The sequence below is a fragment of the Neomonachus schauinslandi genome, chromosome 7, assembly GCF_002201575.2.
Source record: "Neomonachus schauinslandi chromosome 7, ASM220157v2, whole genome shotgun sequence".
NCBI lineage: Eukaryota > Metazoa > Chordata > Mammalia > Carnivora > Phocidae > Neomonachus > Neomonachus schauinslandi.
Genome location: NC_058409.1, coordinates 38,741,163 through 38,802,428, shown reverse-complemented (window position 1 = coordinate 38,802,428; position 61,266 = coordinate 38,741,163). Strand labels below are relative to the sequence as shown.

Below are 61,266 nucleotides of genomic sequence, written 5' to 3'. Positions count from 1 at the left end.
ACACACACACACACACCCGCCATTCTTCCAGACACACACACACACACACCGCCCCCCACCTCCGGCCCCCCGCCATTCTTCCAAAGCCCTGGCTTCTTAGAAGTGTCTCATCGTGCTTTTGGGGGGAATAAAGAAATCAAAGCCTGAAGGTCCATTTCCAGGCGGGGGAGGAATATAATGGAATTAGTTTTTGCTAGGTATTTAAATCACAGACTGGGAGTACAAACCGCAAAGAACTAGCTTCTTGGCGTGTCACACCAGCTCTGGGTTCACTGATCAATCACAGCCAAACTCATTTAGCAACTTAAAAATATATATCGTGGCAAGGTTCATTTATGTAAGACTTGGACCGAGGCCGCCGCCACCACGATCTGCGGTAATCTCGTGTGGAGTTACGACCATCTAGTCCTTCACTTTCCCTGAGAAACTCCCACGCCTCCCCTGTCCCCAAGGGAGCCCGGCGGTCCCTCGCGGCTCTGAGTCCCTCGGGGAAGGACGCGAAGGAAGGCCGCGGGACCGCAACGAGAAAGGAGAGCGGCAGGCGTACAAAGCACCCGGGCTGCAATTCACGACCCTGTTACTCCACGAAAAAATGGAACATTCCGCTCCTTCCGCCCGCAGAGGGGAGGTGGGGGGAACCCTTCGATCTGGTCTAGGAAAAGCGACGCTGGCGCAGCCGCCGGAATCCCGGACGCCAGGATCCGCGTTACGGGAATCGTAGCTGCCTGGAGTCCCGCCCCCTCGCCGTCGGGCTACCGCCCGGCCAGTACCCTAGCGCGCCGGGTCTCTCTGGAGCCAATAGCATAGAGTCCCTAAGTCCGGAGGCGGGGCGCGGCGAGGGCGCTGCGGGGCGGGGTCGGGGGGCGCAACGCCCCGCCGTGGGAGGAGGGCCGCGTGCCGCGTCTGCGGGAAGGAACGCGGAGCGAGCCGGAGCAGAAGCGGGGAGCCGATAGGCCCGCGGAGCGGCGCGGGGAACGCTCGGGCGCAGCTGAGCCGGAGGCCGCGACTGCGCGGCCGACGGGCCCGGCCCGGCCTGGCGCGGAGGGAGTCGTGCGCTATACACACGCGGATGAGAGAGGCGCCGCGGCTTGAGGTGAGGAGGTGCCGTGGCCGAGTGAAGGGCCGTGTAGCGGGAGGGTGAGGGCTAGGTCGGGGAGTTCGGGCCTGGAGACCTGGCACTCGAGGGGGCCACCCTTCCCCGGGAGAGAGGCGCCCTAATACCGTGTCCGTCCCAAACTTGTTAGTTCCAGCCTGGAAATCCCCACATTCCTCCTTCCTTTCCGTGTTCACACACCTCTGAATTTGATTTCTACAACTTTGTCGCCTATATTTCTCAAACGTAAGCGCAGACCTTATCTCCAGCACACACACACACACACACACACACACACACACACACACATCCACCCACACACCCTTCTTAGGCCCACGCCCCCAAATCCCCACTTTTTGCCCTTTTCCATCTCCCCTTAATTTCTACTAGCCCCGCACTTGACTCTTCATTTTCTACCCGGCGATTAGTATCTCTTCACCAAAGCCATCTTTTCATCCTGAAGTTGTAATGTTTCACAGGGTTGGAAGTTCACCTTAATTAAAACATTTTAAACTAACGTCTTTTTTCTTCTTTTTACCTCTTACGTGTACCCGTCCTAACGAATCCCACATAACACTATCTGAGAAGCACCGAATCCATCTTTAAAAGTTCACCCCTCCCCCAAGCTTAAAGGTTATTCCAAGCGGCAAGGTTCTGTTTTTCAGTAGATGAACAGCAATTTATTCATAACTCCAACTGAAAAAATATCACAGGTTAGAACTAAGACTTGCCACTTTTGTTTTTTGGGTTTTTCCTCCCTTAAGAAGAACACTCATTTCGGTTTAATTTGTGTAGTATTGGCATTTTCAACAGTTACACTGCTTTAAAAATAATTAGTGATTAGAATGCCGGGATGACTCTTATAAAAGATTGGAGCCTTTGGTTAAGTCAGTGCTGTAAACAAACCCTTTAGACTGTGTGACTGCCAGCTTCAAGTTGGAACAACTCTTAATTTGAAATTCCTGACTCAGATCATCATATGAGCTAGCTGTTCGCCATTATCTTAATTTCTTAAATTCATAATAATTCCCACTTGGAAGTATTTTTGAACTGTAAATGGAATTCTACGTTTATAGGACCAACTTGATATTAAGTTAAATCATGTTTTCAGCTGTTTGTTTTGGGAGATTATTTTGAACACTTGTTTTTAATCACGTGGAAGAAAAAAATTACAGGATGGAGAAAGGGTGAGAAAAGGAGAATAAATTTTGTAGTGGAATTTTTCCCTCAAGTCTGTATAATTGACAATGCTATACATGTTTAATTTTGTCATAGGTAATTTAGAATATTATAAATACTGCTGCCAGCTAAGTTAATATATTTTCTTAGTAATGAAAACCGTGCACAGTGTTCTCATTTTTATTTATGAGTTGCAGTATTTTCAGTTTAGTTAAAAATTTTCCCAAGGGAATTTGCACTGCAGTTAAATGTTAGGGTGAATGTCGATTATTATATACCTATGAAGTAAAATGTTGTGATATCCTTTATAGAGAAGGAAACTGAGGGTTAGGGTTGCTGTGAAACCTAGATCTGTGTAATTCCAAATCCTGTACTCTCAGTTGGTCATTTTATCATGCTGACACATTTCTCCTAAAGGATCCACTACTACAGTTTGGTTTGGGAACTTGCCTACTCCCCATAACTGATCTGCAAGGAAGGTTTTTCCCCCCACAAAAGTGAGAGCTTCTCATTTTAACAGGAGTCAAGACCCCCTGGCCCTGATACATTAGCAGCCTGGCTCCCAGAGAAGCGTGGAATGTTCTCAACAGTCTTCTCTATTTCTTTGATTGTGCAAAGGTCGCATGATCAGAGTTGAAGTTTCTACTCTTATTATTTTACACAACAAATACTAAACACTTACTGCTGGCTATAGGAATTCACAAAGATGCATGAGGTATTCTTAGGACCTTTATAGAGTTTACAGAAATTGGGCTGACAGATGTATGAAAAATTGCGAGGATGCAAGGTAGTTTCAATTACATGTAGAATGATAGGGAAACTGCTATATTTAAATTAGGGAGTGATTATTTAACGGTTGGAATGATCAAAGGATTGAGCAGAGGTCAGACTTGAAACCTTTATGAGATTTGGATAAAGAGAAAAATGAAGGAAACCCATTCCAAATAAAGATCTATGTAGATGGGCGCCTGGGTGGCTCAGTTGGTTAAGCGACTGCCTTCGGCTCAGGTCATGATCCTGGAGTCCTGGGATTGAGTCCCGCATCGGGCTCCCGGCTCGGCGGGGAGCCTGTTTCTCCCTCTGACCCTATCCCCTCTCATGCTGTTTCTCTCTCTCTCTCAAATAAATAAATAAATAAAATCTTTAAAAAAAAAAAAAAAGATCTATGTAGAAAGAGTCAGAAATAACCAGGGTATATTAATTATAATAGGCGATACATATGTAATACTTATTTTGTGCCAGTCACTGTTCTGAGCACTTTGTCCGTATTCTTTTAATCCTCATAACTTTAGGAGGTAAATGTTACTATCTTCCTTTTACAAAGAAGGAAACCAAAGCAAAGAGAGGTTTAATTTGTCCAGTGCCACACAGTTAATAAGGGGTAGATCTAGAATTCATACATAGATAGCCTGGCTTCAGAATCTGAGCTCTTAACTGTGACGCATATATTCCCTCTTCATATAGTATACTTGACTGACAGTGACTAGAATAATATGTCCATTCGAGGAGGTCTTTTAAAACCCACTCTTGATTGTCCTCTATGTGCCTCAAAGTATCTTCGATTCTGAGGATATCAAGACATAGAAACAAATAATTACAGTACAGTGTTACCAGTCCTATTACAGAACTGTACACAAGTGCATTGGGAGCAAAGATGTTTGTGGGAACAGGGAAATTTCACAGGAGAGATGATGTTTCATCGAAGTTATACATGGTGCAAAGCAGAGTCTGGGAAAAGACATTGTAGAGTTAGGGGATAGCATATGTAGAAGCACAAACTCTGAAATAACAAAGTGTGTTAGAGAAAGTCTTGTAGTTTACTGTGGCTTGAGCTTAGTCTGTAGGAGTGAGCTTAGTCAGTAGAAGTGAGCTTAGTCTATAGGAGTAGGGAATGATAAAAAGTAGACCAAGATGTGAATGGCATGATGAGGTCAAGGAAAATGAAGAACTTAAATATTTGCTTTGCATATGGGAAACTACATAAATAATTTCAGCAGATTGTTTGCTATTCTCTTTAGATGTGCAGTGGTGGGGTAGCATGAGGGAACAGTCTGAGTAGAGGGGGTTTTTAGAATAGGCTTTATTATTTATTTGTTTATTTTAAGTAATCTCTACACCCAACGTGGGGCTTGAACTCAACAACCCCAAAATCAAGAACCACTTGCTCTAACAGCTGAGCCAGTCGGGCCCCTCTGGAATAGATTTTAAATACTGGAGAAGATAGGTTACACAGACACATGAAGCCAAATTTTTACGTTCTTAAATAGCTAAAATATTTGGCATTATTATTGACCCTTTAAAAAGCTTCTGAAGATAAGAGTGACGAGTTTAAAGTAGTGTTTTAGATAGATTCATCTACCTATAATGTCAGAATGATTTGGAGGATGGAAAGAGACTGGAAGCAGGAAGGCAGATAAATAGTAAGGTGATCGGTGCCTAAATTATGTTAGTCATGGTAGAGGGTAGAAAAGAAGAGACAAATGGGAGAGACATCATGAAAGAAGATTAGATAAGCTATAATTTAATGGATAGGTAAGAGGCAACAATTGACCCCATTGACTTAGGCAGTTCAAGAAGGGTGATCTTAGATGGGGGAAAAAGATACGACTTTTCTTAGAAGTCAGTGCATTTATATCTATGTGTGCACCAGCATGTGTGTATTTGTGTATTGTTTTTAGACCTTTCTATTTGAGTCAGAGGCAGAATATCCACGACAATGATACATAACTGGAATCAAAGATCCCCGCCAGAATTCTTGAAATTATTTTGTTTGAGATAGTGATAACTTCAAGTCCTATGTCTTCATATGTTGATATTTTTAAAAAATAGTAGATTCCAAATACTTGGGTACTTTCATAGCCAGGAGGTAAACCCTAGCAGAGAATTCAGTGAAGGAGACATAAAGAAGCTAAATGAAAGAATTCAACCACATGATACCATTACGTAGAAATCAGGAGATAAGAGAAATTCAAGAAACAACCGGTCAACAATGTTCAGAAGCCCTCCTTGTTACAATGTCTACAGTCTCTCTTTCATTCTGTGTCTGTCTAGTATATCTTAATGAGACTTAACGAGGAATTAGTTAGCTAATGGATCATGACTAAGAGAACTATATGTGTTGAAATGTGGCTGTAGCATAGGTTATTATTTTAAAGCTTTATGTTTACATATTCAGAGCAGGAGCTTTATTCCTTTCAGCGCAGTAAATCTGTTGCACTGTTAAAATTTGGATGTTCTGCCTCCAAATTTTCATTTTCTCTTTTTTTTTTTTTTTTTAAAGATTTTATTTATTTATTTGAGAGAGAGAATGAGATAGAGCATGAGAGGGGGGAGGGTCAGAGGGAGAAGCAGGCTCGCCGCTGAGCTGGGAGCCCGATGTGGGACTGGATCCTAGGACTCCAGGATCATGACCTGAGCCGAAAGGCAGTCGCTTAACCAACTGAGCCACCCAGGCGCCCTCATTTTCTCTTTACTCAGACTCATCAGTTTCATCCTGTGCTCTGAGGTAGATTGGTTTCATCATTACTTCTGTAGAGTGCATTTCATATTGGTTGTCTACACAATCTGTTTTTGTTTGGATGTTCTGTTGTATATATACCCTCACCTCCATTCCCTAACACAAAGTAAACTCATCAGAGCTGGGTTTCAGATAGCACAGCTCTGGTTTGTACCCTGGCATGTGCTGGCATTTTGCCATTGATTATCTTCATTTGACATTTAGAGTTAAAGATGGCTTACAGCTCATGTGTATGCATGCTATTTTCTCTGTTTAGGAAAATCTTTACTTGTATTTCATTTCTGGGCCTTCCTGGATCCTTTGTGAATTGGGTTATTCTCTATGCTCCCGTAGCATTCTGTGCATATTCTATCTCTCTAAATTTTAAACTTCTTAAGAGCAAGACCTGTTTATTTGGCTTCAACTATATGTGTTATGTTTTATTTCTTAAGCTGTAGTGAGAACGTAAATCGTCATCAAAATACTCTTTAAACCTTTTCGTATGTCTAAAACAGTCAGTGATAATGTGTAGGGGGACTTGCCTGACTCTAAGGTCATAAACATAACTGTATTTTCTTCCCATACTTGAAATCTAAAGATCCTTAATCTGGAGTGTATGTATGTGTAATGAAGTAGAACTCTTCATCTTTTTGCTTGTGGAGCCAGTTGTCCCAGTACTATTTATTAAATGGTCCTTTATTTCCCCAGTGATATGAGGTGCTTTTTTTTTTATCAGATTAAATTCTTAAATATATATGGGTCTGTTTCTGGATTTTTTGTTTTATACCATTGATCAAATTACTCACATGCAGTGCCCTGTCTTAATTACTATAATGTTGCGGTGTGCCTTAATAGATGATAGGGCAAGTATTTTTTTATTCTTTTGAAAATGGGCTTTTGGTTATTATCTAATGTCTTATATGACATTTTAAATTGGTTTGTAAAGTTCTATAATAAACTACTTTGTAATTTAGATTAAATTGTGTTACATGAAGATAGTAATTTGTGAAGAACCAATGTCTGTACTATGTATATTTTGTTTTCCATTCCATGGTATTTAAGTCTTAACTGATGAGCTGTTTAGTAAGGGTTTATAGTTTTCTGTATAAAGTTATTACATAGTTCTGATTAGATTTTTTCTTAGTTATTATAGTTTTTGATGCTGTTGTGAATAGGATTTTTTCTTTTACATTTTAATTGGTTATTCCTGGTATATAGGAGAGCTACGTTTTTTGATGATCTTTTGTTTAACTATTGTTAAACGCTCAGTAGTTGTGGTAGTTTGTCATTTGATTCTCATTCTTTTTCTTAATAGATAATATCTACCAGCTTTTCTTTTTCCATTTTTATATCATCATTTGTTCTATTTTTGGTTAAGCCATCTAGAACAGTGTTGAATAAGTGATGACTCCAAGCATCTTGTTTGAATTTTGACTTTGATAGAAATGCTTCTAATTTTTATTTTTGAATATGATGTTTGCTCTAGGTTTCTGATAACGGATTGTGGCAGCAACAGCAAGAGCTGCACTGATAACAACAGATTACCGTTTATTGAGTACATACTATGAGCCAGGTAAATTGTAAGTGCTTTATGTTTATTGACTATTTAATCTTCACAAAAGTCCTAGGTGGTATGTGGGTAGGTGGTGGTGTTATCCTCATTTTACAGATAAGGAAAATGAAAGTGAGGGATATCAAATAACTTGGCTAAGATGTTTTACAAAAAATAAAGAGTTGGGATTTGAACAAAGGCAGTCTTATTCCAGAATCTATCCTCCTCTTTGTTACACTGCATCAAGATAAGGATGGTCTCTTTCAGTCTTTGTTTTTTTTGACACTTTGTTGTTATTTTAAAATTTTAAGTGAACAGCTGTTGAATATTATCAGATGATTTTCAAGCATCTGTTGGAATGATTGTATAGTTTTCTTAATACAGTGGGTAATATTTTATCTTTTTGCTTAATGGACCATACTTATACTTTTAGGTTTGTTTTTTTTTTTAAGATTTTTTAAATTAATTTATTCGAGAGAGAGAGCACGAGCAGGATGGGGGGAGGGGTAGAGGGTGAGGGAGAAGCAGACTCCCCGCTGAGCAAGGAGCCTGACTCGGGGCGCCATCCCAGGACTCTGGGATTATGACCTGAGCCCAAGGCAGATGCATAACCGACTGAGCCACCCACGCGTCCCTATTTTTAGGCTTAATACTTGTTAGTATTTATGGGGTTTTTTGTTTTCATGTATGTTGCTAAAATTAATTTGCAAATGCTTTAATTAGGATTTGTCACACCAATATGTGTAATAGTTTGACAATAGTTTTATCATGTAATCCTTGCTTGATTTGGTATCCAAATGACTAGGCAACTTGCACTTAGGGCCAAAATGGGATGAGGAGAATAAGATTTACCCTTCTGCCTGAAACAACCATAAAACAAAAAAACACATGAAACAGTGATAATCAAGACACTTGACACTGGATAATGAAAGGCAGTGGTCTTGATAGATGGGAAACAAATAAGATGGACCCTATGATTGCACTAGCCTACTACCTTGAGAAAGTTTCCAGCCCATGGCACAGGTCGGGGGAATCCAAGGTAAGCTCTGTGGATTCTCTTTGACCTGTGGAAATGGCTGGGAATACCGAAGGAGCTAGAGTTCACAAAGCAGAATACTAGAGGACTCTTGAAAGCTTCAGAGGTCCTATTCAGCTATTTACCTGAGTGCTGACCAGTGCATGCATGTAAAGAAATTACTACAGACCAGGGAAAGAACCTCCTGGAGGTGGTAAAGATAACAGCACTTGGTGCTTCCATTGGTCAGGAAAGGTTCCTGTCCTCACCAGCCAGGTTGGAAACCATTTGACTCATGGGATATTGGATAGAGACAAAGAAGGATCCTGCCTCAGTAGTAGGAAATAAATCACCCTAGAATAAGCATTGCTCCAATCCCACCCAGTATATTTTAAGTTTTTGTTTTTGTTTAAATTCCTGGGATTTGAACATGATATTAATTTCGGGTTTACAATATAGTGATTCAGCACTTCCATACTACACCCAGTGCTCCTCACAAGTGCACTCCTTCATCCCCATCACCTATTTCACCCATCCCCCCACACATCTCTCCTCTGGTAACCATTAGTTTGTTTTCTATAGTTAACAGTCTGGGGGGCGCCAGGGTGGCTCAGTCAATTAAGCATCTGCCTTCGGCTCAGGTCATGATCTCAGGGTCCCAGGATCAAGCCCTCCATCAGGCTCCCTGCTCAGCAAGGGGTCTGCTCCCTCTCCCTCTGCCTCCCTCTCAAATAAATAGATCTTTTTTTTTTAAGTTTGTTCCTTTGCCTTTCTTTTCTTCCCCTTTGTTTTGTTTCTTAAATTCCATATATGAGTGAAATCATGTGGTATTTGTCTTCTCCAACTTATTTCACTTAGCATAATATTCTCCAGTTCCATCCACGTCATTGAAAATGGCAAGATTTCATTCTTTTTGATGGCTGAGTAATATTCCAGTGTGTGTGTGTGTGTGTGTGTGTGTATACATACATACATATGTGTATGTATACACACACACATCTCCTTCATCCATTCATCAGTCAGTGGACACTTGGGCTATTTCCATGATTTGGCTGTTAAAGATAATGCTACTGTAAACATAGGGGTGCATGTATCCCTTTATATTAATATTTTTGTATTCTTCAGGTAAATACCTAGTTACCAGTGTATCTTAAAAGCAAGACATGAAAGGACCATACTTTGCCAAGTAACTTAACTGTGTCCTGGAACAAAGTTCAAGAATATAGAAATACAGGGGCATTTGGGTGGCCCAATTGATCTTTAAAAAGAAAAGATTATAGAAATATAAAAAAATCCAATACAGATCCAATAGCAAATAAGGTGAAATTCAGTGTGCAACATCCAATCAGAAATTACCAGGCATGTAAGAGGCTTGAAAGTACAATGTATAATGAGAAAAATTAAAACTAACCCAGAGCTGACATAGATGTTAGAATTACCAGAGAAATTAAAAGTTATTATAACTGCGTCCTATATGTTCAAAAAGTTAGGTAGAATTATAGAATATGTGAAAAAGACCCACTTAAACCTCTAGAGATGATAAATATGATGTGTGAAATGAAAAATACACAAGTTAGGATTCATGGTAGATTAGACATTGCAGACAAAAAGATCAGTAAACCTAAAGACACAGCAGTAGAAATTATCATAAAACATAGAAAAAAAGGAAAAAGTGGATTGAGCAGTGAGCTGGGGGACTACTTCAAGCATCCTAATAATACATGTTATTAGAATCCTCAAGGGTAGGAGCACGAGGGTCACAGATAAATATATTCAAAGAAATAATGGCCACAGTTTTTCTAGATTTGATGAAAACTATTTAAACCAGCAGATCCTAGAAGTTCAACAAACTCTTAAGCACCAGAAACATGATGAAAACTTTACCAAGGTGCATTACAGTCAGATTGCTCAAAATTAGTGGTAAACTAGTTGTAAAAAACTTATATGCATCCAGAGGAGAAAAGAGACTTTTCATACAAAAGAAGAAAGATAAGGATGATAGTAGATTTCTCATTAGAAACAGTGCATGCAAGAACTTAATAGCTACATTTTTAAAGTACTGAAAGAAAAATTGAGAATCTATACCTAGTGAAAATATCTATGAAAAATAATAATGAAATATTTTTAGGTATATAGAAACTTAAAGAATCCATCACCAGCAGACCCACATTACAAATAATAATAAAATAATATCCTTCAGACAGAAGGAAAATATTAGATGAAAATGTAGACCTTAGACAAAGGGTGAGAAGCTCTAGAAATGGTAGTAGACATGGATGTATACACAAGATATTTGTATTATTGAAATCTCTTTTAAAATAATTATTTAAACAAAAACAATGACAGTATGGTTTACAACATATATAAAGTACATCTGAAGTTTATAAAATATGTAAAAGTAAGTTGTATGCCAAAAATAGCGTAAAGATCCAGAGGGGAGAAATGGATGTATACTCTAGTATACTTTACTGTGCGTGAGGTGCTGTAGACTGATAAGTTTAAGATGTATACTATAAATCTTAAAGTAATCACTAAGATAACAAAACAAAGAATTAATAGCTTACAAGCCAAAAAGAAAGACAAAATGGAAATCATAAAAAATAGTCACTTAACACAAATGACAGAAATAGAAGAGGGAGAACAGAGATCAAATAGGTAGAAAACAAATATAAAGATGATAGCGGGCGCCTGGGTGGCTCAGTTGGTTGAGCGACTGCCTTCGGCTCAGGTCATGATCCTGGAGTCCCGGGATCGAGTCCGCATCGGGCTCCCTGCTCAGCGGGGGGTCTGCTTCTCCCTCTGATCCTCTTCCCTCTCGTGCTCTCTGTCTCTCATTCTCTCTCTCAAATAAAAAAAAAAAAAAAGAGATGATAGCTTTAGGGCGCCTGGGTGGCTCAGTTGGTTAAGCGACTGCCTTCGGCTCAGGTCGTGATCCTGGAGTCTCGGGATCGAGTCCCACATCGGGCTCCCTGCTCAGCACGGAATCTGCTTCTCCCTCTGACCCTCCTCCCTCTCATGCTCTCTGTCTCTCATTCTCTCTCTCGCAAATAAATAAAATCTTAAAAAAAAAAAAATTTAAAGATGATAGCTTTAAACCTAACTATATCAATAATGATATTAAATATAAGTGGCTTGAAAGCAGAGGTTGTCAGATTAGATACAACTGTACGCTACCTACCAAAACAAAACATAAAAAACAAGGCTCTTTAAATATGAAGAAAGAAATAGGTAAAATATAAAAGAATGGGGAAAGATATACCATGTTAACTCTAATGGAAGAGAAGATTAGATGTCTATAATGATGTCAAAGTAGATTTCAGAGCCAAGAATATGACCATTGGTAAAGAAAGTCATTGCACAATGATAACAAGAATGGCTTCCTCAAGACCTTACATTTATGTGCCTAATAATGTAGCTTCAAAATAGGGCAAAATCTGAAAGAACTGAAAGAAGAAATAAATAAAGCTACAGTTATATTTGGGGATATCAAACCCCCTTTTCAATAATTGATAGAGGAAATAGACAGAAAATGACTAAAGATATAGAAGATTTGAATAACACTATCAACCAGATTGGTCTGATTGACATTTATATAACACTCCATCCAGCAGTAGCCATGGTTTTTAACTACACACAGAACATTGATTTCAATACTTAAAAGTAAATAGATCAATGGAACAGAACAGAGCAGAAATTGGGTAATTAGAACTCACAGGTAAACTCCAGGGTGCCTCCTATTTTTGGAAAGTATTGTTAGAACACAGCGACACCCATTTGTTTATATATTATTTGTGTCTGCTTTTGTGCTACAACAGCAGATGGTGTAGTTCCAACAGAAGCATTGTGGTCTACAAAGCCTAAAACATTTATTCTCTGGCCCTTTACATAAAAAGTTTGCCCGACCATGGAATAGAGAGTATATAAATAGACCCACACATGTATGGATAACTGATTTTTGATGAAAGTGTAAAGGCAATTCACTTGAGAAAGGGTAGCTTTTCTACAAATAGTTCAGAAACAATTTGCTACCCATATGTAACAAAATGAACTTGAATACCTGATTTACACCATATATAAAAATGACCTCAAAATAGTTGATAGACCTAATAAAACCTAAAACTATAAAACTTTTAGCTAGAAAATATAGAAGACCTTTGAGACTTTGGGTTAGGCAAGGATTTCTTAGATACAATACCAGAAATACTAGTTAATAAATTGGACTCGATTAAAATGAAAATTTCTGCTCTTTAAAAAGCACAGTAAAAGGGCGCCTGGGTGGCTCAGTTGGTTAAGCGACTGCCTTCGGCTCAGGTCATGATCCTGGAGTCCCAGGATCGAGTCCCGCATCGGGCTCCCTGCTCAGCATGTGCACCCTCCCCCCTCTCATGTGCTCTCTCTCTCTCTCTCATTCTCTCAAATAAATAAAATCTAAAAATAAATAAATAATAAAGTCATAAATTTCGTTTAAAAAAGCACAGTAAAAGGGAAGGTAAGCCACAGATTGGGAGAAAATACTTAAAAAAGGATTTTCTAATAAAGACTTTGTATCTAGAATTTTATTTTTTAAAACTTTCTAAACATAATATCGAGAAAACAACACACCCAGTCTAAAAACGAGCAAAATATTTGAACAGGCACATCACCAAAGAAGAATATGAATATATACCTACCATAGATATGACCTAGCTAGTCGTCTAGGTATTTTCCCAAGAGAAATGAAAGCTTATGCCCATACAAGGACTTGGGACTAGTTATATTACAGTATATTTATTCCACTAATATATCATGCACCTCCTTACAGCAAGAAAGTCAGTTTATCTATCCAACAAAGATACTGAGGTGCTTACTATGCTGGGTGTGATTCTTGATGGTTGGAAGATAGGAGGGAACAAAACAGACAAAATTTCTTGCCTAATTTGCTAACATTCTATTTTAGGTGCACAGACAATGTGTTAGTTTCCCAGGGCTGCTGTAACAAAGTGCCACAAACTGGGTGATTTAGAATAACAGGAGTTTATTCTCTTAAGGTTCTGGAGGCCAGAAGTCCTTCTGAAACTCTGGATAGAATCATTCCTTGCCTTTTCATAGCTCCTGGTGGTAGCCCTTAGTTAGTCCTTGGCATTTCTTAGCTTATAGCTACATCACTCCAGTACCTGCTTGTGTTGTCACACAGCATTGTGCCTGTTTGTTTCATAACAACAACCAGTCATACTGTATTAAGGCCCCACTCTGCTCCTTTATGACATCCTAACTAATTACATCAGCCACAGCCCTATTTCCAAACAGGGTCACATTATGAGATGCTGAGGGTTAGGACATCAGCATATCTTTAGGGAGGAAAACCCAATTCAACCCATGACAGCCAATAAAATAAGTAAACTATTTTAGAGCAGGGGTTGGCAAACTATGGTCTGCAGACCATCCTATTTTTTTTTTTTTTTAAAGATTTTATTTATTTATTTGAGAGAGAGAATGAGAGAGAGAGAGCACATGAGAAGGGGGAGGGTCAGAGGGAGAAGCAGACTTCCTGCTGGGCAGGGAGCCCGATGCGGGACTCGATCCCGGGACTCCAGGATCATGACCTGAGCCGAAGGCAGTCGCTTAACCAACTGAGCCACCCAGGCGCCCTGCAGACCATCCTATTTTAATAAATACTTTAATAAATAGTTTTATTAGAATTCAGCCATGCCCATTTGTTTACATACTGTCTGTAACAAAGTCGACTAGTTGCAACAGAGACCTTAATAGCCACAAAACTTAAAATATGTATTATCTGGCCCTTTACAGGAAATGTTTGCCACGTCATTTTAGAAAGTGCTAAGTGCCATTGAGAAAAAATAGGAAAGGGGGATAAGCCATACTGGGTGGTCAGGGAAGACCTATATGAGAAGGTGAATTTGAACAAATGCTATAAGTAGAATTAATTTTTATGTATTGACTTAGAAATATATCCAAATGTAGTAAGTGAAAACAAGTTATAGCACATTTTTGTGATCCCATTTTTGTAAAAGTGTATATTTATACAATATAATGTTATAATATATAAATAGAAAATTTTGCAAAAGTATCCACCAAATTGTTCACGTTAGTTACCTTGGTGGGATTATAGGGGACTTCTACATGATATATTTTCAACTTCTCTTCATTTGAAAACTTAATTATTTCTTTTGCATTTTAATATATCATTGTAAATTTAATTTTTCTTATATATTATTAAATTATATCAAAGGCTTAATATGTGTGAAACAGTAATGGAGGATTCACTCCTTGCCTGAGTTTGAAGTTATCATTTACATTTCAAAGAGGAACCACCATTATTTACACTAGAATTTAACCTAGTACTGAAATTTAAACTGAATTTTTATGTCTGTGTGCATAAAATAGTACGGCAGTTGAAGAGTCAGTAGCCTTAACTGCTAGTGAAAGGTAAAAGGTATGATTCTCTTAAAGATTTGCTTTAACTGCTTTTGTCAGAGTCAACAAAATGTCTCTTTCATGTTTCTGTGATACTACATGAACATCAGGGAAGTTTGAAGTAGGCATGGAGGGGCTGATAATGTTTCCAAGTATTTTTTCAAAACAACAGTGGGATGTTTAAATATTGTTATATAAGTGTTTATGGGATTGTTTTATACTGAGGGTCAGAAGGTATCTAAAACGGGACACTTTCAGGAAGGCTTACAGCAGGCAAGGATTTAAGAAGAATGCATATTATTATCCAAGCCAGCTTTCTGAACAAGGCTCTCCTCTCATTATAGTGAGACCTAATAAAAAGAGCATGACTTTTGGAGGCAGAAGACTTAGTTTCAAGTCCCTGTTTCTTCACTTCCTAATTTTGTGATTTGGGTAAGTAACTTAACCTGTCAGAATTTTTCTTTTGTGAAGTTCCAGTAATTAATCCTTGCCGTTCGAAACCCATTGGATGTACAACACCATGAGTGGACACTAAGGTAAACTACAGACTTAGAGTGGTTAAAGTGTGTCAATGTAGGTTCATCCTTGGTAAAATGTACCATTGCGGTGAGTGATACTGATAATAGGAGAGGCTGTGCATGTGTGGGGGCAGAGGGTATGTGGGAATTCTCTGTATCTTCCTCTCAATTTCATTTTAAGCTTGAAGCTGTTCTAAAAATATAAACTCTTAAAATAATAAAATAATGATTCCTGCCCTACCAGCCTCCATCTCTAGGATATTAGGAGAATCAGGTGAAGTAATTTACATAAAAGCACTTGTGTAATGTAAAATAGTATACAAAGTGTTACTATGAATTAATAATTAGTAATAATAGAAGAGAGCAGAGTTGGATAATTTTTAAAATAATAGTTAATATAATGTAGGTATGACTGACTCTTTGCAAATTTATTCAAACTAGCACTATAATGTGTATACATGATACCATATTGAAATTTTCCTCATCCTCATCCCTACCCAGTTTATTTATTCAACAGACATTACTTTGCCTTCTTTTTGGCAATTGTAGTTCATCTACTAGTAGTTCTACAATTATAGGAGTAATGTTACCATAGTAACTAAGTTTATATTGACATTCTTCCTCCCATGAAGTCTACATCTAAATATATTACTCATGATTTTTCATTTTGTCCTTGCATCAAAGTAAAAAGGAAGACTCAAAAATCATAATCTATAAGTAGCAAAAAGAATTTATAAAGGGCAAAACTATTAAATATTTATCAGTTATAACTCCAGTGCATTTTCTCCCACTAAAGAAAATTCATGGGAATGAAAATGAATAAGAATGATCAACTACAGGGATAATCTTGATTTGTTTTAATTTTTTTTAATCATTTGTAAACTTTATTACTTTAACAATAGTGAATTAGTTGTGATGCATCTGACAGCACCTTTCAGCACATTACCGTGTTGAACCACCATAGTTGAGGAATTGCCATTCTAGAAGGACCACTCAGTGCTTGGAATAAACCTTCCCTGTATCTCTGCTTAGTAGTTACGTTTTGGTTTCATAGAATCTTCCAAGATAAGATGCAAATTTCAAGGAAAATCATTGTATGCAATATGTGGTTATAATATATGCATGGAAAATTCTGCCAGAGATGCGGGAGGATAATGTGTACTGTTGTCAAAATGAAAAGAGAGGTGTTCCTCTCTTTGGCAGTATACTGTCAATTCTGTCCATTTTAAAACAAGATAAGCCCCAAAATGAAGTTGACTATATTGCATTTAGTATTTTAGATAGTGCTACTGTGTTTCCATCTCTTAGGTTGGGACTCTGAAAAGATGTTTCTTCATCACATCTCAATGACAATCCTTTAAAAATTAGGAAACGTTACTTTTTTTTTTTTTTTTAAGATTTTATTTATTTGAGAGAGCGAGCCTGCACATAAGCAGGGGGAGGGACATAGGGAGAGGGAGAAGTAGACTCCCCACTGAGCAGGGAGCTGACTCAGGGCTCAATCCCAGGACCCTGGGATCATGACCTGAGCTGAAGGCAGGTGCTTGATGCTTAACCAATGGAGTCACCTGGGCGTCCCAGGAAACGTTACTTTCTAACTATTAAAATGTGAAACCTTCTTTGCCTGTTTTCCTTTTACATACTGTGTTTCATGGCCCTGCTTAGATAAATCTAATTGCTTTGTGGTAACTATAAATACCTTTATGGGACCTCTTGTGTCAGAGTTTTGTTCTAAGAATATAGTGCATCAATAAAAAGATTGCCAGTTTCCAGGAACTATAGAGAATCCTCTCTACAGTGTGAACAAGGTACTTGGTGTGGGTGGTCAGGGTGGCATGACCACATACTGCTCTCCCAGCATGCTCAGGTATTTTCTTCATTTTGTTTTTGATGAACAGTTGAATGATGTGGATTTTTCTAATATGGGACTATTTAAAGTTAGGAAGTAAATAAAACAGGTGGAGGAAAATGGTTCCTACAACTTCATTCTTTTATCCTGAGCAAATTATAGAGTGACTGTTACATGAGTAGGGAGTACATAAAGTCAAGTTAGTATTGATATTTAATAAAAAAAACACTGTATTCCAAATGCAGTACTGTGAAGCCCTCATCAAGAAGTTCATAGTTTTATTTGGGGGAGAGAGTTTACACAAATATTTTTAAATTTAAATTTAGTTTTTGACTAAGTACTGAAGTCACATGGTACAACATTGGAAAGGTGCAAAGAATATATGGTAGAGCATCTCCATCCTACCCTGGTATCTCATCCAGTGGCAGCCAGTCTTTGAGTTTTTATCCTTCTAGAGGTATTTTATGTGTGTATAAGGAAATGAGTATGTGTTTTGTCTTTTTTTGGTTTCTCCCCACAAATAACAAATACACTGTTCTCTACCTTAACAATAGTTTATTTTATTTATTTATGTATTTTAGATATCTTTACACATCTCTAGGAAGAGATCTAGAACTTCCTCATCTTTTTTGTAGCTACATGTATGCTATATTTGGATGTACCATAATTTAACTAGTCCCCTATTTGTGCATCAACCTTTTATTATTAAAAACTGCTGTAGTGAATAACCTTATTTGTGTATTGTTTTGCTCATATCTATAGGATAAAATACTAGAAGTAGAATCATTAGATTCAAACATATATATATTTTAATTTTGATCGATAATGCAAAACTGGGCATACACCTTATCTGGATAGTTCTTTTATTTATAATTGAGCTCTAATTTACAAACAATAAAATTCAGTTTTAAATTCCCACAGTTTGTTGGGAAGGTTATGCCATTTTACACTATAAATGCAGAGTTGAGAATGCCTTTATGTCATAGTCTCAAAATACTGTGTTGATAATTTTTTATTTTTTATATATTTGCCAAAACTGGAAATGATATGGGGGTCATTTTGTTTTGTTTACTGTTTTTACTAAGTACAACTTACATACAATAAAGTCCACAGATCACAAGTTTATAGCTCAGTAAATTTTTAATCACCATCTAGTTCAAAGTATAGAGCATGTCCAGCATCCCAGAATGCTCACTTCTGCCCTCTTCCCCACCCCCCAAAAAAGATAACCACTATTCTCTATCACCACAGATTACATTTGCCTGATTTTGAACTTCATATACATTTTTGTGTCTCATTTGTTCTCTGTTATATAGGAAATTCAGTCATGTTGTGAGTACCTGTAATTCTTTTTTCATTGCTATGATTTACTTGAATTTTTCTGTTCTACTGTGTTTGTGTTTTTGGTTGCTTCTACTTTTCAGTACTTAAATAAAACTTGTATGAACGTTCTTGTACATGTCTTTTAGAGGAGTGAAGCACTCATTTCTTTTGACTATATACCTTGCCTGGGTAAATTTTGTTGGGTTTTAATTGAGGTTTATAAAGAATAAAATTCATCAATTTTTAGTGTACAATTTGTTAGGAAACAATTCCCCATACGTCTCTTGAAGGTTTGTTTACAGCCTTGGAAAACAGAGATAGTGTCTCTCTCCAGAGTAAAAGGCAGGCATGCTTACTGCCATTTTAAAAGATCTGGGTCTCTTAAGCTCAGTCTTCCCTCCTATAACATGACCCACTGTGTGTACAGGTGTTACTAGTCCCTCTTCACAATGCTCTATCGGAATTGGGGCCCAGGCAGCTGGCGCAAAAAAATGCTGATAACTCTGAAAATGCTGCTCCTGGTATGAGTAATAAGGTCGTTTGTCTCTGACACAGGAGTCTCATGTCTTCTGCCAGTATCCATGGGACTAGCAGGCTAACTTGTTCGCTTGCAAGTAGGGTAAAATCTCAGTGCTTTCATAATTCTTGACACAATTTAGTGAATTTTTTTTTTTTTAAAGATTTTATTTATTTATTTGACAGAGACAGACACAGCGAGAGAGGGAACACAAGCAGGGGGAGCGGGAGAGGGAGAAGCAGGCTCCCTGCAGAGCAGGGAGCCCAATGTGGGACTCGATCCCAGGACCCTGGGATCATGACCTGAGCCGAAGGCAGTCGCTCAACCGACTGAGCCACCCAGGCGCCCCAATTTAGTGAATTTTGACAGAGTTTTATCACTACCCTAATCAGGTCATGGAACATTCCTATCACCCCTGAAAGTTCTTTTGTGCCTCTTTACATTTATTCCCCTTTTCCACTTCAGCCCAAGCCAGCCCCCTGATCTGCTTTCTGTCACCCTGGTTGTGCCATTTGTCAAATACCCTGTAAATGGAATTCAGCAGTACATAGCCTGTTTTGTGTGTCTTCCTTTATTCAGCTAATGCTTTTGAGATTCATTCTCATTCATGCTATTGCATATATCACTAATTCATTCCCTTTTATTGCTGAGTGGTATTCTATTGTATGGATATACCATTGTTTGGGTATTTGTTTATCCGTTCTCCAGTTGATAGACATTTGGGTTGTTTTTAGTTTGGGACTGTTAGGAATAAAGCTGCTATGACCATTTGAATATAAGTCTTCATGTGGACATGTATTTTTAGTTCTCTTGGATACATTCTTCGGAGTGGAAATACGGATTATTATTATGTACATTTAACTTGGTAAAGAACTGCCTAATTGTTTTCCAAAGTGTCTGTATCATCTTGCATTCCTCTCTGGGGTAGTTTAATTTGCACCTCTCATTATGAGTGAGGTTGAAAGTATCATTTCATATGTTTTAAATAATTTGTATATTCTTTTCTATAAATTGCCTATTCAGCTCACCTTGCTAGTTTTTCTACTAGGTGTTGGAATTTTCTAGTGATTTGTAGACATTCTTCATATAGTAGGGGATATTTTTGGTCATGGTATGAATTACAGACTTTTTTTTCCATTTTGCAAATATCTTTTGAGGTTGCTTTTGGTGGGTTTTGCCATGTAGAAATTTGTCTCTCTGAAGTACTGTCTCACACAGCATTTACTAATAGTATAAGTCTTCACATAATAAAGAAACAGGATTGCTCTTTTAATTAACCTTAAAATATAAGTTGTGTTCCATCACTATTTTACATAGCCATAACTCCAGTGGGAATAAAGAAAAATATTTTGAAGACTTAAATTTGTTTTCTGCATTCTCATAAAATTTTACCACCTTTTAGAAGACAGCTATCCAGTGGAAACAAAAGTGTTAGGAATTGTGTCTTTACTTACTATGTGTAATAAGAGAAAAAATAATAAAAATAATACTATATGTGTCTTTTACAGAAATATCTAATGCAAGATGTTGGCATTGCAGACTTGGATAGTGCACACATTGTTTATTTTCTTCACCACTGAATGTGTAGGTAAGGTTCATGAAAATACCCTACCTCCCAATCTCACAAATCAGGTTTATATATTTTTGTATAATTATATAATTAAGCTTATGCTTCATAATTATGTTAATGTTTTTATTTTTTCTAGGCTCATTATTGAGAGAATAATGCTGTCCTAACCTAAAAGTGATTTTGAAATGTAAAAATACTCCTGATAAATTATAGTTTGAGTAGAAACAGTCACCCAGTAATCCTAAATGCTGTTTAGGTATACTAACAATAATTTTAAGGTGGGAGGGGGGAAAAATATGTTGTTGGTTTTTTGGGCATTTTTTTAATACATAGGAGAAAATCTGTTAACTTTTAGCACTTCACTTTTTAATAGCCAAAGGTGTCACTGAACAGCAGTGTGATTGTGATACCAGAATAAAGAGGTCTGGAGCAGTACTGCTCAAACTGGTCCACAGCCTGATGCCTGTCTGAGAATTGGTTGTTATTAATTCACAATGAGAGAAGTACAGAAATTAAGATTATATGTTTAGAAACTCTTAACAGTTTGACATTGCCGTGACATCCAAGCATGTGATCACTGGACTTACCTCATTAAACATGGTATAGAGCAAAAGTGTAAGTCTGTGAAAGATTGGGGGTAAAAAACCAAACTGATCTTTCACCACAGATTGAGCACTGCTGTAAATCATCCTCTTTCTAAATCTAGGAATGCGACTTCTTTTTGAACACTTCAAGTGACATAAGACTTATTTTGGAAATGGCTGTTGTTGAGAAAATCTTCCCTTATTCTTGAGCCCAGATTTTCCTTCTTGTTACTTTTTCCCATTATCCCTAGTTCTAGAGTAATCCCACTTTCTCTTCCCATTGTTCAACTCTTGGAAAATATTGAAGGACTGCTTTCATGTGTCTCTAAGGCCTCTCTTGCCCAAACTAAACTTACCCAGTTGTCCTAATTATTCTTTATAGGACTTGGCTTCTAACCCTGTACATGCTGATTACCCTCCTGATTCTTCTCTTGGTTGCCCATAGCACATTTGAAATACTAGACCATCACACCTCTCGCACTTACCAACTATAGGACTTAGGCCAGTCGCTTGATCTGTATCAGTTTCTTGATCTATAAGATGGAGATAATAATGATTCCTGTCTCCTAGGGGTACTGTGAGGATTAAATGAGTTACTATACACAAGGCATCTGGACAATGCCTGGCCCATAGTAAACATTATAAAAAGGATAGTAATTATAGAATTATTATTGAGGTTCTAATAAAAATGCACTTAAGAAAAAAAATTAATGTACCAGAACTGGACATGGTCTAAGTATAGTCATTTTATTACTTAACTTTGATCTGAACATCTTTCTTACTCAGCATAGTTTTTTGCCAGCTAAGATAGACCATAGTTTCTTGTTAAGCTACTGGTCAGTGAAAATTCTTAGGTTTTCACATGAATTACTTTTAATCCACTTCTGCCTTACCCTATATTTATTTAATCTCAGCCTAAATGAGTGATATTTTCTTCTCTGGCAAATTTCATTATATTAGTTTTGGCCTTTTGGTCTAATCTTTTAAAATAATTTTAATTCTAATACTAACATCCAAAGTGTTGGCAATCCTTCATAGTCTTGTCCTTTGCTAATTTGGTATGTGTTTGTGTGTGTCTGTTTTCTGCCAAATTATTGAAAAAAATGTTCAAAATAACAGAAGTATGTTATTGCTGCCTCACAATTTACTCTAAAACTTCATGGCTTGAAATGACAGTAAGTATTATTTCTTACGGTTTGTGTGTGTGTCAGGAATAAAGTTGGGCATAGCTGGACTATTTCATCTTTGCACTGTGATGTCTGGGGCGATACCTGGAATATTCAAAGATTGGGGACTAGAATCATCTGAAGGCACATTCACTTATATGTCTGGTGTTGATGCTGGCTGTAGGCTGAGGGCTTTGCTAGGCTTGTTGGCCAGAACACCACATGTGGTCTCCCCATGTCGCCTTGGCTTCCCTGCAACATGTGACTGGGTTCCAAGGACAAATGTCCCAAGAGAAAAAGAACACTAGTTGAAAGTTGTATTGTTATAACAGTCTAGATAGTCACATAGCACACTCAGTTGGCTGGGGCAGACATAAGCACCCACACACATCTGAGGGCAGTAGGGGAATATTGATCCCATTTCTTTGTGGAAGGAGTATCAGTCACATTGTAAGAAAAGCATGTGGGATAGGATAAATATATAGGTGTGACCATGTTTGGAAAATACAATCTGCTGCAAGGATTGAAAGCAAGTACTTCAGCATACTCTTAGACCTCTCTCTCGCTGACTTTTTTTTGTAGTATTTTTTTATATGAGTAATCAACCAATTTTTTTTTTTAAAGATTTTATTTATTCATTTGACAGAGACACAGCGAGAGAGGGAACACAAGCAGGGGGAGGGGGAGAGGGAGAAGCAGGCTTCCCGTAGAGCAGGGAGCCCGATGCGGGGCTCGATCCCAGGACCCTGGGATCTGACCTGAGCCAAAGGCAGACACTTAACGACTGAGCCACCCAGGCGCCCCGAGTAATCAACCAATTAAGAATCTCTTTTTTGAACCTATGAAATTTCTGTTTTTGTAGATCAAGAACAGCCGGATATCAGCAGTTTTGTAATGTTAAGCTGTTATCTGTTATTGTATATTCTAACGCATATTTCTTCATCTTGTCTCCATGGTCCCAACTAAGTTTATCAGATAGCTTTTTAAAATTAAAATGCTCTCTGGGGCGCCTGGGTGGCTCATTTGGTTAAGTGACTGCCTTCGGCTCAGGTCATGATCCTGGAGTCCCTGGATCGAGTCCCGCATCAAGCTCCCTGCTCGGCAGGGAGTCTGCTTCTCCCTTTGACCCTCCCGACCCTCCCCCCTCTCATGCTCTCTCTCTCTCAGTCTTTCTCTCTCAAATAAATAAATAAAATCTTTAAAAAAAAATTAAAATGCTCTCTTTCTATAATTTAATCTCAAGTAGCTTGGTAGTCCTGTAAAAATGGGATTAATTTGGCATAGGATGATTTTAATGAGCCTACGTTTCACTTTGGAACATCTCATTTCTAGTATCTTTCTTACTCTATGTGATTAAAAACTATTAATACTGAGTCTGTAGTTAAGTCTTACGTTCTTTAGTACTCTAAAATATATTTCATATTTAATGTTCCTTATTACTTTAGAGAAAGTAAGTAGAACAGGAGCAATTTTACCAAGGAAATAAAGTGAGGTCTAGGGAGTTGTAAGGACTGGCCCAGTATCACAGGATAACTTACTAGTATCCCACAAGATGAAGTTCCATACATTTGGAAGTGTAGAGTAATATGTGTACTGGGATTTACTGTAGATATGTATAAATAATAGCAGGGTCATATAAAGAGCCCACCTTGTAAGTTTTGAAACAAAGAAATACACATTCCTACTCTGGGCATTAGATTTTATGAGAGGTTCCAGGATTCCATTTGGGAGTATAGTTTTGACTGCAAAAAACTGTTTTTAATTCTTCCTGCTGACTTTGTCTTCCAGACCCTATCAGTGTGACTTGATTGTCTTTGGAGAGTAATAATAATTATGATAGGCTACCATTTGTTATTGGTGGACTACTGAATACCAGGCATTATAATAGGTGCTTTATATAGGTAATTTTTAATCTCAAAAACTCTTCAAGATAGCTTTTATTATGGGTGCCTGGGTGGCTCAGTTGGTTAAGTGTCTGCCTTCCGCTCAGTTCATGATCTCAGGGTCCTGGGATTGAGTCCCACATCAGGTTCCCTGTCCAGCAGGGAGTCTGCTTCTCCCTCTGCCTGCCATTCCCCCTGCTTGTACTTCCTCTCTCTCTGTCAAATAAATAAATAAAATCTTAAAAAAAAAAAAAAAGATAGCTTTTATTAACTTCATTTTCCAAGTGAAAAAAACTGAACTTCAGTTAGGATGGGTTGCCACCCAAGAACCCATTGGCAAAAGGATTCACTAGGGAAAGTTGCCTTATGTTTCTGGGCAATGAGGCTAGCAAATCAAGCCAAGTAATTAGGATTTTATCTTGATGGTGTAGGCAGCCATTAAATAATTTAAAATACGGAAATGGCCTGATGATTTTGAACAGTAACTCTGATAGCAACATAAAGGATAAACTGGAAGGAGGTCAGACTGCAGTATAATGAATGGCCTGAGCTTCAAAAGGCAAAAAGGACTGGTGAGAAAGAGGTTGATAGACATTAAGAATACAGAGCCAACAAGACACAGTGCAATATTGTGAAGTTGGAAGAGGTGTTGAAGATGACTACAAGGTATCTGGCCTAGATAACTGGACATAAATAGTGCTGTTAGCAGAAGTAGAGAAATAAGTAAGTTTGAAAGGGACTGTGATGCATAAAGTTTTAGATGTGTTCTTCTTCTTCTTTTTTTTTTTTTTAAGATTTATTTGAGAGAAAGAGTGGGTGATTGGGGGGAAGGGCAGAGGGAGAGAATCTCAAGCAGATTCACTGAGCACAGAGCCTGACATCGGGCTCGATCCTAGGACCCATAAGATGATGACCTGAGCCAAAACCAAGAGTCAGACGCTCAACCAGTTGGGCCACCCTGGTGCCCTTTAGATGTGTTCATCTTAAAGTACTTAGGAAGTATCTCAGATGGATAGGTCTCGCAAGTTATTGAAAACAGTAGGAAGTTAGAGCTGGAGATAGGGATTTAGTTGTCATCAGCATGGAGTTAGGTGGTAGTTAAAGCATACAGCTGTGGTATAGTTACTGTTTATACAGGCTGTTTTTTTGTTTTTAATATGGGATTTTGTCCCATACATTTATTGTTAAAACTAATAATATTTGACCATCTTGTTCTATTTATGTTTTTTGTTGCTCTCTTGCTATTTCCTTTGTTGTCTGAATTTTGATAAAATGAGCAATGTATACTATCTTCCCTGGCCCCATCCACATCACCAACACCATCAGGACTAGAGAGGGATGGAGCCTACCACTGCCTGTTTGCTGGAGGGTTTAATTTAGACCCTGGGTCTGAATAGAGGAACAGAATAGGTGGTAGAGTAAGTGTGAATCATGCTGCAGGCAGTCTGTGTTTCCTAAAGCAAAGTTAGAATATTATAAAAGGGCTGAAGCTTGCATAGGTTTTTTTCATCAGCCTTGTAATTTGTATATTTTTTTTTACAAATTGAGGCACTGAATTCTCACCATATTATTTTTCACTGCGTAATTCTTTTTCCCTGTCTTAAAGAGATATTTTAGTGAAGATTGAGGAACTGCATTGATATGAAATACCATTTTATATTAGAATAATTCAATCCATTTTTATATTTTCTCTTGTTCCTTTTCAGGTGAACTTCTAGATCCATGTGGTTATATCAAACCTGAATCTCCAGTTGTACAACTTGGTTCTAATTTCACTGCGGTTTGTGTGCTAAAAGAAAAATGTATGGATTATTTTCATGTAAATGCTAGTTATATTTTCTGGAAAACAAACCATCTTACTGTTCCTAAAGAACAGTATACCATCATAAACAGAACAGCATCTAGTGTCACGTTTACAGATACATCTTTATTAAATACTCAGCTCACTTGCAACATTCGTACATTTGGACAGATTGATCAGAATGTTTATGGAATCAGAATAATTTCAGGCTGTAAGTTTTGTTTTTGTCTTATTTTAAACTTTGTTATGACTGTTGAATTACATTCGTAATGTCTGTTGGTCTTTATGAAATGCAGTTATTTTTTGGCTCATTGACTTTTGGACGTACTTGTTTTTAAAAAAAGTTTTGAAGTGGAACTCCATTTGCATTACTACTATACAAAAAACTTGAAGAGTAACATAAGATTTATAGCTTTCTTGAAAGTCAAGTATCTCTCAGTTTTCTAGAAAACTGTTTTTACATGAGACCCGCAAAACAGTGTTGAATTGAAATTTGTCAGTGTATTCATAGTAACTTTCAGTATCCTTTAATTGCTGAAAAGATGCACATACAGAACAAACTATCTGAAGAAAGTGAATAAATACTGGAGAAAGTCCTTCTGTGTCAGAGTAAATAAACTTAGTATGATCCAAGAGTGGATTGTCAAATTGATGGATCCCCAAAACCATAATTTTGGTATATGCTTTTCCTCCAGCGGAGTTTCAGAAAACAATAGGAAGAGAAATACGTGAATCATTTGTTTCCATTTACTTGCCTTTTACTAACATGCAGTAATACTTTTTAAAATACACTTCATGGAGAAATCAGTTAATATTCTTACCCAGTTATAAATGAAAGTTGATTTTGTGTAGAAAATTAATTTGAAATATGCTAGTTAGTGACAGTTATAGAATATATTACTTAATCTAAAAAGTACGAGTTTAAGTAGAAAAGATTATTTTTTTAGTCACTAGTCGAATTTCATTATGTTCATACATTTTGCTCATGTTTGTTTTTGGTTTTTTTCCCCCATCTAATTTAGATTGCACATGTCTTGGGTAGCATATAAACTGCATGTTATTTGTGGATATAAAGCTTTTTGAAAATGGCTCATTTTTCCCTTTTAGTGCCTCCAGAAAAACCTAAAAATTTGAGTTGCATTGTGAATGAAGGAAAGAAAATGATGTGTCAGTGGGATCCTGGAAGGGAAACATACCTGGAAACAAACTTCACTTTAAAATCTGAATGGCAAGTTGTTTTCAAGTTTTTTGTATGTTGAACTTAACGAATTTAGTCATTTGTGCTGGAGTTTTTATTTCTTCAAGTGGAAATATTAAATGCAGATTTTTGTTTAAGCTTTTATTTTAAAGCATCTAAACATATAAAAGGGGAAAGAATAGTATAATAAACTCCCATGTTTGTCATCCAGCTCATGACCAGTCTTCTATATACCCCACCCCAAATTATCTTGAAGAAAATCTCAGACGTCATTACCATCTCATCCATAAATATTTTAGTTCATATCTCTAAAAGATAGGCATACTTTTTTAAGACACATAACTACATACCATTATAATACCATCGAAGAAACTTTAATAGGTCACCCCATTTTCAGTTAGTATTCATGTTTCCTCAGGTGTTTATGAATATATGTATATACATACTTTTTAATTTTTTTGAGTATCGTTGACACACAGTGTTACAATAGTTTCAGCCATACAACATAGTGATTCAGCTTCTCCATATCTTAGGCAATGCTCACCACAAGCATAGCTTCTGTCATCATATAACACTGTTAAAATATCATTGACTGTATTTCCTATGCTGTGCCATGAATATTTGTATGTATTTTTACAAGTCATCAAGTCACGATCTAAATAATCTCCATGCATTGCAAATGGGTATGTTTTTGTTTTACCATAGATTCTGCCTGGTTTTCTCGTCTTTTTCTTTGCAGTTCAGTTGTTAAAGTAACAGTTAACACGTGTCCCTTTTTTTTTTTTCCCCTAGAAATTGCTGTTAGATCTAGACACTTGATTAGATTTGGGTTTGATCTTTTTTTTTTTCAAAAGTAATTTGTAGGGGTGATATATACTTCCAATCAGGATCCACCACAGAGTGTTTGATTCTTCCCTTTTTCTTCTTTTCTTTCTTTCTTTTTTTTTAGGTGCACACCATATTTTATCTTAATGTAAAGTGGAGTAATAAGCAATTAGACAATTTATGTCTACTATTTCTGTCATTTTTATCTTTTCCAGTTTTATTGTGAAATCATTGATTCACATTACTGTGTAAGTTTAAGGCATATAGCGTAGTGGTTTGATTTACCTAAATTGTGAAGTGATTTCCACCATTGGTTTATCTAACATCCTTCTTTTTGTATAGATAAAACAAAAAAGAAGGAAAAAAATTTTCTCCTTAATTCATAGGATTTACTCTCTCCACATCTTTCCTGTGTATCATACAATAATGTTGGCTATAGTCATGTTGTACATTACATCCCTAGTTCTTAGTATTTTATAACTAGAAGTTTGTACCTTTTGACCACCTTCCTCCAATTTCCCCTCTCCCCACCCTCTGCCTCTGGTAACCACAAGTCTGATCTCTTTTTTTTTTTTTTTTTTGTGAGTTTGGTCTTTTTGTTTGTTTCTTTTAGATTCCACAGATAAGTGAAATCATAAGTATTTGTCTTTATCTCTCTTATTTCACGTAGCATAATGCCTTCAAGGTATACCTATGTTCTTGCAAATGTAAGATTTCTGCATTTTTTTATGGCTGAATAATAGTCCATGGCATGTATATACCACAACTTCTTTATCCATTCATCCATTGATGGACACTTACCTGTTTCCATGTCTTGGCTGTTGTAAATAATGTTGCTGTGAACAAGGAGGTGCAGGTACCTTTTTGAGATAGTGTTTTTTATTTCATTTGGATGTATTCCCAGAAGGGGAATTCCTGGATCATACGGTAGTTTAATTTTTTTAGGATCTTCCATCTTTTTCATAGTGGCTGTAGCACTTTACAGTTTCACCAACAGTGCATAAGGGTTCCCTTTTCTCCACATGCAAACAAACATTTGTTATCTTTTTGATGATGGCCATTCTCACAGGCATGAGGCGGTATCTCATTATGGTTTTAATTAACATTCTTCCCATGACAGGTGATGCTGAGTGTCTTTTCATGTACCGATTGCCTTTCATATATCTTCTTTGGAGAAATGTCTGTTCAGGTCTTCTACCATTTTTTTATTTGGGTTGTTTTTTTGCTGTTGAGTTGTAGGAGTTCTTTATATATTATGAATGTTAACCCCTTATCAGATCTATGGCTTCCAAATATTTTTTCCTATTCTGTAGGTTGTCTTTTCACTTTGTTAATGGTTTCTATGCAGATTTTTATTTTTAAATTTTTTTTATTTGACGGAGCAAGAGAGCACAAGTAGGGGGAGTAGCAAAGGGAGACCCCAACATGGGGCTCGAGCCCAGGACTCTGGGATCATGACCTGAGCCAAAGGCAGACAGATGCTCAACTGATTGAGCTGGGCAGGTGCCCCACATCTTTAGTTTCATGTAGTTCTACTTGTCTCTTTTTTATTTTTGCTTGTGCTTTGAGTGTCATATCCAAAAAATCAGTACTATGACCCATGTCACAGAGCTTTAGTCCTGTATTTTCTTCTAGGAGTTTCATGGTTTGAAGTCATACATTTAAGTCTTTAATCTATTTTGAGTTCATTTTTGTGAAAGGTGTAAGATAGGGGATAATTTTATTCTTTTGTAGGTGAATATCCAATTATCCCAGCACTATTCCATCAGGAATTCCCCTGGCTCCCTTGTCAAATATTAGTTGGCAAAATTAGTTGAATTGTGCTTGGGTTATTTTCAGGCTTTCAGTTCTCTTCCACTGGTATGTTTGTTTATATGCTAGAACCATGCTGTTTTGATGACTTAAACTTCATAGTATAGCTTGAAATCAGGAAGTGTGATGTTTCCAGCTTTATTCTTTTTTGTCAGGATATTTTTGACTATTCAGTCCTTTGTGTTTCCGCATAAATTTTAGGAGTCTTTTTCTCTACTTTTGTAAAAAATTGCGATTGGAAGCTTGATAAGGATTGCATTGAATCTGTAGGTGGCTTGTGACGTTTTAACGGTATTCATTCTTTGAATTCGTGAGCACATTTATTATGTCTTTGAGTTCTTTCATCAGTGTCTTGTAGTTTTGAGAGTAGAGGTCTTTTACCTTCCTAGTTAAATTTATTCTTGTTTTATAGTTCTTGATGCTGTTGTAAGTGGGATAGATTTCTTTTCAGAAAATTCATTGTAAGTGTATAGAAGCACTACTGATTTTTGTATTTTAATTTTGTATTGTGCAACTTTACTGAATTCATCCATTAGATCTAACAGATCTTTTGGTTGAGAGCTTTTGTTTTTCTGATACTAAGATTGAGAGGTGGTTTCAGGTGCTGTCAGGCTGATACATTTGTTATAAATTTTCCTTTTTTTTTTTTTTCCCCAAAGATAGGTTTTGTTTATTGGACTTGGCTTTTACATGACTGACACACTCTGCATACACTAGTACAAATTGATCTAAAATAGTTCTTACCAGCAGTTCTTATCAAATAAAAGCTGAAGGAACTTTGCAGTGAATGCTTATACAGACCCATCACCTAGATCCTACAATTAACATTTTACTGTGTTTGCTTCATCACATATATGTTTATCTATGCATCCTTCTCTCCACCTGTCCATCTTTTTATTTATGTATTTCAGAGTGACTTGCAGGCATTAGTATACTTCACCCTTAAACACCTCGGTGTTTACATTATTAATTAGATGTAATCAGACATTTACATATACATGTTTGGGTTTTGGTAGAATTTATGTGCATCTTTAAATATACTTAGATACCTTAAGTGTATCAGTCAGTGACTTTTGACTAGTACAGTTATGTAACTCAGACCCTTATCAAGATATAAAACATTACTCATACCCCCAGAAAGTTCACTTCTGCTGCTGCCCGGTCAGTCCTATCCACCACCGTATCTCACCCCATCCCACAAGGCAACTACTGAAATGATTTTCTTCACTATAAATTTTTGCTTGTTCTGAATGTCATGTAAATGTAATGATACAGTATGTATTCTTCTGTGAAAGGTTATGACTCAGCAGAATGTTTTGGGGATTTAACCGTGTTGCATCCCATTAGTTTTTCATTTAAAGGTTTGAGCCATCAGCGATCATTATTTGTACCTGAGGTACAAAATAGTGGTATTCTATCTTTTTTTTAAAACCTGATATACTTAAAACTTTCAACTGTTGGTTACCCTGAGGGACAGTTCATATAGAGAAGCAAAATGGTATTAATGTTTTCACTTTCTAACCAATTTTATAAAGAGTTAGTTCCCTAGCATCCTCCAAAGGATGAGGGGTTTTTTCCCTTCATTATGAATTCATATTGAAATATATTTGATGTGTTTCAGTCCATTACCGTTGTTTTTCTTTATACTTATGTTGTCCCATCCTTGGTTAGTAGGAACTACTCAGGTTGGCTCTCCCTTTTGACTTCACTCATTAGTCTTTGACAGCTTTCTTCCTTTCTGGTATGACATGATTTTCCAGATTCACCTTAGTATATATGTCCTGCCCCAGACCTAGAATCACCCATTTCCCATGTAGCCGTGGTTCCATTTAGTAGGAACTACTGTTTAGAGACTACAGTCTGGGTGCTAGGGGAGCTTGTTATTTCTAGGCTTTTACAGCAGAAACAGCTAGGAAACGTTTTTAGGGTAAAATACATCATGCACTAATACTGATATTTCCAGTTTAAAATCCGGACTACCTGTTTTTACTTAATTTCATCCATCTAACATCTACATCTTTCTTCTGTGCTGAAAACCTTGGTCTCCAGCAGCACCAATATAATAACTCATTTGCTTTATCTCAGTAAGCATAGCCGCTGCAGAATAGCAATGCCAGTATCAGTACCAACAATGTGAATACTAAAAAGAATTTTAAAGATTGTTTTTCTTCCACTAAGGATATAGTTAAATTACTGTTTTAAAGCTACTTAAATTTTAAAGCTACTTAAAGGGGCGCCTGTGCCAGGCGCAGTCAGTTCATCGTCTGCCTTCGGCTCAGTTCATGATCCCGGGCTCCGAATCTGAATCAGGCTCCCTGCCCAGCAAGGAGTCTGCTTCTCCCTCTCCCGTTCCCCCTGATTCTGCTCTTTCCCTCTCTGTCAAGTAAATGAATAAAATCTTAAAAAAAGACACTTAAAATAGTTTTCTGTGTGTTACAGCACCAACTCAATACAAGAGTTCATATGTTTCATTTTGCTTTTGAGTTTTAGGAATTTTTAAAGTGAGATATAATTGATATACAGTATCCTGTTTGTTTCAGGTATACATCGTAGTAATTCATAAAAGTTACCTGCTTTGTTGTGTTTTGACTTACCCTTTTATTTTAAAAAATGTGTGTGTGTGTGTCTATGTCTTTTTAATTGATGCGTAATTTAAATATAAGTGAGTAAATAGTATTATCACTTGAAACTTTTTTGGTGATAGAAATCAGAAAGTGTTTGCCTGGGTTTGACTGGAAAGAGGCTAAGGGGATTTTCTGGGGTTGACAGAAATACTTATCCCTGTCCTCCTGTCACCTCCTAACATATTGTGCTTAGAAAAATCATACTGTGCTTAAAGAAGGACATTGCAGGTACAGTAAGGATTCTGTTTCAGGAATGGAAAGAAGATCACAGGAAATTATTTTTGGAGAAGGGTCATTGGGGATAGAGTATAGTATTCTAAATGTAATGTTCTTGGAGTAAAAATTTGAAAATAATATGTTTTAAGATATAGATCAAACTCAGTTTTAAAGGAAAGCATGATAGTTTTTAAGAAATTTTATTTTAAGCTGTAACAGTCTGGGTCTCATCAAGTAACCTTTTTCACTCTTAATTTTTTAAAATCTGTTTTTAATGACCAGTTCTTCCATTTTTGTATTTAGGGCAACAGAGAAGTTTGCTGATTGTAAAACAAAACGTGACACTCCCACCTCATGTACTGTTGATTATTCTCCTGTGTATTTTGTCAACATTGAAGTCTGGGTAGAAGCAGAGAATGCCCTTGGGAAGGTTACATCAGATCATATAAATTTTGATCCTGTAGATAAAGGTAGTTATAAACCTGAATTTGAGAATTTATTAGGATATATGCAGTGGCTTATTAATTTAGTTTTTAGATTTTAATTAATATAGAAATAAGCACTTATTATTTTAGTGATTTTTACAAATTTATTTTAACAACAACTTTAAAAATAATCTGGAAAAATCTTAATAATCCAACTATACTACAGTGGTTTGCACTTTGAGTGTTATCTGCTAGTATTTATGCAATTATCAAACATTTTACAACATAGCAATTATAGTACACGTTTTTTTTATTGTCTTTTTCTTTACATATATCATAAATATTTTGATAACCTAAAAAGATTAACAAGCATATAATAACTTGACAAAGAAAACTAAAATTTCTTTAGAAACCTTTCCTCTCCATTATAATAGTATGACATCACATTGTTTTCAAAAAAATTAGTTCATTTGGTAAGAATAAATAAATATTGTGAAATAAAATATAAGTAGTATGTTTGAGTTTGTGTAAGAAGTTGTAAAAATAAACCATGATAAACATTTGGATTTATTTTGTTCTTCAGTGAAACCCAATCCGCCACATAATTTATCCGTAAGCAACTCAGAGGAACTGTCCAGTATCTTAAAATTGACATGGATCAACTCAAGTATTCAGGGTTTTATAAGACTGAAATACAACATTCAATATAGGACCAGAGATGCCTCAATTTGGAGCCAGGTAAATTGCAAGTTACTGTTTATGCTAATAGTCTTACAACCCTTAGTCTTGAACCTAAAAGTCTCAATATCCTAAGGTTGTGGTTATATGAAATATTTTGCTTGACTCATCTTCTTGATCTGTATTTCATGCAAGGTCAAACAGGAAGACATTCAGATAGAAAATACAGTTTTGCTGAGTGCGGTAGCTTTTAAGTGAAGTATGGAAGTGATACCAGGTGATAAGGAATAGTATTTTTGATGGGAGGTGAAAGGAACACAAAAAATAAGCAAATTAAGTGGGGAGTATATGAAGAGATTATTTGGCTAAGGTAGAGCAGGAGTTGGCAAACTAAATCTGCAGGCCAATTTCAGCCTGCCATCTGTCTGTATAAATAAAGTTATACTGGAACACAGCCACACTCGTTTTTTTTTTTTTTTATTGTCTTTGGCTATTTTGTGTTGCAGTGGACAAGTTGAGTAGTTGGAACAGAGACTATCCGGCCCACAGCCTAAAATATTTAGTATCTAGCCCTTTTAAGAAATCGTGTCAACTTCTTAGTAGAGGAAGGAGTTGTTGGGGAACTTATAAGACTGAAAAGGAACAGAACAGTGTACCCAGAGATGATGCTGTCACCAAAAGAAGTACTTGGAACTTTTAAAAAGACAATCACCATAGCTTTGTGCTCCACAAAGTATTCTTTGTTAAAACTTCATTTGTCACAAACACTATGCTTTTGCTTTCTCTTGTTGCAGTAATGAGCTCATAAGGGATTTGAGCCCATGATCTTAATACTCTCCATTCCACTTATCTGAAGGGCTGCTCAAAATAAAGTTAGAAAAAGCAACAAATGAAAATGGATTAATGCTTCATGTTGTACAGAGATGATACATACCTGAACTTCAAAATAGTTTTTTGATATCATAGACTCTTAATTCATTGATAACAAAAAAAATTGACACCTACTTTGTATTCAGTATTAAAATCTCAGAGTAGTAGGATCAGTTATTTATATTCTCTGTTTTCCTGAAAACCAAGTTTATATACAATGATACCTTTTGTTTTTCTTGATTGAGTTGGGTATCTTCCTTTTTCCTATCCAGAGCTGCACTCTGCTCTGCTCTACTCTACTCTTTGTCTTGGAATGCTGACCTGTATGGATTTCACCTGTGGGTTCACATTCTCTCTGGTTTCCTAGTGAATGTGGTTAATGGGAGCAGGGGGTCTGGCAAAAGAGACAAGTGAGATCAGCATATTTATTTTCCCTCCTTCCTCCCTGGAGCTGCCCATGTCTCTCAGCCTAAGATCACTGCACCTCTCAAATTAACCCCATCTGACCCTCTTCTCCCAGTTTCTGGTACCTCCCCTCATCCCTTTTGGCCTAGGAGTAATAACAGCTACAAGCCCCTGAGTAATGACCACTATCTAAAGAGGTTCCCCTACACTCTGCCCATACTTCCTTTTGTGTAAACCCTTCTTGAATTAAATTCTTCTTGGAGTATACCATCTTTTTCCTGCTGAGACCCTAAGTGTTACAGGCCCCATGGAAGAAAAAAAATAAATAAATGAAGGATTAATAATAGATGTTTTCCATACTTCCCAAATCTATTTACTTCATTAACTTAGACTGCTTTTTGATTTGCATTTATATCTCTCCAGAGCTTGAGTTTAATTTATTAGTCTTGTTTCATTAAATCAGTTTCTAAAATCTTTGAGAATTTAGGACAGTTAGAGTAAATACCATTGGGTTTTTTATTGGTTGATCTGCTTTGATTTCAGATTCCTCCTGAAGATACAGCATCCACCCGATCTTCATTCACTGTCCAGGACCTTAAACCTTTTACAGAATATGTGTTTAGGATTCGTTGTATGAAGGAAGATGGTAAAGGATTCTGGAGTGACTGGAGTGAAGAAGCAAGCGGTATTACATATGAAGATAGTGAGTAATTAAGATATATGAGGAAGGTTTTGGAATTAATGGCTATGAATTGTGTCTGGTTTTAATAATACCTCGTTGCTTCTTGTGACCATTTTATTCAAACTTGTATTTTACACTTTTATTCTCTTTAAGGACATCAGGATATAAAGTGTGCATTATTGATGGTATAAATCTATTTGATTCCTAATAAAATTACCATGGAATGACCATGAGAAAACCACTGACCTAACAGTTAAGTCCAGAACATTTTATTAAAGGACAGTGGTTCAGAGATATCCCTAAATAGAAAATCATATCCTGACTCATTAAAATGATACTAACAAAATATACCATAGTCCCTCACTGTCAGAAATATGTTTGTACTATTATTTGTTTGTTTCTGCCAGCACTTAATAAAGCCCTGGAAAAGAATCCTGGAGTTTTGGTTTATTTTCATTTTCCTTTTTTTCCCCCCCACGATCATATAGGGCATATAGTACAGAATCCAAAAGTCATAAAAGGGTATATGGGGTCCAAGGTAAGATCCCTGCCCATAGCAGTTAACATCAGTAATTTCTTTTGTAGCAGTCAAGAAATAGTCCTGTAGCATCCAGATTTTATTTTTGAACAGTTTTCTTCCATAGTTTCACCCTTCAGGTGTCAATGGCTTTAAAACCTCCTGTACCACCCCTGTCCCTTCACTTCCAGCTCCACTAGAGGTTTGGATAGTGAAATGAGAGAGGCAGAAAAGTAAACTACCTTTCTCCACTAAGAATTTTCTCTTACTCTCATAAATGACATGAAAGAAAGCAATACTGCTATTGCTGATTTGGGGGTCTTCAACTGGATTTCTTTGTCTTGGCCAGGAATTCTTAAACTGGGATCCTTGGGGCCTTGAAAGCTGGTGGGTCATTTGCGGAAGGGAGGCAAGAGGAGGGTGGTTCCTGAACTACTCTTTAAGCATGGGCAAAATATTATGGTTAGTGCCTGTGTGCGTTTTCTGGGGAGATGGTACATAGCCTTTGTCAAAAAGATACCTGGAAAATTATGAACCATTAGATTAAGCATTTCTTCAACTTAATCACCAATGAATGATTCCTCTAGGTTCTTCTTATGTTAGGAAGTCTTTCTGGCCTGTAACATTTGCATTATAGTTTCTTGGTCTTCATTTTGTATACTCATGTATGTGGATCTGTTTGAACCCCCTGTACTGGCACTTTGTCCCCAGGCTTGCCTCTCTTCTCTCTTTTGACCTCTATAATTACCTCTTTCTAATCATCATATCACTGCTTAGATTTTATTCAGATCCTTTTTTATTCTATTGAACCATATCTTATAATTGCACTTAAAAAAATTTTGAAAAATCAGCTGATTCTATAGGAATTTTTAAAACCTAATAGCATTTGATACTTAGTTTTATAAAGTGGATTTTCATTTTTCACATTGTTGGTGATTATGACAATAGCACTGTGAATTCATTTTTATTATATCCTATCAACAGTCATCCTAACATAAGGTAATAAACTTAGCCCACATTTACTCCCATTTATTTTGTTTTATATTCTTACATATATACATTTAGGAGTTTTAAGTATATATTTAAATAAAATTTTTCAGTTTGATTTTTAGCAGTAAGAAATGGTGATCCATCTTTGGTTATACCTTTAGGATATGTTTGTAGCTTTACAATTTAAAGATTAGAAAAGTATCCCGATATAATCTAAATTATCAAGCTATCTATCATCCTGACTAAAGGAAGACCCAGGCATAGCATGCTAGGGTGGGGAAAATGAGAGTTTAAACAGTGACTGAAGGGCAAGAATATTAAGAACAAAGGAAGAGAATAATTTCCAAGATTATATTTTATTGTTAAAAAATTTTATTTTAAAAAGTTTATATCATTTCTTTAGGACCATCCAAGGCACCAAGTTTCTGGTATAAGATAGAGCCATCCCATACTCATGGTTATAGATCTGTACAACTCATATGGAAGGTAAAAAATTGCATGTTTATGTTCTTTTATCACTTACATAGATATATTGTATATGGCACTGTGAGTGTAGTTTTTTAACTTAAATTTTTATTCATCTTAATATCAGGAAAACATTTGATAAATAGAAACACAAAGCTTTGTATATACTACATAAAAGGGCCATAAAGAGCAGGTTTTATCTCATAAATACTTCATCACAGTTCTATGAAAAGTTTTATGAGAAGGATCTTATCTGTCATTGAATTTCCCTGAGTGCCTCATAGAAAATAATTACTAAAGGTTTTGAGTGATCAAAATGTATGCCAATAATAGGAAATACAAAATTACTGTCAACTCCATAAGTCTGCAAGTGTATCATACTAAAAAAAAAAAAAAAATACTCAGGCATAAAATATAATTTAGGGTCAGATAGCCACAGTGCAGGTACTATACAGAACTAAAAGCTAATGAAATGGTGCTTTCCCTCCTAGTCAAAGCCAATGGGTTTACTCTTCATTTACTATGTAGTAGTTTTACTTAGGTAGTAAATTGTAAATGAGGCTGCAAGTACCTTTCAGTTAAACATTTAGAGGTTTGACATAACAGCAGAATTTGTGAACATGGAGAAAACTGATTAACTTTTATTAAATACATTTTTAAAATAAACTATTTTATTATAGACATTGCCTCCTTTTGAAGCCAATGGAAAAATTTTGGATTATGAAGTGACTCTCACAAGATGGAAATCACGTTTACAGAATTACACAGTTAATGACACAAAATGGACAGTAAACATCACAAATGAGCATTACATAGCAACTCTCACAGCAAGAAATCTGGTTGGCAGATCAGATGCAGCTGTTTTAACTATTCCTGCTTATGATTTTCAAGGTTTGTGTCTGTGAGATGGAGTCGACTTACGGATGGGAAAAGGTGGTTCCTAATGTAGAAGATATTCTGAGGCGTAGTACGTAATTATTCTAAGTCAACAACCAAATAATTTGTTCCATTATTACGTGGCTCACTTAAACTTGGGAGTAAACTGCTTAATTTATTTCGGCCTTTTCTGATTGCATACCTGGTTTTTTAAATATTAAGGCTCTGGGAACCATATATGAGTATGCCTTAAATATATTGCTCATTGCTTTCAAAGAGGAAAAAAAATGCCATTTACACATAGAAAACATTGGAAGAATTTTGAGAAAGGAATTTTAGTTTCAAAATAAATTGTGTATGTAAATTATAATAAAGTGCCTTTATTCATGGAAATACATATTCATATGCGCTACAAAAACTGGTTATGGAAATGTAAAATATCAAAATTTCAAATTTTTTAATGTTCATTTATCATATCGGTATTCAAACTTTGTTTTAAAGCTACTCGCCCTGTAACGGATCTTAAAGCATTTCCCAAAGATAATATGCTTTGGGTAGAATGGACTGCTCCAAATGAATCTGTAAACAAATACGTACTTGAGTGGTGTGTATTATCAGATAAATCGCCCTGTATCCCAGACTGGCAACAAGAAGATGGTACTGTACACCGCACCTATTTAAGAGGTATACCTGGCTAGAAAAAATTTTAAGTTGATATCCTTTAGACAGCTTTTTCTTTCACATATTTTTGTGTGCTTTACAGATGTTGTGGTCCCCTGAAAAGATCTTCAGTTTATCAGTTACTAGTTACATCTAGTTTGCCAGATGTGTGACTCTCACCAGGTCGCATATAACCTCATTCATTTGCAGGGTCTGTTTATGGACAAAGTGGGGCTAATAGTATCTTCTCTTTAGAGTTAAGTGTTTTGATCTCAAAGGAACACTTAAAAAACTATAAAGAGAACTATAAGGTAATATGACCTCTGCTTGTAATTAGTTGCATTTTTTCTATACCTGATTTAACTCCTCATCCTGCAATGAGAAAATATTTTCCTGTAGCATCTGAATGACTTGTTAAACCCTTAAAGCTGTTGAATAGGGGAAGCAGAATTAGAACTCAGATTTCCTTGTCTTTTAACTGGAAGTTGTAATGGACAGAAAGTAATGATGTTGTAGAGCTCCAAAATGGTGGATTGCCCTGCGTTTTAAGGTACAACTTAACTCTGTGGCTTTGAAGTGATAAAACAGCTTTAAAGAGAAAACACTCAGCTTGTATGTTTTTGTTTTATTTTAGTCAAGAAGGAGAACCATTAGAATTCAGCTATGAATAATATGATTAATTAGAGAAAAGCTGTAAACAAGGACATATCTGCCATAAAGTTTGTTTTATTTATAAAGTAGGCTGTTTGGCCCTCGTTAACCTCTTATTTAATAGACAATTTTAATAAATTTGGCTGTTTAGTTTATCAGCCTTATCAAAAGCAAGGTGGAGCTAGAGAGAAGATGCACGTTGGTAGTAACTAGACAATAGAAATGTTTTTAAGAAAGCATAGCATAATCTCCAGAGACCTTCAGGTTGCACAGGGAGCCCCAGTAGCTCATAGCTCTGATAACATCACTGTATTACAGCAGAGTTTAACACTTAATTCATCTTCTTGATAATATTGAGTCATCAAGAAAAAGTGAAATTACTCTGTTTAAGAAAGCAAAGAAGCATATATAACTTTATGAGTAATAGTTGAGGAAATAAAAGTTCTTGTTGAATGTATAAACTTCAGTATAACAAATACCTTATTTTCTGATGTGGACAGATAGAATTCTATATAAAAAGATTTTTAAAAAGGTTTTACTATTGTGTATTAAAGGAATAGATTACTTTGTTAATTTGAAGAGATTATTTAAAAATTTTTTTTTACCCTTTGGAGGAAATAGTACTAATTCTTTTCTTCCCAGTTACCTTACAAACCAGGGCCATTTCCCTAGCTCTTACCAGTGGGTCTTTAGGCAGTTTTCTGAGAATTAGTTAAGATGTGCAAACACTGATAAGCTATAAGACCAAGGATAATTTGAAATCAATGTTTTGTAAGTCCTGGATGTAAATATAATAATTACTTTTACTGATAAATATTTCCACCATATTGGCAATAAAAGTAAGCTTTTACTTTCATAAATAGCTTTACTCTATTAAGCTTGAATCCAGTACACAAAAAGCAACACTTACTTTAAAGATTTTATTTATTTATTTGACAGAGAGCAAGAGAGGGAACACAAGCAGGGAGAGTGGGAGAGGGAGAAGCAGGCCTCCTGCGGAGGAGGGAGCCTGATGTGGGATTCGATCCCAGGACCCTGGGATCATGACCTGAGCCGAAGGCAGAGGCTTAATGACTGAGCCACCCAGGCGCCCCAAGCAACGCTTACTTTAAAAGCTGCAGTTTGAAAAGAAAGTTCAATAACCATGAAATTATAGTGTAAAAATAAATAATGGAGGGCGCCTGGGTGGCTCAGTTGGTTAAGCGACTGCCTTCGGCTCAGGTCATGATCCTGGAGTCCCGGGATCGAGTCCCGCATCGGGCTCCCTGCTCGGCGGGGAGTCTGCTTCTCCCTCTGACCCTCCTCCCTCTCATGCTCTCTGTCTCTCATTCTCTCTCTCGCAAATAAATAAAAATCTTAATAAATAAATAAATAAATAAATAAATAAATAAAGGAGTTAGACTTTTTTTTTGTTACGGGGAAAAAATGTTTACTCTCCTATTCTTTCTTTAGGGAATCTAGCAGAGAGCAAATGTTATTTGATAACAGTTACTCCAATATATGCTGATGGACCAGGAAGCCCCGAGTCTATAAAAGCATACCTTAAACAAGCTCGTAAGTCCAAATTCATTTTCTTGGAAATGTGTTGAGTTTTCTATTAACAAAGACATTTTATCTTTTTAAAATAAGAATATGCCTTACAGTGTTCAAATATAATAATTAAATTTTAGTAAATTCTCGTGATATACTGAATTATAATGACTTTCAGTTATCAAATACTTTTATTCTAGCACCTTCCAAAGGACCTACTGTTCGGACAAAAAAAGTGGGGAAAAATGAAGCTGTCTTAGAGTGGGACCAACTTCCTGTTGATGTTCAGAATGGATTTATCCGGAATTATACTATATTTTATAGAACCATCATTGGAAATGAAACTGGTAATGAAACTATCAGTTATTAAGAATTACTGGTGTTTTTCTTAAGCTTTTAAATGTTAAGTCTCACCTCCTTAAGTTATATATCTTAGAGTATATTATCATCAGAAAAGAGACACCTGAGAAAATGTCTTATTGTTGCTTTCATGGTCCCATTAAAGAAATAACTGTGTTGTGCTTATGGGAGAAGAATATTATGTCAGAGATATGAAAGTTATTTCCTGAAAAATGTATTTTTTTTTCCTTTTTAATACTTTTGCAATGTCAGATAAAAGCCAAATCGAGCAGAAACATTGAGCAGTTGAATAAGCCACACTTACTGATTTCTTCTAGCTGTGAATGTGGATTCTTCCCACACAGAATATACACTGTCTTCTTTGACCAGTGACACTTTGTACATGGTACGAATGGCAGCATATACAGATGAAGGGGGAAAGGATGGCCCAGAATTCACTTTCACTACACCAAAGTTTGGTAAGAGAGAATGATGTTTGCTCTTTCCTTCTCTTTTTTTCTTTTTAAAATTTAATCAGACTAAAAACAGGCTTTGTTAATAAGCTAAAATTTTGTTAAAAATGTATCTTTGGATCATAGAAATGCATTTTTCATAAATTATGGTTTTTGTATTTATCGGATTTTGGTTGTTTCTTTAAACTATCAAAACTCACCTCTGTTATTTCATTACTGACTTCATCTATACTCTATAAATGCCAAAAGAATTTGTGTATCTTTCGAAATGGGCTCATATTTTCACTGGCAAAAATCAAGTGTGGTCTCTTTCCTCCTCCTCTTATTCTTCCTTTTTATAGGCAGGTTGCTGGAAAGATGAGTCCACACTTGCAGGCTCTACTTCCATTCCTCCAGCTCTGTCTTTGACGTGCTGAACCCAGGCCTCCAGCCCACCACGCCACTGAAATCTCCCTGATGTCACTCAGGGAAGTCCTCTTAGTTATGATCTCCAGGGCCTGCTTTTTTAGTCTTTTTTTCTGTACTTCTCAGCATTTGACTCTGTTGGCTTCTCTTCTCCATCCTTGAAACTGCTTCTTCCCTTGGTTCTTCTAAACTTCTTTTTGTAATAGCACTCTCCTGAATCTTCTCCCTCTCTGGTACTTCCTCTTTGGCCTCCTGTTCACTCTTCTTTTTAAAAATGGTTTGTATTTTCCAGAACTCTGTTCTCAGCCCTCTTTTATTATCTACCTATTCACACTACCTGTCCGTGACTTCAGCCATCCTTTCTCTCCTTCCCAAATACGTTTCTCTTTTCCCTGACACAACCATCCAAGTCTTTGCCAAAGCCAGAAATTTAGATGATAGTAAATTTCTTCCTCTTTTTGCTTACATAAGCCAAGTATAAAGTCCTATTGATCATGCCTTCTAATTACTGCTTTTGCATGCCCTTTTTTTTTTTTTTTTAAAGATTTTTCTATTTGAGAGAGCGAGAATGAGAGAGAGAGAGTACATGAGAGGGGGGAGGGTCAGAGGGAGAAGCAGGCTCCTCGCTGAGCAGCAGGGAGCCCGATGCGGGACTCGATCCCAGGACTCCGGGATCGTGACCTGAGCCGAAGGCAGTTGCTTAACCAACTGAGCCACCCAGGCGCCCTTTTGCATGCCCTTTGATAATCTCTTTCCTTGACCCTAAGCTTATCATGATTTTCTCCATCTTTTTCTGCTTTTCCTAATGGGTAACCCTATGTTAGCTCCTCACCTTCCCTTGTTTTGGCTCTTCCTTTAGCCTCCCTAACACAGACTGAAGCTGCATTCTTTCTTGTTCCTACTACATTTTGAATCAGTATAGAAATTACCTTATTTTATTGTATTTGTAACCTCCACCCCCAAGTACCAGCACCGTGATTGATAAGTAGAAACTACATATTCCTTATTGATTGAATGCTGAATGAGAAAATGAATGAATGAATAACTACATAAAATAGATAATAAAAGATCCTGAGCTTTGCTGTGATAGCTAGCCAGTAATGAACATAGTTTCTGGAATAAGATTTGTGGTGACATGTTAATAAAATATATATGTAACAAGTAATAATTGAAGTTGATCTTAAAAAAAAATAAGCTTTTAAAATACTATCCTGATTATGAAAGTAACATTCTGTAGAGCAGAAGAAAAATCCACTCCTAATCCCGCATCTAGAATAATCTCTTAACATATTTGTATATCCTTCTGGTATTATCTATGCATACATTTTCTTTTCCAAAAATTAGAGCATACTTGTCAGGATTTACTTCATCATCTGCTTTTTTCACTGATCTATTTATTTTGTTTAACTATTATGGCTTCTTAATATAGCATGGGCCTTGCTCCCAAAGGACCTTACCAGTGTATTTGAAGAAATACAGCATAAGTAAAGTAATTGAATGGAAAGGCATTTGGGCCATGTAGGCTGTAAATAGAGTGGGAATTTAAAGATAATTAGTAGGGGGGAGTTTCATCTTCAAAGATGATTTTATAAAGGAAACAGTACTTGAGCCTTGAGGTTAGGTTGTGAACAAATAGGAAGAGGGCATCTTAGGACAGAATGAGCAAAGGCCCAAGACATAAAAACCTAGTAAGTTTAGCAGCAGTAAAGAAAATATTCTGCCTGAATTTGATTTGGTATGTATATGAAACCTGAGCATACAAGAGTTAGTATTTGCCAATCTACACTTTATTCCTGAGCATTGATCTGACTTACTGATTTGTGTTAAGCTTTGTAGAAAATAAAGTTACTTGCAAAGGGATGTGTGTGGTGCAAAGATTAGACTAAGTGAATAGCATATGACTGCAATATTACTTTTATGAAGTTTTCCCATAAAAGACTAATTAGGAGGAGACTGGAGGAGTTAACCAGAAACAACCATAAGGTAAATCATTAAAAATTCCAATATAAACTATCCAATTAATGATTCATTTGGTTAAGTAAGCCCTCTTTTATTTATTTATTTTTTTTTTAAAGATTTTATTTATTTATTTGAGAGAGAGAATGAGAGAGAGCACATGAGAGGGGGGGAGGGGCAGAGGGAGAAGCAGACTCCCTGCCAAGCAGGGAGCCCGATGCGGGACTCGATCCCGGGACTCCAGGATCATGACCTGAGCCGAAGGCAGTCGCTTAACCAACTGAGCCACCCAGGCGCCCAGTAAGCCCTCTTTTAAATGCAGATTAGGTATCATCTGCTATTTAGAAACCTTATGCTTACTGATTAGGTGATACTATTCCTACTACTGCCACTCCTTGTACTTAAGAATCTTTTTTTTTTTTTTTAAAGATTTTATTTATTTATTTGAGAGAGAATGAGAGAGAGCACATGAGAGGGGGCAGGGTCAGAGGGAGAAGCAGGCTCCCCGCCGAGCAGGGAGCCCGATGTGGGACTCGATCCAGGGACTCCAGGATCATGACCTGAGCCGAAGGCAGTCGCTTAACCGACTGAGCCACCCAGGCGCCCTGTACTTAAGAATCTTAAAAATTCTGGGGCGCCTGGGTGGCTTAGTCGGTTAAGCGTCTGCCTTCGGCTTAGGTCATGATCCCAGAGTCTTGGGATGGAGCCCTGCCTGCTCCCTGCTCAGCAGGGAATCTGCTTTTCTCTCTCTCCCTCTGCCCTTCCCCACTGCTCATGCTCTCTCCTCTCTCTCTCTCTCAACTGAGATCTTTAAAAAAAGAAAAAAAAAGATTCTTATAAATCCTTAGCCGTTTATCAGATATGCCATCTTTTTTTTTTTTAAGATTTATTTATTTGAAAGAGCACACAGCGCGGGGGTGGGGAGTGCAGAGAGAGGGAGAGAGAATCTCCAGCAGACTCCTTGCTGAAATGCAGAGCCTGACTTGGGGCTCGATCCTACTGCCCTGAGATCATGACCTGAGCCAAAATCAAGAGTTGGACACTTAACCAACTGAGCCATCCAGGCGCCCTGACGCCATCTTTTTGAAAATAGTAGATAGCTACTAAAAATTTTATTTTTATTCCTCATAGAGGATCATATTTGTAGTTTCAATTATTAAGATTGTTTTACAACTTTTCCACTTCTCCCCAGTACTCACAGATCTCAAAGATAAACTTTTGTTAAGATTCTGCTGGCAGATCATAAATGTAATAAATGGTTAGGTTTGGGAGCTCTAACTTATAGATTATCTGTCCAATAAAATGAACTTAGTCATTTTATTCCCCTAACCAACATATAGTTTATTTTCACCCTGTGGCCAGGTTACAGTGTAAAGTATAAAGGGCTAGGATATCATTTACCAAGAAGAGGGAGAGGGAAGAAAACAGCCATTTAAGTTTGAAAAGGCTGTAAGAACAGGATGGTATTTCATCTCTTCAACAATCCTCTGGCTGGGAAGTTTTATTGTTTGTGTCAACATATGCATTAACCATTGTTTTCCTTCTTACCCCTTTCTGTTTTTTAGCGCAAGGAGAAATTGAAGCGATAGTTGTCCCTGTTTGCTTAGCATTCCTATTGACAACCCTTTTGGGAGTATTGTTCTGCTTTAATAAGCGAGACCTGTAAGTACCCCTAATTTTATTTTTGCAGTTTTCCCCCTGGATTTATGCTCTATTCTCTCCCTCAACCTCTGGCCCCCAAGTAATTACTGATTTGCTTTCTTTGTAGTTTTGCCTTTTCTAGGATTTCATATAAATAGAATCAAATAATATGTAGTGTTTTTATATAACGTCTTTCATTTCACATGTTATTGAGACTTACTGTTGCATATACTATTTTTCTCCTATTTATTGAATAGTATTCTATGGTATAAATTTATCAAAATTTGTTGATACATCTGTTATGGAAGTTCACGTTGTTTCTTTGAATTGGGGCTATTGTGAATAATGTTGCCATGAATGTTCACCTACAGATCTTTGCGTGAGCATGTTATCATTTATCTTGTGTAAATACCTAGTAGTGGGATTGCTGGGTCAGATACTAAGTGCATATTTAACTTTATAAGAAACTGTCAAACTATTTTTCAAAGCAGATATACCATCTTGTATTCTCACCAGCTCTGTGAGCCTTCCTTTTGTTCCATATTATCAACTCTTGGTACAGTTACAGTTTTTAATTTTAGCCACTTCCTTATCAGTGTGTGATGCTATTTCATTGTAATTTTAATTTCCATTTCCCTAGTAACTAGTAATGGATCTTTTCATGTGCCATTTCTATATATTCTTTTGTGATACATCTTCTGAAATCTATATATTCTTTTGTGATATATCTTCTGAAATTTTGCCCATTTTTACATTGGGTTGTTTGCCTTAATATTGAACTGTAGGAGTTCTTTATATATTCTGATTACAAAATTCTCAAATGTGTTTTGGACAATCTGGTCTTGTGGCTTTGCCTTCTCATTTTCTTCACTGTGACTTTAGAAGAACAAAGTTTTTAATTTTGATGAAGTCTATTTTATCAGGTTGTGATTCTTGTGTTTTATGTCCTGTGTAGGAAATCTTTGCCTAAGTCAGTCACAAGTATTGTTCTCCTTTGTTTTCCTCTAGAACTTTAATCATTGTAGCCATATGTCTGTGGTCTATTCAGAATTTTTGTGCATGGTATAAGGTCAGGGTCAAGGTTCATTTATTTTTTTTCCATAGATACCTAGTTAGTTGTTCCAGCTTTATTTAGTGAAAATACTTTTTTCCCCATTGTATTAAAGATACCTATCTTTGCCAAAATGAATTATCCACGTAAGTCTGGATTTATTTATGGACTCTCGATTCTATTCCATTGATCTTTGTCTATTCATCCCAATACCATACTGTCTTAATTTTAAAAATTAAGTTTTGAGAGCAGTTAGAATTCTTCTAATATATTATTTTTCAAAATTATTTTGGCTAGAATCTTTGATAAGCTGATATTAATATTTATGTGAAAAGGAAATTTCCTTTAAAAAAATCTTATACATTGTTGAGATTTTATTGAATCTGCAGGTCAATTTAGGGAAAAACTGCAATCTGAACATGAGTTCACATCTTCATAAGTCACATGTCTTTCAGTTCAGGGATATGTTAAGATCTCTTAGGTTTTAATTTTCTTTTGCAGTATGTTGTTGTTTCCATTAGATAGACCTTACACATCTTATGTTAAATTTATTCCTAAATATTTTGTATACAGTTGTAAATGGCATTTTCAGAAATTTTTATTTTCTAATTGTCCGTTGCTAGAAATAGAAATAGAATTTCTTAAAAAATATATTGTCCTTGTATACTAAGACCTGGATACATTCATCTACTCTAGTACCTTTTTGGATTTAGCATTTTTGCTGCTAACCAGTAAAGATGGTTATTCTGATGTTTGTTTTCAGTTATTTTACTTAATTAACCAGTATAATAAGAAAAACTTTGCATTATCACCAGTTTTAAGGGAGAAAGCCGTTCAGTTTTTGATCATTACATGTGATGTTGGTTTTAAGTTGAGGACGTTCTCTTATATTTCTGTTGTGCTGAGAGTTTTTGTCATGAATGGGTGTTGAATTTTGTCAAATGCTTTTTTGGCATCTGTTGATGATCATACGATTTTTCTCCTTCCTCCATATATGGTGAATTTTATTGATTTTTTTTTCCACACATTAAACCATTCTTGCATTTCTCAGACTTTTCTGGATTCAGTTTGTTAATTTTTGCATTTATGTTTATGAGTGACACTGGGTTTTGTTTTTGTTTTTTTTTTTGGTGGTGGGGTCTTCACCTACTTTTGAAATCAGGGTAATAGTAATTACCTCATCAAATGAATGGGGACATGTTACCTTCTCTGTCTTCCAGGAGAGTTTACATAGGATTCATATTATTTAAGTGTTTGCTAGAATTTACCTTTTGAGCCTGAGATTTTCTTGTGGGAAGAATGTTAGTTTACTTCAAATTTTCTTTCAGTCTCTTCCAAGGAATTCATCCATTGACTGGTTGCTATTTTTGTTTAGGTTGTTAACTTTATTGCTTTTTATATTATACCCAGATTTCATAGTTGTTTCCACAGGAGAGTCAGTCTGTTGGGATCTTATTACTGTTTTTATATTTGAACTTACTCTAAAGATAACTCCCTTCCTGTACACTTAGGGATCTCTAACTTTGGGTTAGGAACTATATTAAGGTAAATACTTGTGAAAAAATGAAATTTATCATTTTTTTCTGGTAGTTATGTGAAAATTTTTTATGTGGTTTTAGTTGGAAATTAAACATTTTTGCTTTTTTTGTTGTTGGGAAGGGGTGTACTCTAAGGTTTTGTGACTTGGCTCAACTTTTTAATTGTTTTTTATTGCAGAATTTTATTTCAGTTTTTTAAGTTGAATACTTAACAGTTTTTCATTATGCTAGATTAAGCTCATGTTTAGAATCAGGGACTATTCGTTGTTTATTACTTGTGGTTTTACAGACATTATATTTCTTTTCTCTCCAGAATTAAAAAACATATCTGGCCTAATGTTCCAGATCCTTCAAAGAGTCTTATTGCCCAGTGGTCACCTCATACACCTCCTAGGGTAAGATACAGTTTTTCTGACTTGTTTATACACGGGCATGTTAGGGTACATTTACAGAGTTGAACCAGATGATGAGCCCAAATTGAAAAGTAAATGATAATAAAGTATTATCACAACATATTCTGATACTCCTTATTCTATTCAGTAAACATGAAAAGCACTTGATTGAACTTGTAAAATAGAAAAGTTAATGTGTAAATACTGCTCTGTGGTAACTGTGTTGTAAGGCAAGCATTTTATATAGGATATTAAAATCAAATTTAACAGTATACCAGTTTGATGCTGTTGAAATGATTTCTAGAAACCTAGACTAAATTCTTTGAACCTCCTTACAGTGAAATGACTGAACTTTATTACCTTCTAATAATCCTTGATTAATGTTAAAACATAGAACACATTTTAATCTTACCTTCTATGAGACTTAAGTCATTTGAGTTTGATTTTATATCCTGATAATCATAGGCTCCATAGTCTTTGTACACCAGTAGCTTATCAGAATTGAACAACAGTATTGATTTGGAGTTCTGATGAAATACAGTCTGATTCATGCTTCTCAGAATCGTTTCCACAATATCTGCAATTCAGCTAGTTGACAGGGCTCAGTGATCCAGATTATCTCTGCACCATGGGAATTACCTCTGCACCATGGGAATTACTTTTGAAATCAGGGTAATTCAGAGATGCATTTCTCTGTGGTCTTAACTAGAATTTGCCATATATGTTTCAGAGTTTCTGAATGAATATATGCCAGAGGTAATAATACATTTTTTTCTTTCTTTCTTAGCATAATTTTAATTCAAAAGATCAAATGTATTCAGATGGCAATTTCACTGATGTAAGTGTTGTGGAAATAGAAGCAGCCAATGACAAGAAGCCTTTTCCAGAAGATCTGAAATCACTGGACCTGTTCAAGAAGGAAAAAATTAGTACTGAAGGACACAGCAGTGGTATTGGAGGGTCTTCGTGCATGTCCTCCTCTAGGCCAAGCATTTCCAGCAGCGATGAAAATGAGTCTGCACCAAACACTTCGGGCACCGTCCAGTACTCCACGGTGGTGCACAGCGGCTACAGACACCAGGTGCCCTCGGTCCAAGTCTTCTCGAGATCCGAGTCCACCCAGCCCTTGTTGGATTCTGAGGAGCGGCCAGAAGAGCTACAGCTGGTAGAGAACACAGAGAGCGGTGTCGGCAGTCCGCCCAGGCAACAGTATTTCAAACAAAACTGCAGTCAACGTGAAACCAGCCCAGCTAGTTCACATTTTGAAGTTTTGTCAGTCAATGAAGAAGAGTTTGTGAGACTCAAGCAGCAGATTTCAGATATTTCACAGCCCTATGGATCTGGGCAAATGAAAATGTTTCAAGAAGTTTCTGTAGCAGATGCTTTTGGCCCACGTACTGAGGGACAGGTAGAGAGATTTGAAACAGTTGGGATGGAAGCTGCAGTTGATGAAGGAATGCCTAAAAGTTACCTACCGCAGACTGTCAGACGAGGTGGCTATATGCCTCAGTGAAGACTAGTTCCTGTTACAACTTCAGCAGTACCTGCAAACTAAAGCTAATTTTATCTGTTATTTCAGATAAAAATAATCTTCACTCACTGAAGATGATCATTTGCCCTTGCGGACAACAATAAACTGTCCTCCCACATGGGCTGTTTCCCTTCCAGAATATCTGGGATTCTACTTTCAAGCACTACATAAACTGACTTCATCCTCTGAATAGCTGAATGATATTTGTGCTGTTTCAGGATGTTTGCACTGAAGAAAAAGTAAAACTTTGTTTTGGTAGCTAGAAAACAGAGGGTATTTAAATAATAAGCAGTGATATACTTAGTACAGCTATACTGATTTTAATGAGAATAGGCACCAAATAAAGTGGCTGAGATAGAGTTAAGACAATTAGATGAGTGAGATCTAGACTCTCTACTTCAGCTGACAGCATAGAGAGAGCTGCAGGTGGCATAATTACATGAACCCAGTTTTTGTTGTCTGACCAAAACCAACCAAAAAAAATAGCGGGCTTAATTAACAATATCGCCCACAGGAAGTAGTAGACATTCTCTTCCATTGGTAATGATGCTGCCAGTCACTAGACGAATGGAATTCGAGTGTGAATTTTGCAAATTACAAAAAATCTTGGAATATTATATAATCATAAGTAATCTAAAATTTTCAAAATTTGCTTTCTGTCGTTATTCACAAATTCAGCAGAGTGCCCAGTTAAGAGCTAGGAATGAATGCCAAACTGTGTTAACCATCTTAATAATTTAAGTCTTTATAAATGGCGAATAATTTTTAACATTTTTCTATATATATATAAACATTGACCCTTTGTTAAAAATGCTGGAGAATTTGGTTGATGAAGCACTTTATACAATGTTAAATTAAAAACACATTTTAAGGTGAAGATACATGTTTTGTTTTTATTTTTAAGTAGGCCAAGATTCAAAGGTTTGTTTTTGGGGTTTTTTTTCTAGTGTTTGAAGCAAACGAAGAGTACATGGGCACTACTTACCAAAATAAAGCACCATCCAAAAATGTACATGTTGATGTTAGTAAATGTCACAGCGCATACCCTGTTATAAAGGCACTTAATGAAGGGATAGTATTTTAATATCTGCCAGTTCTGAGGTAGGTGGAACTTACTTAGTTCCACACTGTGATTGAGAGATTTTAAACCTCTCCCTGCAAGTTCTGTTCTTCCCAGAGAGAAGTGAGCCAGGCTCCAGAGTTTAGCACTTAACCCCACTTTTGCATTTTTGCCATACCCTACCCACCACATTTGACAAGGAGGCTAGGCTAAAGACAGGAACAAGACGTATGAAGAGATTTTCATAAATCATTAGTGGTTGACCAGTGCTAGGAGGTACATTTGCAGAACGTATGTTTTGGTTTTCTGTCATATTTAAATCACCAAAACCAGGCCAACTTCAAATATTTTTGTAGAGGTTATTCAAGAATAAAAGGCTAAGAAAAGTTGCTATCCATTGACAGTTGAAATCTAATTCTACTCACTACTCTCTCAGAATATTGTTCATATTAGACCTTCTGTTTATTAGACTTTATATTCCTGCCTGCTGTGTTTCAGAGCGCTTTCACACACATGGTCCTTGTGAGACGGGGTAGAGGCAACATGAGAGAGGCAGAATGACAGGATGAGAAGTACACGAGGAAGACTGGACACACAGAAGCCAAATAGGGACAGAGGGACCCCAAAGTCACACTACAGGATAATGGCACCACCACCATTTAGGTTTGTCAAAGCCTGATCCAAACTAGGATTACATTTATCTTGCTAAGAATCTGTCAAGAAATATGTATCAGTTTATTTTTCATTTCCTCCAAGTAAGTAGTCATGTTATTTGTAAAAATGGTCAGCTCTGCCCTTCCTCATGCTAAACAGCAGTGTTATGAAGAATTCTAGTGTGACATTTGTCCTTGGGGGCATGGGAGCAGTTATAAAATGTAAACTCACAATCTAAGGGAATGAGAATGAAGTCATTGAAGAACACTGTATAAGCAAATCTTCTGAAACTTGTATAGAACATGGTGCCGAGTGCCCCCCCTTCCCAGGTGCAAGAGCACTTTAGACATACTAAATGGATAGTTGCTGAACCAATAATCCATTCAGAAATAGCCCTAGATTTAATCTGATTACTAATATGTGATAGACCTCTTTGCCCAACAAGAGAAGCATTCATGAAACTTGTTTTAAAGTACAAAATTAACTTTCCTAAGCCATGTCTTAGGATAATTTGTGGGGTTTTCTTCAGGTTTTTAAGATAACTTGTTTTGAGGCATGTAAATTGTATTTTACATAGAGAAATCTTGTTTGTATGAAAATTAGTCTATAAGTTAGTAGATGTGATCCTCACTAAATCTTGAGTATCCAGAAATTTCCTTTAATGCTGACAAAGCCTCTCTATGGACAAAACTAATGCACTGCTTCTGATGCACTTGGCCTCACAGAGGAGTAAAAAATAAGCATGTGTGCCACAGGTATTGCTGTCGTAGTTTGACTGTTCCTGGTGTGTTTGGTACCCTACCCTCATCCCTTATAAAGGCATGATGCTGAGCAACTATGGGAAAACTCCCAAACTTAAAACCCATTAAAATCTAAAAAAAAAAAATTTTAAACTTGGATCAGTCAGCACTCAGGAACATACCCAACATGTAAATAGAAGCAGGGGAAAAAGCAGAACCATTCACACGTTCTGTGTTCGTATCAGTTCTCTACCTAGATGTTCATTTAATTTCAACCTTACACATGAAGTTATCTAATCTTCCTAGCTTACTGTGCAGTTCATTTCTACTTCATGAACCTTGTACTTGTAAAACATTTATTTATGAAAGCTCATCCTTTAAGTAGAACATACTAGTTTCGTAAGTAGAAATCAAAAAAAAAATTTTTAATGTCTTTTTTCTATCCACAGGGTTAACTATTTAAAATCAGACAATGTAGAAGTAGGATAATCGTATCAGACAATTCTCTAAAATTTGTTAATTGGCATGTATTGACCAAGTATAAATCAAATAGGAGAGCTCTTCCTCTGTTATATTCTACATCATTTTCCTATGTTTGGTTTTAAGAAGAAATTTTTAAACCATATACTTAACGTTACTTTGTTGAAATGGGTAATATGTCAATGTAATAAGCTATATAACATTTTTAAAATTCAATTGCCAGAAGTTACTGGGATACCTTTCTGTTGCAGGTCATGTTCAATTCTATTGCCTAAGTAAGATTGCTTTTAAAAATTCATTGCACTTTTCTATATATTGAGAATATGGAGCCATCACATGGCAAGCTGTTTATGTTTAACGTAAAATTGGTGATTGTTGGGGCACCTGGCTGGCTCAGTTGGAAGGGCATGTGACTCTTGCTCTCAGGGTCATGGGCTCAAGCCCCACCTTGGGTGTAGATATTACTAAAAAAAAATAAATTTTAAAAAATAAAAATAAATTTGGTCATTCTCATGGATTTCAAAGATGGTATAAACTAGCAACTTACAGCCTAATTCTTTTAAATGGTCTTTTGACAGCAGTTCCTTTTCAGAATACTTAAAAACAATTCAGATTGTAAGTCAAAACAAACTTTCCAGAGCCAAATGTACTATCCTTTCGATTAATTTTTTTTTTTTTCGTATGGGCTACTAGTATGCATTAGCATGATATTCTAGTATACATTGCATTCAAAAGAAAAAGAAGGCAACTGGGTGTGTGCTCTACTGTTTTCCGTTTTTTCCTAAATTTTTAAGAGCTTTTTGCAGTCAGCAGCTCCTTCAAGTGGATTATTTAACTTCATTACCCAGTGCTTTACCGTTGATTATGATGAAAATGCATTGAAGACCAATGGAGATAGCTAGATGTTCTAGATCTTTTATCCCTTAAAGACAAGCTTTGTCTGAATGGTAACTACACGTTTCAAATGCTGTAACAGGAATACCAAAATGTGATGTCAAATATAGGGATATTTTAAAAGCAGATATTTGAAAATTCTTTAGTCTCAATACATGTTACTGAATATACTCTAAATAAGTGTGCAATTTGCTAGTACTACAGTACAGTGATTAGCATTAGGTGTGTATCCTGTTTATATCCTAGCTATGTACCTTTTACTTGTAAGTGCAATCCTTTGAAGTTCGCTTGCTATTTTACCCCCTCAGTCTACTTCATATAGAAGGCTTGTCTAGAGAGACTATTGTATTTTTACCTCTGTAGTGAATTGCATGTGCTAATTGTTAACATAGCTATCGGTCTTATGTTAACATAACTCTAAACATTATTGTAAACGTTCTTATGTATCAGCTCTAATCTTTCAAGTAAATTTAAGAAATAAATTCGTGTTTAAATTTTTTCTGTCTGTGATCACTAGTATGATGTCATTACATATAATGCTTGAGTTAACAGTATTTGTCACTCCTGCTGTTGGGTCTTAGTGTAAACTAGATGCTTTTAGAGGGTTCTGTGGCTTTTTAAATGTCCATTTAGCATAACGGAATAGGTTTTAGAAGAAAATCGATATATTATCTTGGTCTTAATAACACAGAATGGACCAAGAGACTGTAAATCTGGAAAACTGGTAAATGAATTTGCCAAGATGAGTTCTGGAATCCCAGCACCGTACCAACCTCCCAGTGGTTTTTTTTCCTACTGGGCTGCCAAGGGACCAGCCAAGTACAGAGGCGCCATCTAGTGGCCGGTCTGTAGCCACAATGCTAAAGTCTCCTTAACAGAGAGGCATGAAGCCCGCTGATACACAGCATCCCACAGCTACCCCGAGGTTACTTAGTCTATGAAACTAAGGCAACAATTCCACCTGGAAGAAAATCCTGAACTATTAGATTTGCACATCTTCACATTGTGAATTTATCTAAAACATGCAGTGAGTCAAATCCACAAAATATTTAAGGAAGAAGGTACTCAAAGGCAGTGAGATTCTGACAACAGAAAACCTAACGCTGCAGGAGCACGCAAAGAATGGAAAGGCAGCCATTCTTCCCTCTAAGACCAAGCCAGCATGGATTTGGCCCCTTGTTCAATAGAGACTGACGAACACCTGGACTCCTAACCGGCCTCAGAGCCTAGCTAAGGACCCCTGAGAAAGTAGAAGCTCCACGTGCAGAATTTTGACTGGCAAGTGTTGGCTGCTCCTTGCTGTGCTGCATGTTCGCTGCACGCCCGACAGTTCTCATTACCTACCGGGGGCTACAGGCTGGTGAGGGCGTTTAAAGGTGAACACGTATGTACCATCTGTGAAACACTCATGTTGGGTCAGTAAATCCTTAAAAATTCTTCTGAGGTAAGCATCAGAATTATTGGCCGACTCAGGTTTAACAACTTGCTCGGGGTCATATGTTAACGCAATGGGGTTCCCACTCTACCCTGACCCCAAAGCCCATATCCTTTGCTGTGTACACCATCTGTCCCTAGCTGCTTTTAGTGAAAACCTTGCTCGTCAGCACATCTGTGGCCGGCGTGCACAGCGAATCACTTCTGTTTCCTAGACCTTGCTAACTCTTCAGGGTTTCCCCCTCCTCACCGCAGCCTCCGCCTCACCAGCTACTGCCCCCAAGATTCCCCGTCCCCAGCCCTGAGCCCAGAACAGTGTTTCTTCATCAGGATCCCCTTAGGCCCTCATCTGAGTTGGCTCAGAAGCCTGCCTTCCCCCTCAGCTCATGCATTTGCTCTAAGCACATATAGCAACACCTACAAGGGAGGTAAATGTACTGGAATTTAAATAAAAACAAGAAAAGAAAGGAAAACAAACAGGAAGGGAGGGAGGGAGGGAGGAAAGGGAGGTAAATGTGTCCCTCTTTCCTCAGAATGCATTTTAACACAACTCCTACAGTCTCATTTGTCCCAAGGAAAGGTCCTCTAATGGTGGAATCGGGCCCACGGCAGCTCGTGACCAAAGGGCCTGGGGGCAGAACACCTTCCCTGAGTACGGAGATCCCACACATCCTGTCCCCGGCTGTTCTGCCACAGGATGCCCACGTCTGCTGCCCTGTGCACAGATCCATCCCCGCTTGTCCACCTCTGGGGCCTCTCCTTCAGGGTGGCTTCCAGCAGCTCCCGCCCATCTCCTGCCAATCCACTAGGGGGCAGCACCAGCAGCATTTGGGAGCAGTGGGATAGCCTCTTTGGGGACAAAAGAGCTGGCGGCACCAATGTGTCACCCTGTTCCCTAGCATAGGAATAAAGACACCTTGGTACCAGCTTTTCGCTGCACTTTACCATAAACTATGAACCACTGCATGGTCACACGACCATTTTCTGGGATGCAGAGCTCAGCAAGACCCTCTCACAAAGGATCAGCCTTGGTCCACGCTACACGGATCCCCAAAATTTGGAGTTTTGAAAACCAGCCTCACTCAACACAGGAGAACTGTGCTGCCTGGCTAGGCACACGGCTCAGACACAAACAGGGTGAAGGCAGGGATTTGATGGAAGCTGGAGACACAGGAGGGGTGACTGTTCCTCTGTAAGGGCTTCCTGAAGAATGGTAGGTGTGAACTCTCTGCTCCAAGGAGAGAGTGGGGCAAGGCCATTTCCCCCCAATCCATCAGCACGGACCAACTTCCCTGAGCAACAAAGCGCCACCCAGTGGAGGCTGGAGCCACCTACACTAAGCCCCTCCACCCTGTGCCCTGCAGGTGCATCCTTACTAGGGCAAGTGTTCCTGAGACTCAGCACAGCAGGCCCCTCCCCCAGAATATCAGCACAAACCCCTCACTTGCACCACTTACTGATTGTAGAGTGCTGCAAAGCTTCCCCTCCAGGGGAAATAGGACCCAGCTTTTTTCTTTTTTTCCGCCTTTTGGATCTAACTTCTTGTAACAAGCAGACCAAAACACATCTAGTTTAAACCTGCTGCACAGTGGACAAGGTCCAAACACCACCCCTGCCCACCCCGCCCTACCGCAGTCAAGGAGCAACTCTGCAAAGACTGAGGGAAGGAGCAGCCAAAACACAACAGTAGAGTGTACACTCTGAAACACCTCCTGAAGCCCCAGGCCCAAGACAGTATAGGACCTCTTCCTATATAGTCATTACTCTCAGGAGCAGAACTATAACAGGCTTTCCTAACTGTCACACACACAAAAAAAACAGTGACCTAGACAAAATAACAAGATGGAGGAATTCACCCCAAAAGAAAGAAAAGGAAGAAGTAACAGCCAGGGATTTTATCAATACACATATAAGTAAAATACCTGAACCAGAATTTGAAAATGACAATAATAAAGACACTAGCTGCACTTGAGAAAAGCATAGAAGATTCTAGAGAATCCCTTACTGCAGAGATAAAAGAACTAAAAACTAGTCAGGCCGAAATAAAAAAAATGCTATAACCAAGATACAAAGCCAACTGGATGTAATAACAAGAATGGATGGATGAAGCAGAAGAACAAATCAGTGATATCAAAGGTAAAGTTATGGAAAACAATAAAGCTGAAAAGAAGAGGGAAAGATTTTGTATCATGAATGTATACTTAGGGAAATCAACGATTCCTTAAAAAGTAGTAACATTTGTATCATAGGAGTCCCAGAAAAAGAAGAGAAAAAGGAGCAAAAGACTTATTTGAGCAAATTATAGTTGAAAACTTCCCTAATCTGGGGAAGAAAACAGACATCGAAATCCAAGAAGCACAGAGGACTACCATTAAATTCAACAAAAGTAGGTTATCACTGAGATACATCATAGTCAAATTCACAAAATACACAGAAACAAGGAAAGAATCCTGAAAGCAGCAAGGGAAAAAAAAAAAATCCTTTACCTACAATGGAAGACACACCAGGTTTGCAGCATAACTGTCCTCAGAAACTTGGCAGGCCAGAAGAGAGTGGTATGATATAGTCAATGTGCTGAATGGGAAAAATATGCAGCCAACAATACTTTGTCCACCAAAGCTGTCATTCAGATTAGAACGAGAGATAGAGAGTTTCCAAGACAAGAAAAAATAAGGAGTTTACCACTAAACCAACCCTGCAAGAAATATTAAAGGGGACTCTTTGAGTGGAAAAAAAAAAGACTAGAAATACCAACTTTACAAGTAACACAAAGGCACTAAAATCTTATCAATAATCACTCTGAACGTAAATGGACTAAATGCTCCAATCCAAAGACATAGGGTATCATAATAGATTAAAAAACAAGACCCATCTATATGTTTCCTACAAGAGACTGATTTTAGACCTAAAGACACCTGCAGATTGAAAGTGAGGTGATGGAGAACAATCTGTCATGCTAATGGATGTATCAGACAAGCTAGATTTTAAACCAAAGACTGTAGCAAGAGATGAAAAGGGGCCTTATATCATAATTAAGGGGTCTACCCATCAAGAAGATCTAACAATTATAAATATGTCCCCAACTTTGGAGCACCCAAATATATAAATCACTTAATAACAAACATAAAGGAACTAATTGATATAATAATAGCAGGGGACTTTAACACTCCTCTTATAGCAATGGACAGATCATCTAAGTAGAAAATCAACAAAGAAACAATGGCTTTGAATGACACACTGGACCAGATGGACTTAACAGATAAATGCAAAACATGTCATCCTAAAGCAGCAGAATACACATTTGTTTTTTTTTTTTTTTGAGGGCACATGAAACATTCTCCAGAATTGATCACATACTGGGACTTAAATCAGGCCTCAACAAGTAGAAAAAGATTCAGATCATACCATGAATACTTTCAGACCACAATGCTATAAAACTTGAAGTCAACAACAACAAAAAATTTTGAAAAGACCACAAATACATGGAAGTTAAAGAACATCCTACTAAAGAATGAATGGGTTAACCAGGAAATTAAGAAATAAAAATACATGGAAGCAAATGAAAATGAAAACATGACAAAGAGGTAAAAGACCTGTACTCTGAAAACTATAAGACACTGATGAAAGAAACTGAAGGTGACACAAAGAAATGGAAAGACATTCCATGCTCATGGATTGGAAGAATACTGTTAAAATGTCTATAGTACCCAAAGAAATCTACACATTTAATGCAATCCCTATCAAAAGACCAATGGCATTTTTCACAGAATTAGAACAAACAACCCTAAAATTTATATGCAACCACAAAAGACCCTAAATAGACAAAGCAATCTTGAAAAAGAAAAGCAAACCTGGAGGCATCACAATTCCAGACTTCAAATTATATTACAAAGCTGTCATAATCAAAACAGTATGATAGCGGCACATAAAAACAGACACATAGATCAATAGAAGAGAATATAAAACTCAGAAATAAACCCACAATTCTATGGTCAATTATTCTCTGAGAAAGCAGAAATGAATATCCAATGGGAAAAAGACAGTGCCTTCAGTAAATGGTGGTGGGGAAACTGGACAGCAACATGCAGAAGAATGAAACCGGACCACTTTCTTACACTATACAAAAACAAATTCAAAATGGATTAAAGACCTAAATGTGAGACCTGAAACCATAAAAATCCTAGAAGATGGGTGCCTGGGTGGCACAGTTGGTTGGGCGTTTGACTCTTGGTTTCAGCTTAGGTTGTGATCTCGGGGTCCTGAGATCAAGCCCTACGTCGGGCTCTGTGGTCAGCATGGGTCTGCTTGGGATTCTCTTTCCCTCTCACTCTTTTTCACCCACATGCTCTCTCTCTCTCTCAAATACATAAATAAATCTTTTTTTAAAAATCCTAAAGAGAGCTCAGGCAGTAATTTCTCTGATATTAGCTATAGGAACCCTTTCTAGATAGGTCCCCTAAAGCAAGGGAAACAAAAGCAAAAATAAACTATTGGGACTTCATCAAAATAAAAGGCTTCTGCATAATGAAGGAAACAATCAACAACGCTAAAAGGCAACCTATGGAATGGGAGAAAATATTTGCAAATGGTATATCCAATAAAGGGTTAGTATCCAAAATATATAAGGAACTGACACAACTCAGCACCCAAAAACCAAATAATCCAATTAAAAAATGGGCAGAAGACATGAAAAGACATTTCTCCAAAGAAGACATCATGGGATTGGGCCCTGCAATGGGCATCTCCCTCAGCAGGGAATCTGCTTGAAGATTCTCTCCCTCTGCCCCTAAACCCTCCTCTCTGAAATAAATAAATCTTTAAAATAGTAATAATAATAAAATGTTCATTCTACCCAAAGCAATCAGATTCTATACAACCCTTATCTAAATTCCAATGGCATTTTTCACAGAAATAGAACAATTTTCACATGGTTAAGGAAGTACAAAAGACCTCAAATAGCCAAAACAATCCAGATAAAGAGCAACAAAGCTGGAAGTACCCTGTTTCCTGATTTCAAACTGTATTATATAGCTACAGTAATCCAAATATGATATTGTCATAAAAACAGACACATTCATCTAAGGAACATAAAAGAGATCCCAGAAATAAACATATGCATTCAAGGTCAATTAATTTATAACAAAGAAGCCAAGAATAAACAATGGGGAGAGGATAGTCTCTTCATTAAATGGTTTTGGAAACACTGGGCAGCCACATGCAGAAGAATGAATCTGTACCACTATCTTACACCATTCATGAAAATTAACTTTCGAAGCGGATTAAAGACTTGAACG

The 61,266-nt window shown here is 36.9% G+C and overlaps 1 protein-coding gene across 6 annotated transcripts; it reads left to right on the top strand.

Moving 5' to 3' along the window:
- Positions 1–875: 875 nt before the first annotated feature.
- IL6ST (interleukin 6 cytokine family signal transducer) lies at positions 876–55,030 on the top strand. Of its 6 annotated transcripts, none has more exons than XM_021701755.1 (18): positions 876–1,093; positions 7,255–7,341; positions 15,094–15,181; positions 20,465–20,544; positions 25,866–26,171; positions 27,068–27,188; positions 32,939–33,105; positions 33,644–33,798; positions 35,557–35,716; positions 37,606–37,688; positions 38,348–38,558; positions 39,045–39,227; positions 41,307–41,408; positions 41,585–41,731; positions 42,089–42,202; positions 46,123–46,219; positions 49,101–49,182; positions 49,967–55,030. In XM_021701755.1, the coding sequence occupies exons 4-18, from the start codon at positions 20,481–20,483 to the stop codon at positions 50,690–50,692; spliced, it is 2,718 nt and encodes a 905-aa protein (XP_021557430.1). In that variant the 5' UTR covers positions 876–1,093; positions 7,255–7,341; positions 15,094–15,181; positions 20,465–20,480; the 3' UTR covers positions 50,693–55,030. The 6 variants fall into 6 exon arrangements, with proteins under 6 accessions (XP_021557430.1, XP_021557427.1, XP_021557429.1 ...); XM_021701752.1 differs by having other exon boundaries at positions 42,062–42,202; XM_021701754.1 differs by having other exon boundaries at positions 7,255–7,348; positions 42,062–42,202.
- The last annotated feature ends 6,236 nt before the right edge of the window (positions 55,031–61,266 follow it).

Excerpts from the sequence above, each read along its gene's own strand:
- IL6ST (XM_021701752.1), top strand. The coding sequence starts at position 20,481 with ATGTTGGCATTGCAGACTTGGATAGTGCACACATTGTTTATTTTCTTC. Across the intron at positions 37,689-38,347 it reads CTGTACAACTCATATGGAAG|ACATTGCCTCCTTTTGAAGC; the intron begins GTAAAAAATTGC and ends ATTTTATTATAG. Across the intron at positions 49,183-49,966 it reads CACCTCATACACCTCCTAGG|CATAATTTTAATTCAAAAGA; the intron begins GTAAGATACAGT and ends TTTCTTTCTTAG.